The 67,917-nt window shown below is 40.8% G+C and overlaps 2 pseudogenes; both read left to right on the top strand.

The window, feature by feature from the left end:
* The first annotated feature begins 25,479 nt into the window (after window positions 1-25,479).
* LOC123419638 lies at window positions 25,480-28,059 on the top strand (annotated as a pseudogene).
* Window positions 28,060-59,250: 31,191 nt separating this feature from the next.
* Window positions 59,251-61,830, top strand: LOC123419636 (annotated as a pseudogene).
* Window positions 61,831-67,917: the final 6,087 nt, after the last annotated feature.

Here is a 67,917-nt window from a genome sequence, read left to right as displayed (position 1 = left end):
ATGCCTTAAGTTTTTCGCGGATCGCACTAAATACCCGAATCGGGAAAACCCTAGACATCCGGCAGTTCACTCTCCATACACTCCACTTACCCTCCCCACGCCATTGGGATCTGGAAGGTCGCTTCCCCTAGGCCATTAGGTCCGACATGGTGCTCTGAGACAGCCATGCTGCGCACGTCGTTGCTTCCGGAGTCCCACGACACCTCTGTTGCTAGCCGTGGGGATTCTCACCGTGGAGCTCGTCAGGGCTGGAGGAGGATCTCACGCCGTCGTGCTGCCCGCGACGTTGTTGTCGCACTCCCCCGCCCCTCCGATGCTGGCATTGGGGGAGTCGCGCCACCCCTCTCGTCGGGGCTGGAGGAGGAGGGAGTCCAGCGTCGCCTTTGCTGCTGGCCTTGGGGAGTCGCGCCAAAGTGCCCGTGCATCTCGCACCGCCTCTTGCGTGTTCTCGTCGTGGTGAGCAGCGGCCTAGGAGAGAGGGAGCTGACGTATGTTAACCGTGTCTCCTCGTCGGCGCCATCAAGAGGAGGGCGCCGGCGCCATCAAGAGGAGGGTGTTGCGGTGGCGTGCGTCCCTCGCAACGCGACACCTTCCTTATGCCCCACTGTCGAAGAAAGCAGCAGCTACGCCGGCCGCCACGGGCTCGACGACGTCCACGTCATCCATGACTTGCTTCATGTGCTTCCTTTGCGCCCTCCCATAGCCAGGGGTTGCTTCTTGATTTTTCGAAAAAATAGCCTAGGAATTAGTGTTTTTTGTCCACACGGAACTGTAGACTTCTTTTTTTGGAAGAGGAACAAAGCCCCCGGCCTCTACATCAATAGATGCATGCAGCCATATTATTAAAGAATAGCAATAACAAGGTGACTTCCGTGGATGTTCGGCTAATTTTATCGTAGTTACGCATTGCTAATAAGTTCCTACATTTTCAGGATTTTCCTAGTGGATGCTCGGTTGTTAGTCTATCCACTAGCATTCATTGCGATGACTTTCGTGCACTTATACCAAAGACATCTATTGTTAAGTGTCTTGCCAATTATGGTTTGTTTCTTGACTTGATCTTATTTTAATGTTGTTGTATTTGTCCGTCCCTCCCCTCACCCACAATACACGCGTGTGTGTGCACACATAAACACACACACACACACACATCCCCAACTTCTCCCTATTAGATTTATATAGTATATTCGCATGTTAACTGCATATATTAATATTTGATGCACTTTACATAAACAAATGACGCTATCAATTCTTACAAGGACATTGTGAAAACTTCAGCCTGATGTTAACGTACCAACGTTTGGTATTGCATGATTTATTTTAGTGTTAGTTTTGACAGCCTAAAATGTTTATATATTGAACAAGCCAAAAGAGATTTTCATATGTTATATTCACCTGCTGGTGGAAGATATATTCACTCAGCATGCTTGTCAACTCGGATCTTCTAACAAACATACATACTACCTTAAGTTATTTCTTTTGAGAAATCGTCCATAAAAAAGTAACAAATACCATTGGCCTTATTTGATTCGTCCTTCCCATCAGATCGATTCATTACACACAAGACAATTTTTGGATAAGGTATATGCACAGATCCTCTATTTGTAAATATCTGCCTCCCACTAGCAAATTTTCCTGTCATATGGTGAAGGCACGTCACCATTTTTTAATCTATTTATTAGCATGAGAGCTCCATGCTATCACTCAAACTGATGAGTTTTCTTGTTAATGCTATGGTGTTGTGATGCATATGGTCCTACTAGACATGGAGGAAAAGATATGGTCAGGAAGTCATAAAAAAAACGAAAACTTGAACGCTAGACAAGATCATGATGGATGTATATCACTAGCGAGGATAATGAGACAGCGGACACGTATTTATTTCAGCAGATTCAGACAAGCTAATGCAACCAAGGGTTAGCGGAAAATTATATATGCACCATTAATTCTTCAACGCTTCATTTCATTGGTATACCGTGAGGTGATTTTTTGTATAGATGAGCAAATAGGCGATGAAATCTACAATCTTGTCTTATAAGTGAACATATACTTCTTTTGTCTTAATTAATCAAGTTTTTTTGCTTGATAAATGTGACTGCCAATTGTCTAGTTTCGTTAGAACACGAGACTTTTTCCTGATAATGCGATGTTTGACCTGCGTACACGTAGTTTATTTTTAACACAAGGTAGCATATGACGTTCTACTTTGATTCATTAGTAAGTTCAATATTTCCTTAATTTGGCTACATAGATCATGTGAACCCAAAGTTCAAAAGGTTTATTGATTTTTCCACAAGTCCAATATACATTTAACTATAAAACTAAATATGCATTCCTGGATATAAGTCTTCACATTCAAGGACAAGCTTATGGCCACACAAAAAAATCAGTGGGTGAATTTTGCAATTGACTAATCATTCAAATGGATCACTTATGTGATGAATCGACCACCAGAGAGATGCCCTGAATTTTTGTTAAGGGATTCATTGACTCACTTGCTCCGATGTTCTGTAGTGTGGTGTATAAATGAAGGACGACTTGATCCGATGTTCTGTAGTGTGGTGTATAAATGAAGGACGACTTGTTCTGATGTTCTCAAGTTCGGTATATAAATAAGCAGTCTACAGAACAAGTTATCTTACCTACATCCTACTTCATACAATTCAGTTGGTTAGCAGATATCCTGGGTCATGCTTAATATTGGCCTTGCTCCCCACCCCCCAAAAGAAAAGATGAAATAGATTATCAACTTTACAATAATAAATCAGTAGATAGCATGGTATTTAGGTGCGCTTTCCTTCAATTTTACATTTATATACACTACTCTGTAAGTGCATCAAAGGTTATTATATACTACATGAAAAAATTACAAGTTAGCCCATAGTTTTTATATATTTGTGAAATACATATATTTTTATACGTAAAAAAGAACATACACAAAATATAATACATACTAAAAAAGTATATGTACTACCTAAACATTATTATATACTATATACTACGCATACATACTCTTCGATTTGATAAATATACTACATACAATATACAAACGCAAATGATGGTAACTACCAGCGGTGGTAGATAAAATTTGTCATATATATATATATATATGGTCGCGCTATTCGTCACCCTGGGTGAGGAATAGTTATTCTTCAGCCCCTCTATTTTAACATCAATGCACCGTACTTTTACGTTCCGTAAATTTTGTTTTATTTTAAACGTAAAAATAGACCGTAAAAAATATAATCAATGTAAAAATATTTTATGTCACGTAAAATTACGACCATACAAAAATAGTGCAAAAAATACAATAAACTCAATTTGTTTTGGTATTGTGACCTATATTTTTGTTTTTCTTTTGTAAAATTTTACGTAGTGATTCAATATAAATGTAAATATTTCTATTTGAAATGTAATTTATTTATAAATTGTTTGTAAGATTATCTCGGGTGAAGAATAAACTATTCTGCACCTTTGACTCTCTCTCTCTCTCTCTCTCTCTCTCTCTATATATATATATATATATATATATATATATATATATATATATATATATATATGTATATATGTATATGTATATATATATATATATATATATAAACTTTATTCATCATCCAGGGTGCAGAATAATTTATTCTTCACCCGAGATAATCTTATGATCAATTTACAAATAAATTACATTTAAAATACAAATATTTACATTTATATTTAATCACTATGTAAAATTTGACAAAAAAAATATAGGTCACAAGACCAAAAAAAATTGAGTTTATTGTATTTTTTGCACTATTTTTGTATGGTCATAATTTTACGTGACATAAAATATTTTTAAATTGATTATATTTTTTACAATTTTTTTACGTATAAATAAGACAAAATTTATCGAACGTAAAATTTATGACACTGGGTGAGAAATAGATGCGTTTTTTTCTGATCTTGTGACCGATATTTTTATTTTTATGTTAAATTTTACATAATGATTCAATATAAATGTAAATTATCTGCATTTCAAATGTAATTTATTAATAAAACGATCATAAGATTACCTCAGGTGAAGAATAACTTATTCTGCACCCTGGATGATGAATAGAGTTTTCTATATATATAACGATCATAAGGGTCGCGCTATTCGAACCCTGGTGAGGAATAGTTATTCTTCACCCTCCTCTATTTTAACATTAATGCACCGTAATTTTACATTCCGTAAATTTTGTCTTATTTTATATTAAAAAGAGACCGTAAAAAAATATAATCAATGTAAAAATATTTTATGTCACGTAAAATTACGACCATACAAAAATAGTGCAAAAAATACAAAAACTCAATTTTTTCTGGTCTTGTGACCTATATTTTTGTTTTTTTTTGTCAAATTTTACGTAGTGATTCAATATAAATGTAAATATTTGTATGTCAAATGTAATTTATTTGTAAATTGATCATAATATTATCTCGGGTAAAGAATAAACTATTCTGCATCCTGGGTGATGTATAGAGTTGGGAAGCTAGTAAGGAAAAACAGACAAAGGCCTAGTCTGAAAAAGCCAGAAAAACACGGGCTGGGAAGCTAGTAAAAGCTTGCCGAAATTAGCTGGGAAGCTTTTTCCGCTAGGTGCATAAAGATTGGTCAGCCCATTATATGAACGAATTATTTGAGCGTGGGCGCCAGTTTAGAGAATAGTTTGTAACTCACGTCCTATAACCATAGAATAGGAACTGCGACCAAAATCCCACAAGTAAATGTGGAAGCCTCTAGAAGCTTGCCAAAACTAGCTGGAAGCATTTCTGCTTGGTGCATAAAGATAGGCCGGCCCATTATATGATCGACTGATTTGAGTGTGGGCACCAGTTTAGAGAATAGCTTGTAATTGACGTCATATAACCACGGAATAGGAACTGCGACCAAAATCTCACAAGTAAATGTGATGTTGTACGATGCCATCTACCTGGAACAAGACCTAGACAGAAAGAATCAAAGTGAAGCAACAAAGAAGTAGCCTTGCATCTCAATGTACAAGCAGTTGACGGTGTAAGAGGATCTCTAACAAACCCCGTATAATGCCCCGACCTACAAAATAACCATCAAAATATGGGTTCACGCGAAAAAAGCTTCCCGAATAGACCCCATAAACGACTCTGACTTGTAATTTTTTTAAGAGACACGGTAAACATTCCCACCAAATTCTTGAAAATAAGGATTTCGGAGCTAGCCCGAAAGCGCCCCGTATATTCAAAAGACCGTTGGCGGAAGTCCAACTACCGTCGAAACATTCATGACTTGCTCCCGGCCTCCGCCCCATCCGTCCCCGACCATCGGCCGTCCATTCCCGGCCGCCACCCGTCTGTCCTGGCTGCCGCCCACCCGTCCTAGTCGCTGCCGCCCCTCCCGTCCTGTCGGCCCCGTGCCCTGCCCGTCTGGCCAGATTCGGCGACGTCGACAACTCCTGGATGGATTCCACGATGGAAGCTTGCTAGCTAGCTAGCTCCTGTATGAATTCCGCGACCGGGGCTAGCTAGCTACCTAGCTCCTGGATGGATTCCACGACAGGCGCTTTGTGTGACCCATTCTAGACACCGATGGTTCTATATTTGGCTACTCCGTGTGCTCTTTGCCAAGTTTATAGGAATGAATTTAGCCGATTATGGACACGGACGAGAGGAAGAAGAAGACGTGGCAAAAAATAAGCGAATACTTGATTATAGAGTTTAACTTTTAAGGGATTTGTTGGGCCGTAGCTCAAAACGACCCTTAAAACGCGTTTTTCACGAATCGAGAACCGCTTTTCATTTTCGTGTTTTAAAGGATCTGCTATAGATGCTCTAACCTCCGGTTTGTGCTGGTTGTGCAGATTGGAAAAATCATGGGCATAATAGAATGGAGACTGGCCAGTTACGTACGTTGGTAGAGGTCGCATGTTCAGAAGTTAAAGTCCTAGGTAGCTAGAAGCGTAACTACAACTCAAGTACAGATACAAGCTAGCGTAGGTACAATGTTGCTGTTAGCCAAGATTTAAGTTTACTTCCAGGCAAAAAGAAAGGTTTAAGAGTTAATTGCTTCGCGGTACACCGTACACGTACACATTGTGCCAAGATGCTGTTGTAGAGATGAGGACACTTCACTTCATCAGGTCACGCTCATGAGTCATGACTAAGCTTTGTTCCCCATTTTGTTTGCTCGAGTCAACCCATTAGCACCATGTAAGATATATACCCCACTAGCTTATTTGGTAGTGCATGCCACGCGTGACGAACCACATTTGGGTTTCTAGCGGCACGGGTGAAAAGTGCTGCTGCAAAGCCACTTTATTGTGCGTTTGGATCATAGTCAATTCGAGCCATTTTCAGCGAGGCTAGCTAGTTGTTTAGAAATAAAAAATAACTAACTTTAGTAAGCAATCATATCTAACATTGGTTCTAAGAAAAAAGTTGGAATAATATTCTAAGAAAACAAAATTCGCTCTAATATTTATACGCTTCCTCCGTCTTAAAATTCTTGTCTTAGGTTTATCTAGAAATGAATGTATCTAAGTACTATAACATGACTGAATGCATTCATATCTAACAAATCTAAGATAAATTTTTTGAGAGGGAGGAAGTATATATTAGCATCTACTCTTTTTATTTAGAATTACTTGTTGCACAAACAATTATATATGGTATATGGCATTCCTCTTGATCCTACTAATCCAGTAGCCGACTCATGTAGATGCTATTGGTGGGGTACGTTGAACTAGTCGTTTCTGGAGTAATTGCTGCGATGGAGATGCCTTCGTTGATCGCGACACAACCTACTTTCTTTTAGTTGGAAAAAATTAATATAGTTTTTTCAACTACAAATATTTAGATAAAGGGGGAGTAGTTGCTTTGTGTCCCGTCATGTTGCCTTTCTTGACTGTAGACTGGGCAAGGTGATTTTTCTTTGTTTCCGATGGGAAGGAATTTGGTTCTAGTGCCTGTGCCAGCCATGTTTAGTCGCTTCAAAGTTGTGTAGTCATATATATGGATTGATGAATTTTCTTTTGCATGATGTTTACTTCACATGTGTCTTTTTTTGTCAAAAAAAAAAGTTGTGTACTCAATTGATTACACGACCATGCATGTCTTCGCTACTGTTTTGGATGCTGATCCCAGGGATTAATTCGTGTCCTTTCCTGAAAGTTGTGTTCCGAGTACACCCCGGCCTCTTCTAGTCTTCTTCTCCCCTTGGATATATAATCTATGTAGAAGAAAAAAAATGATGTGTTCTTGGTAGAGACGAGACCAGTAGTCACCAGTCACCTTGTCGTTATTACCTGTCTACAGCTAATACGGCCACGCGTTCCCATGCAAACCCCCTGGCGGGAACCCGCAAAAATCCAAAAAGAAGAGAAATCAACTAGCAATAGTAGTTTCATGCTTGCAACGGCAAGAGGTGGAGGCGGACGACGGAGGGATTTGTTCACGTAGTTGGTCGTGGGAGGACCCCCCCCCCCCCCGACAGTGACCGCATGGCCCTCCGGGCGATCGGCCATGCCCGGCGTCTCCCTCCGCATGTTTCCCCTCTCTCCTTCTACTCCCCGTCGTTGTTGCTGGCGTCCGCCACTGGCCTGCCCCGGGCGGCGCTGCCAGCGGCGGCCCCTGGCCTTTCCCCTCTCGTGGCTCCTTTGATGCGGGGTGGAGCGGCTCCGGACGGTGCCCCTAGACGACGACGGTCCTCAACGGCAGCGGGGGTTTCTCGCACGGGCGGGGGCAGACACTGCGCGGCCGCGGTGTTGTTGGCGACGGGTGATGTGGTGGCACGGGCTGGCAGCGTCCGCTGGTTTAGGCCATTTGGGCCTCATCGAGGTTTGGACGGGCCGGCGGCAGGGCATGGCGTTGTTGTGGTTCTCAGGAGGTAGTGGTGGTGTGTCGGTGAGGTGGTGGATGGCATCTTGGTTTCCGGTGTGCGGCGACACGGTGGTGGGGGCTTTGCAGGCCCTATCTAGGCCCGGTCGGGCCTGGGTGGCCTAGTTTACCTCAGTTGTGGCGTTTGGATGGCAATCCACATCGGTGCTAGAGGCAAGGGCCTCAGTCGCAATGGCGGTGAAGTCGACTCCTTCTCGTGCAGCTCCAGTGCTTTCGCCCTTGCCTCTGCTCTCTAGACCTCATGGTGATGTTTGAAGCGAGGCGGCGTGGATGGGTCGAAGACCATGGTGGTGCATGCTTGCAGGTGGCAAGATGGTTGAATGGCTCCCGTTTGAGTGGGTGGCGGTGCTTGGGGGTGCTGGAGAAATCCCTGTCGGATCATCCGGCTCCGACCTGGTGATGCCTGAGGGCGCCGCCATTCCTTCCTGAAGGGCATCAATGCTACCCATCCCCACACCCCATAGTGTGCTAGAGAAAACACTAGGACATGTTCGGGCAGCAGCGTTGTTGGCGTCGCATTCCTTCTTGGAGGTGTTGCTTAGTTACGTGGCGGTCCGGTGCAATGTCGTGTGGTGGGACACAGATGGAGGACGCATCAGTGGCGGATCATCCGACTTGTCGAACTGCCGTTGTTGGCATTTATTTCTTCTTCTTTTTCCCTTTTGGGCTTGATGTGTTGTTCAAACCAGTAGTTACCTTGTGATCGGTGTTCGTTGCTTTATAATATAAAGCGGGGGAAATCCCTATTTCGAGGAAGAGGCAGACGCGGATTGCGGTTCTCTCGTTAGGAGAAGTGCACAGTGGCACTTCGGATGCGTGTATGTGGTATGGTAGCTGATTCGTGGGACGAGTCCATATGAATGTTTGAGAGAACATGCGAAGATGACATGGTGAAGTTTGTAAATGTCATGGTTGAGGCGTTTAGACCTCAGTACTAGAGGGAACCAATTGTGGCAGACATCGAGAAGCTCTTGGCAGTCTCCGGAGCAAGATGATGGTCAGGTTTGCTTGGATGTCTTGATTGCATCCATTGGAAATGAAAAAATTGTCGAAGAGCTTGACAAGGAAAATATCAGTATCATGTTAAGAAGTGCATCATCATTTTTTAAGCAATTGCAATGCCTTCAACAAGGTAACAACACAAAAACATCGTCATTACCAGGTATACTAACTTGTGTCACCTTGGATTTCACCCCTGAGCTCCAGAACGGGTGTTCGGGTAGCACAACATCAAAGTCAATCAAATGTTTTTGCCACCACTTTTCCGATGTCCCAGCAGCTACAAGTGATTTGCGGCCATCGGCCTTGCATTACAATACCATCTGCATCAAGTCGTTGTTCCTAAATTTTATCTCACTGCCAGAGACAACCACCAGATCTGAAAGGAGAAGCCTCATGAAGACCTTATGATGGCCACCGCAATCTATAGTGAATCTGTCGCCACTGACCGGATTGGTCATCACAAGGGCCAACATCGGCGACAGGGCACAACATCACCGACTACAATCTCGCCGAAAAGAGCTCTGACCATGCTCGATGGCCCACAAGCTAACATGGTCGGATCTAGAGCACGAAAGGCATATCAACATCCCCGATGCGCCGACGTGCAAATGCAGCCGCCGCTAGATCAGGAGTGCGCCGGCAGGAAAAATGATGTCACACCTCCTTACCGTAGCACTCTGCTATCGCCCAGAGCACACCCACCATCATGTTTCAACCTTGCCTTCACTCCACCACAACAGAGTCACTCCAAGGCTTGCACTCCTGCTCTCTCTGACGGCGGCAAGGAGGAAAGGGGAGATAGTGGAAGCCGGTGGCGATGTACCTTTATAGTTAGATGGATATCCACTTAACTGGCTTTTGCTAATTCCAAGTTGCCTGGATTTTAAAAAGGTACTCAGCACACTAAGATTGCACAGTAGTTAGTGTATATTTCATCTTTGAAAGATTAGAGTAAATTTAGTCCGTGATTAATATGTGAGAAATGATATTGAGATTGTTGCATGTTAATCCAAAAGACTAGAAAAGTATCCGTGGTACATAAAAAGTCAATTAACTTACACACTGAGACTTTGATGCATTTAGCGAGGAGAGAAGTAGACCAAAGAAACTGAAAGGAAGACTAAGCTCTGAGCTAGCTAGACGCGGCGATAGGGATCTACCGATTGTCACTGTCTAAACAAGCAGCGACCCAGTCGAGCATCCCGAAATCAACCAACCAAAAGAAGCATCGATGCTCACATTAGTAATTTGGACGTCTCTAGCTGCCAGTGAAGTTAGCGTGTATGCCGTGTCAACCATAGATTTTTCTTTCCATGAAAAGACACTAGCAACTACTACTAGTACCGTGTACGAGCTGTGGCAACCTTCTCCTAGACGTGGACAACCACATGAGACGTAGCTACTCTTTCTTTTTGATAGTATAAGACGTACTAGCTAGAGTAAAATAAACAAAAAAAATCTAATCTGTTCATTAATTTTCAAAGAAGTATAAGGACAACAAAAGCAAATGATTTCTCCTTCGACAGGGTGCCCCAGATTTGATCTCCTCGAAGCCGGAGCTTGCCGTAGAAAAAAATGTGAAAGAAAATTCACATTTTACATTAGTAATGTGAAAGAAAATGTGAAAGAAAAAAAATGTGAAAAAATGTGAAAGAAAAAAATGTAGGGTGTCATGAATTTATGGGCAGAAGAATGGACAAAAGGTGGTGCACAGGGCGGGGGGTTGAGGTGATGTGACCTACCGGCGCAGGTCAACTCCTGGCAACACCACTTGGCCAGGTGGGGTCCATGGCTGGCCCTCCGACAGTTCAAGACACTTCGTGGAATCTTCGTGACTAAAACAACGTATTAGATTCTCAAGGTTTTTTTTACCTATGTAGATATGGATTTTCTGAAAAGTCAAAAATAGAAAATAACAACTCCATGTGAACACTGAATTAATATGCTAGTCCAGAAAAAATAATACAAATTGATAGAAACATATATTTGGAAATGACAATATAACTGCATGAAACAATCGAAAAATGTAGATAGACTTGAGACGTATCAGTCAAAGATAAAAGTACGATAAGATGGGCAACAGCTACTCCGACGAAGTCGACGTCCAGAGATAATATTCAATGACGTTCTTCGCTGAGGTACTTCAGAGAAAAAGAAATGCAACATCTATGTAAACCTACCACCTGCTTACATAATCTTCCTAAACTAATCTCTCTAGCGCCTTATTCAATTGAGTGGGGGCACTTTCTCTAATTTGGTCCAACAAAAATAGTGTCACCTTAAGTAATCACTTACAATTCCTTGCGTAGGTGTAGCATTGCACATTTCAGAGTGACGGCAACAGATGAGTAGGGAACCGGAAAGGATCAAACGAAGAGGGCGAGGAAAATGGAAGGCCGCGACCGGATGGAAGCCTGATTGTGATGTTTGCCTTAGCATGAAATCTCGTTGGTGTAATAGATGGTTGCTATATGAATATAACGAGACAAAAGCCTATTTCAATGACGGTATGAGTAGAGGAACCGGAAAGGATCAAACGAAAGAGGACGAGGAAAACGAAAGACCGCGACCGGATGAAAGCAAAGCAACGGAAAGACCGCTGCGTCCAACCACCACGGAGACGGAGGTTGAGGGGTCGAAGCAATCAGATTTGTTGTTCGTCGACGCTGGCTTTCCTAGGATCCATGCATCCCACACTCATCTACCAATCCGGAGATCAACGAACGGAAATCATCCTCACATTTGTTTAGCTGTCTCTAACAACCAGGGAGTTAGCGTGTGGGGCATGGCAGCCTTCTGTTATTTCCAGGAGAAAAAGAAAGGATTAGCATGGGTAGCCATCGCAACGTTTTGCCCAACGTAGACATGCTTATATATATTCTTCAAAAGAAATGTAGTTGTTGATATAGCACGCAACCCCTGCTTGTGATGTTTCAGTCACGTTTTTATTCAATAGTGTATTTGTCCCTCTTTGTATTTCAAAGCATTTCTTTTTTCTAAAGCACTTTTTGGTTTATATTTGTTGTGATGGCACTTCTAATTTTTATTTGTGCAGTTGTACTCTAATGATGGGCACATATATAAAAATATGCAGTCACCTGCACCATGGATAGTCAGTCAAAGAATAGGATATTTGCTAGTAGCTATTCCATATTGAACAAGAATTTGATGCCCCACTTATGCAGTGTTTTCAACATCTCCCACACATTATCTCCTAGTTAGGGCCTCTTTCTTTTGAAGTATATTCAACAGAATTTTGTAAGATTCCGAGCGACATTTCTTTTTAAATTTAGCATTAATTTGTTTGGTTTTGAGGAATGTATCCTCCAAAATATCAATACTTTCCTTTTCTGCACAACATTTCTGTAGGTATCCTGGGAGTAATGATACATCTATAAAAGATTACAGAATCTTTTTATGAACAAACTGGTGTGGAGTATTCTGATTGGTAATGTTGGGTGAAGGGGGGCACCCGTGTTGAATGCGGAGGGGGGGGGGGGGGGGAGGATTATATTTTGGAAAGTGTTGAATGCGGAGGGGAAGAAGATTATATTTTGGAAAGTTACGTAAAACATTTGTACATATTTCTAGGTCTAGCATTATTGGGTTCCTGGCAATAGGTTATATGGCTTGGAAAAATAAATGTACGACAGCTGTCATCCAGCCAATATATATGCCAATTTGCCAAGTTTGGCTATAGATTTAACTAATAAAAGGTAAACTATATGTCACAAGTATTATACCATTGAAAACCACTTTTGCATACAATTCCAACAATATTGTTGTGTATACTTCATAGTTTGTTTGTCGAAATGATGATTGAAGTTGGACCCAAAATACTAGGGTGGCCTAATAAATCCTGACGGAGGCACTATGTTTCTATTGTCAATTTCTTTGTTTTTTTATTATTGTACAATTTTAAATGTGTTGACCTCATATTTATGTGTCTTGTCCTATCTTCTATTCTTAAATAGCTAGAACTCACTACCCAATTTTCCTTTCCATGCAACAATGTCACATCATCAAGTTATGCATGTACTTTATAATCTTCTATTCTTGAACAGCTAGAGCCGAGTATCCATTTTCCTCTTCATGCAATAATGGCACGTCATCAAGTCATACATGTAGTTATAAGTTACTTTCTTTATTAATCTCTTCATGCAAAACATATCTTCATGCATGATTTTTTTCTAGATAATTAAGCAAGCCATTTTTATAATGGTTTTTGCATTATCATTAGTTTTCTAAAACTTATCCATATGTTTTTTAATAAGTTTTCTGCAGCAACGCACGGGGTACAATTTTCTGAAAAACAGCACTACGATGTGAGACCTTTTCACGTTCGTCATATTCTTATGCATCACTAACCAACACCCATACCACCTTAAAGTTAAATCTAGTAACCAAGGGCGGATCCAGTAGGTGCAAAAAACTGAAAGTACTAATCTATGCCGGTCACAACACCAAATTTCTAGGTCCACCACTGCATCATCTACAACCGGACTCCTCAAATCTTTCTTAAAAGTTCGGGAAGACCATTCGGTCATTGTGCGGTCATGAAACATTGACCCAGACGGACTTCCTAAACGGGCTTCAAACATCTGGGCTGACCGACACCCCCATTTCCAGCATAAATATGGCACGGATATGGGCGAGCCCGGGCACGCTCGCTTGACTGTCTGGACCACCACCGACCCCATCGTCACGTCAGCACGGCAGACCATGGACCGCACTAAATACCCGAATCGGGAAAACCCTAGACATCCGACAGTTCATTCTCCGTCCACTCCACTTCCCCTCCACATGCTTCGGTTCTATGGCCGGCGACGGAAGCAGCTTCGACGGCTTGAACGTCGATGTGGAGGAGGTAGCCCTCCTCGTCGCGTTCTGTCGGTAGTGGATCTGGATCCTCTGGGCCTGTCGCATGCCAACGGAGCACCAACGGCGGTGGACCTGCATCCTCCAGGCCCGTCGCACGCTGATGGAGTGTCAGCAACGTGGAGGCCTTTTCTCGAGGCGCGGAACTCCGGTCTCTCCAGCTTCGGGAGGTCTGCTCCAGGTTGGGTACGCCGCCCATCTCCACCATCTTCTGCTCCAGAAGCGGTGACCGGCCACTGTTGGGTCCTTGTGGCCGCATCGGGGACGGGGCGCACGAGGACGCAAAGTCCGAGGAGCGCGTAGCCGTTGCGAGCGACAGCGGGCTCGGGAGAGGGGAGAGGCGTTGGCCACGCCTCGTTCGACCTCGAGCACGTCGGTCCACCCCGAGGACGTGCTCCTCGCGGGCCTCCTTCGTCGCTCACTGACGACGGCAGAGACGGATGCTCGCCGCCTCCGGCGTAAGAATGCCGAGGTGCTCCGACTGACCATCCAGTTATCGAAGCGCGAGGCAGGGAAAGAGACGGCGACGAAGGGGAAAGCAGCCCGGCATGCGAAGGAGCATGAGCGCCTCCGCAGGCTGTCGGGCATGCGGTCTAGCTCCGAGGAGGACGACAACGACGGCCGGCTCTGATGACGACGGCGATGTGCTCCATCGCACGCCGGGGCCTACACGGAGGAGGAGAGCAACGACGTGGGCGACCGGGAGGGGAAGGGGGCAGTGAGAAAATGACGATTCCCTTCTCCCTTCCCCGTTTTGTTCATATTTTAATTATGCTCAAGTAGTTTATAGTATGAAGATATCGATAAACTATGATCCTTTTACATAGCGTCGCATGTGTTTCTATGGATATGAGAGTTCGAATGTGAGGAATGAGGATGTGAAGGGCAAAAAAACAGACGCGTCCGGTCAGTGTCGACGAACGCACCCGAACTCGTGCGCGGGCGTATGAGTGGCGGTATTTAAGGGTCAGCTGTAGCGGTATTTAAGGGTCAGCTGTAGATGCTCTAAGTCAGCCTGGGCGTTCGGGTATTTTGGTTATTTAAGTTCGAGTAGTTCGGTTTTTGGGTAATTCGGGTATTCAAAAATGGGAACCAAAATTGTTTCTGTCAAAAAAATACCCGAACCCAAATTACCCAAAATTCCGGTTAGGGTAATTCGGGTACCCAAAATTCGGAGCATACATCAACTTTTGATATGAATAACTCAGATAGTATGGATATTTTTGGTAATATGGGTATTTTAGTTAGTATGGGTAACAAGCAAATTTTGGATAATATGAATAATTTGGGTAGTATGGGTATTTCGGGTAATCTAGATTGGAACCCAAACCCTAACCCAAAAACCGAATAGTCAGAAAATGAGAACCGAACCCTTACCCGATATTCGAATTACCCGACCATTCGGGTAATTCGGTTAGGTTCGGGTTCGGATAGCGGGTTCGGGTACCCAAACGGCCAGGTGAGCTCTAAGATGATAGCCAACAAAATTGAAGACGTGTAAGATTGCCCTTCACATCCAAAGAGGCGTTTACTTTAGACTCTGCATTTTCATTTTTAATGTACATCATTTGTTGGGCTTCACATGTGAAAAAGAATCTTGCACGTAAGTCGTAAACAACAAAAATACTTTTTCTATACAGTATCATGCATCTTCTCTCCGGAATAAGAAAAGAAGAACAAAGAATGTAGTATGAAGTTACCGATAAACTATGATCATGCATCTTCTCTACGTAAGTTGATTGTAGTATGAAGTTACCGATAAACTATGATCCTTTCCGGTGAAGCAATCCGATCCGATAAAAGATGTTGATCTCTAATTTTACGTATTTCGTTTATATGGATATAATGGTTAGAATTTAAGGAATGAGAATGTGAAGGGCAAAAAATAAAATACGTCCGGTCAGTGTCCATAAACGCGCCAAACGCGTCCTAAGGGTCAGCCGTACATGCTCTAAGATGACCCCCAAAAACATCTTTTTAAAGACGTGTACGATTGCTGGAAGAACGTTCGTTCTCTAGAATTTTCGTTTTTCAAATCTTGCGATCCGAATTGGCGTTTACTTAGACTCTCCATTTTCATTTTTAATGTACATCATCTACTCCCTCCGTTTCTAAATATATAAATCTTTTAAGAGATTTTACTAGGAGTCTACATACGGAGCAAAATGAATGAATTTATAATTTAAAATATGTCTATATACATCCATATGTAGTCTATTAATGAAATCTTCAGAAAGACTTATATTTAAGAATGGAGGGAGTATTGGGCTTAACATGTGAAAAAGAATCTTGCACATGCTAATAACTAGTGTCAATCATCAATAATCTCACTCATCTCGTAAGTCGTAAACAAGAAAAATATTTTTTCTATACAGTATCGTGCATCTTCTCTCCGGGAGAAAAAAAGAACAAAGAAAAAAAACTGTGTATGGAGTATGCATGTCCGGCAGCACCATCGGGCACGGCACGGAGGCGCAGCTCGTCGATGGTGCTCATGATGGTGGACTCCCACTTGCGGGTGTAGGGCCGGATGCGCTCGTCGGCCGGGGAGAGGTGCGGTCGCAGCAGACGGGTGCGCGTGGTGCCCAGCTGAAGCAGGAGGCTCGAGGCTCGACCGGTCAATGTGTGTGCATGGCCGGGTTGTGTGTGCATGCATGCACATGCACGTGAGTGGAAGAAGGGGAAGTATAGCAGCATCATCATCGCCGGAGGTGGCTCAAAAAAAAGTGTGAGCGTGTGATCGGCAGCACCGACGGGAAGCGCACGAAATCGTTAGCGAGGGATCAGTTTCGTTAACAACCAAATTAGACCGTTGATGACATGATTAGACGCTTCAGGTTTCTACTTGGATTTGTCCTCTTCTTTTTTAGTGCTAGTATATGAAAATGACACGTCACCAAATATTATCGTCGGACGTGTCACAAGATCCCCAAAACTACTCCATCAAAGTACAAATCTTTGGTACGAACCAACCTACGGTCGGATGGTTAGAGAGATAGTGATATCTCAGTACATAAAAATTCAAGTCCTGATGTTTACATTATTCTTATATACTAGCAAAAGTGCCCGTGCGTTGCACCGGGAGATAAAGCTCCTATATACAAAACAGCGAAGTCGAAAAACGAGATTCCGGCGAAGTCGGCAAAACAGGGACAACGATGCCGAGCATAGGAAGCAATCGATCAGGGGTTTCGGTCGAGGAAGTCGGGGCATTCTTATAGCCAAGGTGATACGAAGCAGTTTTTGTGCTTTAATTTCCTGCTTGCTTATATTGCTGTCAATCTACCCCCATAGCTCCCCTTGCGCAATCTATCTATCTATCTATTCATCGAATCCAACTGAACAAATTTTGGATTAAAATAATAATATTAGGACACAATCTCTCGACTACATAAATCACCATGTACCGAATTTTAGCCGCTTCTTCATTTATCCAGATCAAGAACTAAAAATAGCAAGAACGGAAGTTGTGGAAAATCACAAGAAACATATACGGTGGTGCATGAAGGAAATTCAGAATGAAAAAATAGAGCGCATGGATATTACTTTAACAATGCGCATGAGCACATCATGTAATTTACATAATTAAGATTAACTAAATTAAAAAGATTAGCCTGTGATCGTGCTGAGATAATTGCAGTCAAAAAACTCCGACCCTACGTGATCATAAATAATCAATATGTACAGAAGATTACCATGTGATTTTTCTTAGATAATTACAGTCAAAGCATGTTGTGGACACAACCACCCACCTTGGCTTAGACGTGCCTAAGGCCGTTGCTTAATGCCACCTGATGATGGCCCGCTGTTGCCTCTCCCCATTCACTTCCTCTCTTGCAGCCTGCACTTATAGTTGACAATTTGTGTCATTTCTTACTAAGCTCAACGCTTTGGAGACAAATTCATAGGATCACCAGTTCTTGAAACTAATGACGCAATGCAACGATGTCCACTGAGGCTTATTATGCAACACGTTTTGGTGGTAAAATCCAATTCAGAAATTTCTATTAGCATGCCTTATCCTCTGTTTGAAGTATCTAACTGATTTTGTAAAAGAAGTGTCTCACTATCAGGAGTGAATTTCAAAATGTTAAATGACAATTATCAAGGTACAACATGAGATGCAAAGTAAAAGAAGTATCTCACTGACAAGAGTGAATTTCAAACTGGCAAATGACAGTAACCTATGTTAAACATCAGATGCTAAGTTTCATGGGGATGACTTGCAACTTTTTGACGTAAATATCCATCACAATGCAATGATTTCGAATCTTTTTTACTTGGACATCCATCTCAATATGGATTTGGCAGCAGTAATAATGGTGTTCTGATAAATTTTTATTTTAAACATCGCCTCTAGCAGATCAGTTGAATAACCAGTATTAGCAGAAACATAACTACCATGGGAGAACTGGTCAGCGCTCTTTTAGATAAGGCAACAACTGCAGGGTAATAGATTGATGATAGTTTTGTCTAACAGAACATTCACAGTTACATACAAAAATCAGTCCAAAATTCACGGCGATTGCTACGAAATAACGCTAGGGCAGAAGTTCTCTAGCACATCACGTGTGCAACAGGAGATGCATCCTGATAACAACAGACATGATTTATTTATGTACAGCCATCTATTTACATAATAGAGATGCTACTGCAGAGTCTGGAGTCTCCCGCGGGGGTTTCACGAGGCCTCCCAGCATGAGACCCTCGTCCGTGCGTCTGCAAGGAGGGGCGACCTACCTCCTCTCCACACGCCGGTGTGAGCGGGTGCCCTTCAAGAGCCCTGCCCCTGCCGCCGTTCCTCGCCTCCCGGAGCTCTGCCGTCGTCGCCCTCCGTCCTCCTCCGTTGTGTCCTAATCGGATCGGGACCGCCTCGCCTCCCGGAGCCTTGCCGTCGTCGTCCTCCGTCGTGTCCCAATCGGACCGGGACCACCGCCGCCGGATCTGCTCGATCTGCGGCCAAACGAACGTGTACGGAGGGTTGCCCAAAAAAGCGAACCGTTTTTCCTTCACTTATTGAAGACAACGGGTTGAATATTGGAAAACACAGGGACTATTTTACAAAACTGACGCGGTGGGTTTTCCGACGAAAGCAATAGCCTCTTTATTATTAGATAGAGATTTTTCTTTTTTTAGGATGATTTCCGACGGCACGTATTCGGTGGAAAGAGACGTTTCCGTCACGGCGACTTTAGAAATCTCGATGGTGATACGCGGGCTGAGTCTTTCAAAGATGCTCATAAGAATAGAATGTGTGTGTGTGCGTTCATAAGGATGAATATATTATATTTATTAAAAGAAAATAGAAAAATGAAATCTCGATGAGCCTAAAATTTCTCTCATGCCAAAGAGGCCTTAAAATACAAAAGCCCAAAATTTTTGAATGAAACGAAATGAAAAGAGAAAAAATAACGGAAATTGGAATCCCAAGAGACCAAGAGACCCATCCCCTCCTCCGATTCTCATTCCCCTCCTCATCTCCCACTCCCACCCCGCCGCCGTCACCGCCACCTCCACCCACCGTCAAAACGGCCGACAAAGAAACACTTATTCATGCGGGATGACACAATTTACGTGCGCTGCGTGGCATGCAGCACCAGCAGTGTCATGTTATATGACGAACCTGGAGCACGCACGCAGTCGTGAACTCAGCTTCGTTCGGTTCGGTTTTGGACGCACAAGTAGCATGCATCGTACGTGTTTGCATGTCCATGATGACTACTCGAAACGGTCACGTGTTTGCCGTCACGGTAGTACACCACGGTCCACGGGGTGCGCCGTGTCTTGGCCGGCTCCTTGGTGGACACCACGGTACACGAGCGAGTGGCCGACGGTGCGGCGCCCGCCGTTCACCGTGAAGCCGCCGGCGATGCAGCCGCTGTCCTCCATCCGTCGACGCCGTAGATGTCGCCCAGCAGGCTCAGCACCTTGAGCACCTGGCCAGTGGCAGGGCGTCTCGAGGCCGCGGTCCCTGTCGGAGACGAAGACGAGGCCGGTGACGCCATCTTAGGGTTCTTCTTTGCCATGAAGGCCATTCTGGTTGTACGAGAGGTCGTCCTGGTGCTTGCTTAATCTAATCGTTCCTAGTGCCACGGCTTCTCCTGCAGGTCCGAAACTGAAGCTTGAACGGATGGCCGTACGTCATGCACCGTATTGAACATACTCCGAATCAAACAAAATGGCTGAATCCATTGACCAGGTACGTAGTATGCTTCAGGTAGTATATATGTATGCATCTGATGTTACAATACTAGTAATTAGGAAATAATATATATTACCCATTAGGAAACGGAACAACATATTCCACGTATGGTGTACTACCCATTAGGAAACGTAACAACAAATTTTATGGCGAGAGAAATCAACTCCCTTTGCAATATCTTAGGAATTCTGGTCGAATACATACCAAATTATTTGAGAAGATATCCCTGCCTTAGGTGGACGGATCTTATTCTCACCTCATCACATCTCTTTCCTCATAATAAATCTGGAACGTATGGAAATCTGGTCAATCTAGATGTAGACGCCCGATGAAGACTCCTTGAAATCAGGCACTCCTTGAATAACCCTCTCCCCAAACGATGCAATCGTTTAATGGCCGCCGCTTCACCTCATGCACGCGCAGCCTCCTCCTCCCTTAATCTCTCTCCCCCTTCCTCTCGTTCGTGTGGAAATCCACCCAGCTCCGATCCACCGGCTGCAGCTTCCTCTCGCGCACCTCACATGGTTCGTGCCCACATCCAACGCCTCCCCGCATTCCTCGTTCGCTCATCGGCGGCCAAGTCCTACGAGATCTCACCTATAAATTTGCCACCCCTCTGATATTTCCTCATGATCGATCGCCGCCCCCCACACGTTGATGTTCCTTGTGTAGACTAAGCCCCTCCACCTCCCCCTTCCTCCTTATGCCAGCACACGACGATTACATCCAACAGCTGTCATGTCCGTGTCTTTGATGTCCCAGCCAAGCCTATTTGTGGTTTGCTTCCCAGCATTCTTCTTGGTTTGGAACTCCCTCTTTGTAAGAGCATGTTCTTTTGTTGATCTAAACCACTGTAATAAAATCTTGGCATGGTGCCACTCAACCTATTGACAAGTTTTTTCTCTTTTTCTGAACATTGTGATGCAGAAATGCAGACATGGGGGCAGATATGTGAACAGGAAGCATCATAAGAGAAAAAAAATCAGATGTGTCAGCACTGGAGATATGCTCGTGTCAAGGGAGATTGGAAAGCCGTGTTGTGCAGGATAGGTGTGTGATTTACAAGATTCACATGTTGGAAAATATTATATATGCATCAACATTTGATTGATGCTTCCTTTTATAAGTAAAGAAAGATGCATTACTCTCGCTACATAGACCTGATTTTAAAGTTTTAATAGGTAGCTGAATGTTTTAGTTGATTTAGACGATTCACACACTTCAATTGAAGCAAAGGTTTGGAAAAACTATATATGCATCCGCATTTCATTGTTTGCTCTTTTTGTTTATAAAGATACTTTACTCTCGCTAGATGCCATGACGATTTCTTCGTCCACTTCCATGCTAGACTTTCAGTTTCTGTCCAGTGGATTGGAGTAGTCATCTCATTTATTCATTTTTACTTCCGGAGTTGCATTTTTATATTTGATATAATTATGTAGATGTTATATGTATGTTAGAATATATATACTAGTCATGCTGGAATTTGGAATGTTTCAATTTATAGTGTGGGCAGTTTTATCCTTTCTAATGTATGCTTTCTATATTTGTTTGTATCGCCTTGATCCAACAAACTTCTACTGTTAGCATCATTTTTTTATAGTCCCATTCTATGAAATTTAGTAATTCGGATCTTTTCTTTCTAATGCCTTCGATAATACTCCCTCCGTCCATTATATAAGAACGTCTTTGACACTACACTAGTTGATTAGTGTAAAAAATGCTCTTATATTACGGGACAAAGGGAGTAGTATTCAATTCTTGAGTTAACATGAAAACTTGAGTTTGCAGTTTTAGATTATTGTCTTCTCAATTTGTGGTTGTGCCAGATTGTAGCAGTATAGTTCTAAAGGCTGTAGCTACAATATAGAATGAGTGTAGTTACCAGTGTGAAGAACCAGCAATTATAGGCATGTAGAATTATTACTTATATTTAAACAAAACCAACAGATATATCTTGATGTTATTTTTGAAGTCCCATTGTTTTACATTATAGGTTTCTTACTATTTCTGTTCAGTAGAATATGAGGTTTCTTACTGTTTCATTATTGGCTTGAATGGTTGAATGTGTTGTTTGCAATTTTTCAGTGGGTGCATTTTGCTATTGACTGAATTTAACTATATTTTCTACGACATATTTTGGCTGTAGTTGATTTTATGGCATGCTGTTGATGTTCTTACCATTAGAGAGATCACTCGGGTCAAAGAGAACTAGTGCGAGAGTTGCATTGTATTTGACGTAGTACAATATAATTTCTTTATAATTTCTGTTTTCCTAAATGGATATCTTTGTGTTTTGTTTTAAATCTCGAGTCAAACAATATGATATATAATTGAAGTACAGTGGTATATAGAATATCAATTAATGCTATATGGAGATATTGAAATATTAGTTCAGTATAAAATATGATCTATACCAGGTGCAATCGCTCTCACAAAAAGATGCAATGCTTATTATTCTTGGGCTCTTTATGCTCAAGTAAAGAAGCATTGGTTATGATTGGACACTGGTGTCACTGCTGATGTCATGACAGTCAAAAAATTTCGGGTGGATATTTAATTTGTGGCCGAGTTGGCAGCAGTTGATGGTTACTTTTATAGTTTTATCTTATGACCTTTCAGTCTCGTCTATCATGTTGTCTCTGTATATCCATTTGCCATTTTATTTTTGTCGTAATTTTGCATATCCCCTAATGTTCATTTGCGATGACTTTCTTGCACTTGAACCAAAGGCGTCTAGTGTTAAGTGGCTTGCCAATGATGCCTTCTTTCTTGACATGTATATGCTTGATTTGATTTTGAGGCTGTTGTATTCGTTCGTCACTCACCCCCCCCCCCCCCCACACACACACACAATAGACGCATGTGTGTGCGTGCATGCGAACGCGCACACAGACACACACAGACACACACACATCCCCAACCTTTTGATCTTTGGATGTTATGGTTTTATCTTCGGACCTTTTGATCTCATTTATCATGTTGTCTCCGTATTGCCATTATCCATTGCTCTTTTGTCGTACTTACGCATTGCTAATAATTTCCTACATTTTTAGGATTTTTTATTGGATGCTTGGCTGTTAGTCTATACATTAGCATTCATCGCGATGACTTCCATGCACTTATACCAAAGACATCTACTGTCAAGTGTCTTGACAATTGTGGTTTGTTTCTTGACTTGATCTGATTTTGATGTTGTTGTATTTGTCCGTCCCTTCCCTCACCCACAATAAACGCGTGTGTGCGCGCATACATGTGCGCGCGCGCGCGCACACACACACACACAAACATCGCCAACCTATCCCTATTAGATTTATATAGTATATTCACATGTTAACTGCATATATTAATATCTGATGCACTTTACATAAGCAAATGACGCTATCAATTCTCACGTGGACATTGTGAAAACTTTAGCCTGATGTTAATGTACCAACATTTGGTATTGCATGATTTATTTTAGTGTTAGTTTTGACAGCCTAAAATGTTTATATTTTGAACAAGCCAAAAGAGATTGTCATATATTATATTCACCTGTTGGTGGAAGATATATTCACTCAGCATGCTTGCCAACTCGCATCTTCTAACAAACATACATACTACCTAAGTTATTTCTTTTGAGGAATCACCCATAAGAAAGTAACAAATACCATTGGCCTTATTTGATTCATCCTTCCCATCAGATTGGTTCGTTACAAACAAGACAATTTTTGGAGAAGGTATATGCACAAATCCTCTACTTGTAAATATCTGCCTCCCACTAGCGAATTTTCCTGTCATATGGTGAAGGCACGTCACCATTTTTTATCTTTTTATTAGCATGAGAGCTCATGCTATCACTCAAAGTGATGAGTTTTCTTGTTAACGCTATGGTGTTGTGATGCATATGGTCCTACTAGATATGGAGGAAAAGATGTGGTGAGGAAGTCATCAGGAAACAACGAAACTTGGACGCTAGACAAGATCATGATGGATGTATATCACTAGCGAGGATAATGGGCCAGTGGACAAGTATTTATTTCAGCTGATTCAGACAAGCTAATGCAACCAAAGGTTAGCGAAAAATTATATATGCGCTATTAATTCTTCAATGCTTCATTTCATTGGTAAAAATGCTTTCGTATTGCCACATGTCTTGGTTTTCAAGTTGTAACCGTGAGGTAAATTTTTGTATAGATGAGCCAATAGGCAATTAAATCTACATTCTTGTCTTATAAGTGAACATATACTTCTTTTGTCTTATTTGATCAAGTTTTTTTTTTGCTTGGTAAATGTGAGTGCCAATTGTCTAGTTTTGTTAGAACACATACTTTTTCCTGATAATGCGATGTTTGACCTGCGTACACCTAGTTGTTTTCTAACACAAGGTAGCATATGACGTTCTGTTTTGATTCATTAATAAGTTCAATATTTCTTAATTTGGCTACACAGATCATGTGAACCGAAACTCCAAAAGGTTTATTGATTTTTCCACAAGTCCTGTATGCATTTAACTATAAAACTAAATATGCATTCCTCGATAAGTCTCCACATTGAAGGACAAACTTAAGGCCACCCACAAAAATCAGTGGGTGAATTTTGCGATTGAATAATCATTCAAATGGGTCACTTATGTGATTGAATAATACAGGCCCGGGCCCACAGTGGTGCCACATGTGCAGCCCGCACAGGGCCCACGATTTTGGGGGCCTCCAAAATATATATATATATATATATATATATATATATATATATATATATATATATATATATATATATATATATATATATATATAGTTGTATATAAAGGAAAATTGGCTGGATGTTGGCGTCGTGGGCGTGCGATCGATCTGGGCGTCGCTCGCTCGCTGGACCTAGGCGCCTGCCGCCTGGGCCAGTGGGCCAGTGGGCGCCCGCAGCCCCGCACAGAGCCTCGAGCGACCTGGGCCTGTGTTAGCTACAGGCTGTAGCCTACAGCCGTATAGCGCTAGGATACTATCATACAAGGATAGTACGATCGATCCAGGCAGGCAGGCACGACGCCGTGATCCAGCAATCGCTCGCCGCCTCGCCCCTGTCGCTCGCCAAAACAGGAGATCGCTCTCGCTCGCCAAAACAGGAGATCGCTCTCGCTCGCTAAAACACGTGATCTCGAAACGTGAGGATTCTGAGGAACTGGTGCTCGCGGCTCGCAGTTCGCCGAGTCGCCGTCGCCAAAACGTTTTTCCATCAGCATCAGGCTTCGGTAAGAAAATCAATAAATAATATCTCGTCGTCAGGTACTCAGGTGCTCGTCGCCTTCGTCGTTCGCATCATCACTGATCAGTTCATCTGTTCATCAGATCGATCCCGCGATCCAATTCAGGCCGCCGCCGAGACTCGTCGTCTCGTCGGATCGATCCCAGTTCATCCGTGCAGGACCCAAAACTAGGTGAGTTAGACAGTTCGTCTAAGTGCCATCATGCTATTGTATAACTTCAATTTCATTTTATTCATCTTTTTAATATTGTATTTCAATAATATAGATTTGAGTCATCATGGGGAAACATCAGTCTGGTGCCTATAAGCGCAAGAAAAAAGCAGAAGAACAAAATTTAATTAATAAATCTTATAAAGGCGGCATGGACAAATTTGTTAGAAAAAAACCACCGCAAGTGTTATCCGGTAATCAGTCTGTTGATCCTTCTACCCTTGCACTTGCAATTGTTCCTTACAATGATGATAGAGATGGTCAGACAGAGACAGATAATATGAAGGTAGAGGAAGATCATATTGATGTTAACTTGAATAGTTCACCTCGTGAGGATGTTGATGATTCTTTTAAGTCAGATATATTTGATCCAAGAAACTGGAATTCTCTTGATTCTAAACAGATTGATATCTTAGTCCAAAAAGAGACAATTCAATTAAGAAAGGTCCTAAAGATAGATATCGTAAAAGGTTTATCACATTATTCTATACTAGATTTCTATCAAATAAAGAGTGTTGTGATAGAGACTGGCTTGTCTATTCTAAACAACTTGATAGAGTCTTTTGCTTTGCTTGTAAGTTATTTAGAAAAAGTCATCAGAAAGGTCAATTGGCAAATGAGGGCTGTAATGATTGGTCACATATGACCAATAGACTAAAAGACCATGAGACAAGTGAGGATCATGTTTTGAGTATGACTAATTGGTATGAGTTGCGTAGTAGATTGAAAAAACATCAAACTATTGATAAAACAGCTCAACGACAACTTGAGAAAGAGAAGGACCATTGGAGAAAGGTATTATTCAGAATTGTTTGCATTGTGAAATTTCTTACCAAGCATAATCTAGCATTCCGTGGTACTAACGGCAAGTTGTATGAAGATAGCAATGGTAATTTCTTGGGTTTGGTAGAGATGTTGGCTGAATTTGACCCCATTATTCAGGAGCATGTTCGTCGTATTACAAATGAAGAAACTCATGCTCATTATCTTGATCATAAGATGCAGAATGAATTGCTACACTTGCTTGCTTCTTGTATTAGGTCTGAAATTATCAAGAAAATAAAGAGCGCAAAGTATTTTTCTGTCATACTTGATTGTACCCCTGATGCAAGTCACCAAGAGCAAATGTGTTTAATTATAAGATATGTGGATTCATCTTCAAGTCAAGTTTGCATAGAAGAGTCTTTTCTAGGATTTCTTGATGTAAATGATACAACTGGCCAAGGACTTTTTGAGGTGCTACAGAATGAGCTAAAACTTCTTGATCTTGATATAAATGATGTGCGAGGACAAGGTTATGATAATGGATCAAATATGAAAGGAACACATCAAGGGGTACAAAGAAAACTTTTGAATGTAAATCCTAGAGCTTTTTATTGTGCTTGTGGTTGTCATAGCCTTAATTTAACACTTTGTGATATGGCCAAGACTTGTGGTAGAGCAAAAGACTTTTTTGGGATCATCCAACGCATCTATACAATTTTTGCAAATTCTACTAAGAAATGGCATATTTTGAAAGAAAACATATCAGGATTGACTCTCAAGTCTGTGTCAGCTACGCGTTAGGAGAGTCGTGTTGAAAGTGTTAAACCAATTAGATTTCAATGTTCAGATATTCGTGAGGCTCTACTTCAGGTAACCAATATGTTCATATTGTTAATGATGTAATTCATTCATACTTTGACTAGTCCAACCATAACATTTATGAACTTTATTTTAATTTCAGGTATCTGAAATTGATAGTGATCCAAAGGCAAGCAGTGAGGCTCTAGGTTTGGCAAACAATGAACTTGGAGAGTATGAATTTATCGTGGCAATAGTCATTTGGTATGAGGTATTGTCTGCTATTAATTTAGTAAGCAAGAACTTGCAAACAAAGGATATGCTTATTGATGTTGCAATTGAGAAAGTGAAAGGGCTTATTTCTTTCTTTGAGGGGTACAGAGAAACTGGTTTTTTAGAAGCATTGCAGATAGCCAAAGAAATTGCACTTGAGATGAATATTGATGCAACATTTCGTAAAAGAAGAGAAATTAAAAGAAAGAAACAGTTTGATGAGAACCCAGATGACACAAATATTGCCCCACAGTCTGCACAGGAATCATTTAGAGTCAACTATTTCATACGTGTTGTTGATCAAGCAATTTCCTCACTCACAAGGAGATTTGAGCAATATGAAGGTTACCAGAAAATATTTGATTTCTTATTTACCTCTGAAACATTGCGTTCATTGGATAAGGATAGTTTGACATCTTCTTGTGTTAATCTTGAGGCTTCCCTTATGAAGGATAAACAATCTGATATTGATGCCAATGAACTATTTGTTGAGTTGAAGTTTCTACAAAATTTCATGCCAAAAGAAAATATCGGACCTGTTGAAATTCTGAATTTTTTAAAGAGGCATGATTGTTTTCCCAATGCAAGTATTGCATATAGAGTTTTGTTGACCATTCCTGTGACAGCAGAAAAAAGTTTTTGTAAATTGAAACTATTGAAGTCCTATATGCGTACTACTATGACACAACAAAGACTCAATGATTTGGCCACAATAGCACTTGAGAGTGAAGTCTTGGAGAAGATTGATTACGAGGATATCATTGAAGATTTTATTTCAAAGAATACCGCAAGAATGAGGATGTTCAAATAAATAGCAATCGGGAGTTGCATAGGTATGACTTTTTTATATGTCCAATTTTTATGTAAGATATTATATTATATACATTATAATTTTTTCTGCGAGACATATATACATTATAATTGCTCGTTAGTTCATATTTTTATGAGATAGGGCCTCATTTTTTCGTTCCGCACAGGGCCCCGGATTTTGCCGGCCCGCCCTGTTCAGGTATAGAGGAAGTATATGCTAATGAAACCTACCGAATCGTCACTCCTCGTCGTACAGAGTCATATCTCTGTGAATCTGAATAGAAACTTACACATTCGATTCGAGCCAGTATGCTGCCCTCACCGGAGACTGCATGCCTCACTATATGGTGCCTTAAGCGTGGTTCAATGCCTCTCGTAAGAAGGTGCACACCCCCCAGTGCGTTCACATTTTTTTTCTTTCTCACTGGTTTCGGGAACCTTTTAGAACGTTTCACCCATTTTTCTATTGAGGGGTTTTCCTGGTTTTCTATAGGAAGTTTTGGAAACCTATTAATCGTGCAATTCAAGAAGGTTTGTTAGATTTCTTATTTTTTTGTTTTATTTTATCCTCTGTTATTTGCTACAATTTTGTGAGCTATTTCAAATTTGAAATCCTGTCCTAATTCGTGATCTTTTTTTCCAAATTCATGAACTCTTTTTCCTGAAATTCTTGATTTTTTTAAATCCATGAACTCTTCATATTCGTAAAAGTCAATGAACCTTTTTTTAATCCGTCAACTATTTTTAAATTTTGTGAAATATTCTGAAACCCACGAACTTTTACATACTATTATTCAATTCAGAAATTATTTTCAAATCTGGGGAACCCACTAATTTGTTTCAGGCATGAAGAATTTTCAACCCTCTTTTTTAAAAATTCATGAAGTTTTCTCAATTCTGTAAATATTTTTCAAATCCACGCTTATTTTTGCAAGTTCTTCATTTTTTTAAAATTACACTTTTTTCATTTGTGATATTTTACTTGTTGAGGTGCACAACTTATTTTGAAATATATATAAAACCTATGGCCATGACAGTACAGTAAGAAATAGCAAACGAGCTAAAAACCAAGTGAACTTCATGAATGAGCAAGCAGGTGCCAGAGGACGAGGTGCATTATTGGACTTCGAACCATGAATGACACTTCAATATTAGCATAGTTGGGCTTGAAATATTAGCATAGTTGGATTTTGATTTGAGCTACCAAGAAAGCTTCATGATGGCGGATGCGGATTTTTAGCTCTGCGAGCATATGCTATCTAATGAACAGTAAAATCAAAATAAACAGTAAATAAATTCTCAAAATTCTGAATATCTTTTAGATGGTCATATTAGTGCGGCAAGTGTGCTTGTCAATTTTCATGTGATATAGGATAGCGGTGCTTTGTTGGTAAAAAAAATAAGCATAACATTCCGATGTGATGTTTGGCGTTTGTTTTTTTGCACAGTCAAAATGCTTAAGTTTTTCGCGGATCGCACTAAATACCCGAATCGGGAAAACCCTAGACATCCGGCAGTTCACTCTCCATACACTCCACTTACCCTCCCCACGCCATTGGGATCTGGAAGGTCGCTTCCCCTAGGCCATTAGGTCCGACATGGTGCTCTGAGACAGCCATGCTGCGCACGTCGTTGCTTCCGGAGTCCCACGACACCTCTGTTGCTAGCCGTGGGGATTCTCACCGTGGAGCTCGTCAGGGCTGGAGGAGGATCTCACGCCGTCGTGCTGCCCGCGACGTTGTTGTCGCACTCCCCCGCCCCTCCGATGCTGGCATTGGGGGAGTCGCGCCACCCCTCTCGTCGGGGCTGGAGGAGGAGGGAGTCCAGCGTCGCCTTTGCTGCTGGCCTTGGGGAGTCGCGCCAAAGTGCCCGTGCATCTCGCACCGCCTCTTGCGTGTTCTCGTCGTGGTGAGCAGCGGCCTAGGAGAGAGGGAGCTGACGTATGTTAACCGTGTCTCCTCGTCGGCGCCATCAAGAGGAGGGCGCCGGCGCCATCAAGAGGAGGGTGTTGCGGTGGCGTGCGTCCCTCGCAACGCGACACCTTCCTTATGCCCCACTGTCGAAGAAAGCAGCAGCTACGCCGGCCGCCACGGGCTCGACGACGTCCACGTCATCCATGACTTGCTTCATGTGCTTCCTTTGCGCCCTCCCATAGCCAGGGGTTGCTTCTTGATTTTTCGAAAAAATAGCCTAGGAATTAGTGTTTTTTGTCCACACGGAACTGTAGACTTCTTTTTTTGGAAGAGGAACAAAGCCCCCGGCCTCTACATCAATAGATGCATGCAGCCATATTATTAAAGAATAGCAATAACAAGGTGACTTCCGTGGATGTTCGGCTAATTTTATCGTAGTTACGCATTGCTAATAAGTTCCTACATTTTCAGGATTTTCCTAGTGGATGCTCGGTTGTTAGTCTATCCACTAGCATTCATTGCGATGACTTTCGTGCACTTATACCAAAGACATCTATTGTTAAGTGTCTTGCCAATTATGGTTTGTTTCTTGACTTGATCTTATTTTAATGTTGTTGTATTTGTCCGTCCCTCCCCTCACCCACAATACACGCGTGTGTGTGCACACATAAACACACACACACACACACATCCCCAACTTCTCCCTATTAGATTTATATAGTATATTCGCATGTTAACTGCATATATTAATATTTGATGCACTTTACATAAACAAATGACGCTATCAATTCTTACAAGGACATTGTGAAAACTTCAGCCTGATGTTAACGTACCAACGTTTGGTATTGCATGATTTATTTTAGTGTTAGTTTTGACAGCCTAAAATGTTTATATATTGAACAAGCCAAAAGAGATTTTCATATGTTATATTCACCTGCTGGTGGAAGATATATTCACTCAGCATGCTTGTCAACTCGGATCTTCTAACAAACATACATACTACCTTAAGTTATTTCTTTTGAGAAATCGTCCATAAAAAAGTAACAAATACCATTGGCCTTATTTGATTCGTCCTTCCCATCAGATCGATTCATTACACACAAGACAATTTTTGGATAAGGTATATGCACAGATCCTCTATTTGTAAATATCTGCCTCCCACTAGCAAATTTTCCTGTCATATGGTGAAGGCACGTCACCATTTTTTAATCTATTTATTAGCATGAGAGCTCCATGCTATCACTCAAACTGATGAGTTTTCTTGTTAATGCTATGGTGTTGTGATGCATATGGTCCTACTAGACATGGAGGAAAAGATATGGTCAGGAAGTCATAAAAAAAACGAAAACTTGAACGCTAGACAAGATCATGATGGATGTATATCACTAGCGAGGATAATGAGACAGCGGACACGTATTTATTTCAGCAGATTCAGACAAGCTAATGCAACCAAGGGTTAGCGGAAAATTATATATGCACCATTAATTCTTCAACGCTTCATTTCATTGGTATACCGTGAGGTGATTTTTTGTATAGATGAGCAAATAGGCGATGAAATCTACAATCTTGTCTTATAAGTGAACATATACTTCTTTTGTCTTAATTAATCAAGTTTTTTTGCTTGATAAATGTGACTGCCAATTGTCTAGTTTCGTTAGAACACGAGACTTTTTCCTGATAATGCGATGTTTGACCTGCGTACACGTAGTTTATTTTTAACACAAGGTAGCATATGACGTTCTACTTTGATTCATTAGTAAGTTCAATATTTCCTTAATTTGGCTACATAGATCATGTGAACCCAAAGTTCAAAAGGTTTATTGATTTTTCCACAAGTCCAATATACATTTAACTATAAAACTAAATATGCATTCCTGGATATAAGTCTTCACATTCAAGGACAAGCTTATGGCCACACAAAAAAATCAGTGGGTGAATTTTGCAATTGACTAATCATTCAAATGGATCACTTATGTGATGAATCGACCACCAGAGAGATGCCCTGAATTTTTGTTAAGGGATTCATTGACTCACTTGCTCCGATGTTCTGTAGTGTGGTGTATAAATGAAGGACGACTTGATCCGATGTTCTGTAGTGTGGTGTATAAATGAAGGACGACTTGTTCTGATGTTCTCAAGTTCGGTATATAAATAAGCAGTCTACAGAACAAGTTATCTTACCTACATCCTACTTCATACAATTCAGTTGGTTAGCAGATATCCTGGGTCATGCTTAATATTGGCCTTGCTCCCCACCCCCCAAAAGAAAAGATGAAATAGATTATCAACTTTACAATAATAAATCAGTAGATAGCATGGTATTTAGGTGCGCTTTCCTTCAATTTTACATTTATATACACTACTCTGTAAGTGCATCAAAGGTTATTATATACTACATGAAAAAATTACAAGTTAGCCCATAGTTTTTATATATTTGTGAAATACATATATTTTTATACGTAAAAAAGAACATACACAAAATATAATACATACTAAAAAAGTATATGTACTACCTAAACATTATTATATACTATATACTACGCATACATACTCTTCGATTTGATAAATATACTACATACAATATACAAACGCAAATGATGGTAACTACCAGCGGTGGTAGATAAAATTTGTCATATATATATATATATATGGTCGCGCTATTCGTCACCCTGGGTGAGGAATAGTTATTCTTCAGCCCCTCTATTTTAACATCAATGCACCGTACTTTTACGTTCCGTAAATTTTGTTTTATTTTAAACGTAAAAATAGACCGTAAAAAATATAATCAATGTAAAAATATTTTATGTCACGTAAAATTACGACCATACAAAAATAGTGCAAAAAATACAATAAACTCAATTTGTTTTGGTATTGTGACCTATATTTTTGTTTTTCTTTTGTAAAATTTTACGTAGTGATTCAATATAAATGTAAATATTTCTATTTGAAATGTAATTTATTTATAAATTGTTTGTAAGATTATCTCGGGTGAAGAATAAACTATTCTGCACCTTTGACTCTCTCTCTCTCTCTCTATATATATATATATATATATATATATATATATATATATATATATATATATATATATATATATATATGTATATATGTATATGTATATATATATATATATATATATATAAACTTTATTCATCATCCAGGGTGCAGAATAATTTATTCTTCACCCGAGATAATCTTATGATCAATTTACAAATAAATTACATTTAAAATACAAATATTTACATTTATATTTAATCACTATGTAAAATTTGACAAAAAAAATATAGGTCACAAGACCAAAAAAAATTGAGTTTATTGTATTTTTTGCACTATTTTAAATTCCGATGTGATGTTTGGCGTTTGTTTTTTTGCACAGTCAAAATGCTTAAGTTTTTCGCGGATCGCACTAAATACCCGAATCGGGAAAACCCTAGACATCCGGCAGTTCACTCTCCATACACTCCACTTACCCTCCCCACGCCATTGGGATCTGGAAGGTCGCTTCCCCTAGGCCATTAGGTCCGACATGGTGCTCTGAGACAGCCATGCTGCGCACGTCGTTGCTTCCGGAGTCCCACGACACCTCTGTTGCTAGCCGTGGGGATTCTCACCGTGGAGCTCGTCAGGGCTGGAGGAGGATCTCACGCCGTCGTGCTGCCCGCGACGTTGTTGTCGCACTCCCCCGCCCCTCCGATGCTGGCATTGGGGGAGTCGCGCCACCCCTCTCGTCGGGGCTGGAGGAGGAGGGAGTCCAGCGTCGCCTTTGCTGCTGGCCTTGGGGAGTCGCGCCAAAGTGCCCGTGCATCTCGCACCGCCTCTTGCGTGTTCTCGTCGTGGTGAGCAGCGGCCTAGGAGAGAGGGAGCTGACGTATGTTAACCGTGTCTCCTCGTCGGCGCCATCAAGAGGAGGGCGCCGGCGCCATCAAGAGGAGGGTGTTGCGGTGGCGTGCGTCCCTCGCAACGCGACACCTTCCTTATGCCCCACTGTCGAAGAAAGCAGCAGCTACGCCGGCCGCCACGGGCTCGACGACGTCCACGTCATCCATGACTTGCTTCATGTGCTTCCTTTGCGCCCTCCCATAGCCAGGGGTTGCTTCTTGATTTTTCGAAAAAATAGCCTAGGAATTAGTGTTTTTTGTCCACACGGAACTGTAGACTTCTTTTTTTGGAAGAGGAACAAAGCCCCCGGCCTCTACATCAATAGATGCATGCAGCCATATTATTAAAGAATAGCAATAACAAGGTGACTTCCGTGGATGTTCGGCTAATTTTATCGTAGTTACGCATTGCTAATAAGTTCCTACATTTTCAGGATTTTCCTAGTGGATGCTCGGTTGTTAGTCTATCCACTAGCATTCATTGCGATGACTTTCGTGCACTTATACCAAAGACATCTATTGTTAAGTGTCTTGCCAATTATGGTTTGTTTCTTGACTTGATCTTATTTTAATGTTGTTGTATTTGTCCGTCCCTCCCCTCACCCACAATACACGCGTGTGTGTGCACACATAAACACACACACACACACACATCCCCAACTTCTCCCTATTAGATTTATATAGTATATTCGCATGTTAACTGCATATATTAATATTTGATGCACTTTACATAAACAAATGACGCTATCAATTCTTACAAGGACATTGTGAAAACTTCAGCCTGATGTTAACGTACCAACGTTTGGTATTGCATGATTTATTTTAGTGTTAGTTTTGACAGCCTAAAATGTTTATATATTGAACAAGCCAAAAGAGATTTTCATATGTTATATTCACCTGCTGGTGGAAGATATATTCACTCAGCATGCTTGTCAACTCGGATCTTCTAACAAACATACATACTACCTTAAGTTATTTCTTTTGAGAAATCGTCCATAAAAAAGTAACAAATACCATTGGCCTTATTTGATTCGTCCTTCCCATCAGATCGATTCATTACACACAAGACAATTTTTGGATAAGGTATATGCACAGATCCTCTATTTGTAAATATCTGCCTCCCACTAGCAAATTTTCCTGTCATATGGTGAAGGCACGTCACCATTTTTTAATCTATTTATTAGCATGAGAGCTCCATGCTATCACTCAAACTGATGAGTTTTCTTGTTAATGCTATGGTGTTGTGATGCATATGGTCCTACTAGACATGGAGGAAAAGATATGGTCAGGAAGTCATAAAAAAAACGAAAACTTGAACGCTAGACAAGATCATGATGGATGTATATCACTAGCGAGGATAATGAGACAGCGGACACGTATTTATTTCAGCAGATTCAGACAAGCTAATGCAACCAAGGGTTAGCGGAAAATTATATATGCACCATTAATTCTTCAACGCTTCATTTCATTGGTATACCGTGAGGTGATTTTTTGTATAGATGAGCAAATAGGCGATGAAATCTACAATCTTGTCTTATAAGTGAACATATACTTCTTTTGTCTTAATTAATCAAGTTTTTTTGCTTGATAAATGTGACTGCCAATTGTCTAGTTTCGTTAGAACACGAGACTTTTTCCTGATAATGCGATGTTTGACCTGCGTACACGTAGTTTATTTTTAACACAAGGTAGCATATGACGTTCTACTTTGATTCATTAGTAAGTTCAATATTTCCTTAATTTGGCTACATAGATCATGTGAACCCAAAGTTCAAAAGGTTTATTGATTTTTCCACAAGTCCAATATACATTTAACTATAAAACTAAATATGCATTCCTGGATATAAGTCTTCACATTCAAGGACAAGCTTATGGCCACACAAAAAAATCAGTGGGTGAATTTTGCAATTGACTAATCATTCAAATGGATCACTTATGTGATGAATCGACCACCAGAGAGATGCCCTGAATTTTTGTTAAGGGATTCATTGACTCACTTGCTCCGATGTTCTGTAGTGTGGTGTATAAATGAAGGACGACTTGATCCGATGTTCTGTAGTGTGGTGTATAAATGAAGGACGACTTGTTCTGATGTTCTCAAGTTCGGTATATAAATAAGCAGTCTACAGAACAAGTTATCTTACCTACATCCTACTTCATACAATTCAGTTGGTTAGCAGATATCCTGGGTCATGCTTAATATTGGCCTTGCTCCCCACCCCCCAAAAGAAAAGATGAAATAGATTATCAACTTTACAATAATAAATCAGTAGATAGCATGGTATTTAGGTGCGCTTTCCTTCAATTTTACATTTATATACACTACTCTGTAAGTGCATCAAAGGTTATTATATACTACATGAAAAAATTACAAGTTAGCCCATAGTTTTTATATATTTGTGAAATACATATATTTTTATACGTAAAAAAGAACATACACAAAATATAATACATACTAAAAAAGTATATGTACTACCTAAACATTATTATATACTATATACTACGCATACATACTCTTCGATTTGATAAATATACTACATACAATATACAAACGCAAATGATGGTAACTACCAGCGGTGGTAGATAAAATTTGTCATATATATATATATATATGGTCGCGCTATTCGTCACCCTGGGTGAGGAATAGTTATTCTTCAGCCCCTCTATTTTAACATCAATGCACCGTACTTTTACGTTCCGTAAATTTTGTTTTATTTTAAACGTAAAAATAGACCGTAAAAAATATAATCAATGTAAAAATATTTTATGTCACGTAAAATTACGACCATACAAAAATAGTGCAAAAAATACAATAAACTCAATTTGTTTTGGTATTGTGACCTATATTTTTGTTTTTCTTTTGTAAAATTTTACGTAGTGATTCAATATAAATGTAAATATTTCTATTTGAAATGTAATTTATTTATAAATTGTTTGTAAGATTATCTCGGGTGAAGAATAAACTATTCTGCACCTTTGACTCTCTCTCTCTCTCTCTCTCTCTCTCTCTATATATATATATATATATATATATATATATATATATATATATATATATATGTATATATGTATATGTATATATATATATATATATATATAAACTTTATTCATCATCCAGGGTGCAGAATAATTTATTCTTCACCCGAGATAATCTTATGATCAATTTACAAATAAATTACATTTAAAATACAAATATTTACATTTATATTTAATCACTATGTAAAATTTGACAAAAAAAATATAGGTCACAAGACCAAAAAAAATTGAGTTTATTGTATTTTTTGCACTATTTTTGTATGGTCATAATTTTACGTGACATAAAATATTTTTAAATTGATTATATTTTTTACAATTTTTTTACGTATAAATAAGACAAAATTTATCGAACGTAAAATTTATGACACTGGGTGAGAAATAGATGCGTTTTTTTCTGATCTTGTGACCGATATTTTTATTTTTATGTTAAATTTTACATAATGATTCAATATAAATGTAAATTATCTGCATTTCAAATGTAATTTATTAATAAAACGATCATAAGATTACCTCAGGTGAAGAATAACTTATTCTGCACCCTGGATGATGAATAGAGTTTTCTATATATATAACGATCATAAGGGTCGCGCTATTCGAACCCTGGTGAGGAATAGTTATTCTTCACCCTCCTCTATTTTAACATTAATGCACCGTAATTTTACATTCCGTAAATTTTGTCTTATTTTATATTAAAAAGAGACCGTAAAAAAATATAATCAATGTAAAAATATTTTATGTCACGTAAAATTACGACCATACAAAAATAGTGCAAAAAATACAAAAACTCAATTTTTTCTGGTCTTGTGACCTATATTTTTGTTTTTTTTTGTCAAATTTTACGTAGTGATTCAATATAAATGTAAATATTTGTATGTCAAATGTAATTTATTTGTAAATTGATCATAATATTATCTCGGGTAAAGAATAAACTATTCTGCATCCTGGGTGATGTATAGAGTTGGGAAGCTAGTAAGGAAAAACAGACAAAGGCCTAGTCTGAAAAAGCCAGAAAAACACGGGCTGGGAAGCTAGTAAAAGCTTGCCGAAATTAGCTGGGAAGCTTTTTCCGCTAGGTGCATAAAGATTGGTCAGCCCATTATATGAACGAATTATTTGAGCGTGGGCGCCAGTTTAGAGAATAGTTTGTAACTCACGTCCTATAACCATAGAATAGGAACTGCGACCAAAATCCCACAAGTAAATGTGGAAGCCTCTAGAAGCTTGCCAAAACTAGCTGGAAGCATTTCTGCTTGGTGCATAAAGATAGGCCGGCCCATTATATGATCGACTGATTTGAGTGTGGGCACCAGTTTAGAGAATAGCTTGTAATTGACGTCATATAACCACGGAATAGGAACTGCGACCAAAATCTCACAAGTAAATGTGATGTTGTACGATGCCATCTACCTGGAACAAGACCTAGACAGAAAGAATCAAAGTGAAGCAACAAAGAAGTAGCCTTGCATCTCAATGTACAAGCAGTTGACGGTGTAAGAGGATCTCTAACAAACCCCGTATAATGCCCCGACCTACAAAATAACCATCAAAATATGGGTTCACGCGAAAAAAGCTTCCCGAATAGACCCCATAAACGACTCTGACTTGTAATTTTTTTAAGAGACACGGTAAACATTCCCACCAAATTCTTGAAAATAAGGATTTCGGAGCTAGCCCGAAAGCGCCCCGTATATTCAAAAGACCGTTGGCGGAAGTCCAACTACCGTCGAAACATTCATGACTTGCTCCCGGCCTCCGCCCCATCCGTCCCCGACCATCGGCCGTCCATTCCCGGCCGCCACCCGTCTGTCCTGGCTGCCGCCCACCCGTCCTAGTCGCTGCCGCCCCTCCCGTCCTGTCGGCCCCGTGCCCTGCCCGTCTGGCCAGATTCGGCGACGTCGACAACTCCTGGATGGATTCCACGATGGAAGCTTGCTAGCTAGCTAGCTCCTGTATGAATTCCGCGACCGGGGCTAGCTAGCTACCTAGCTCCTGGATGGATTCCACGACAGGCGCTTTGTGTGACCCATTCTAGACACCGATGGTTCTATATTTGGCTACTCCGTGTGCTCTTTGCCAAGTTTATAGGAATGAATTTAGCCGATTATGGACACGGACGAGAGGAAGAAGAAGACGTGGCAAAAAATAAGCGAATACTTGATTATAGAGTTTAACTTTTAAGGGATTTGTTGGGCCGTAGCTCAAAACGACCCTTAAAACGCGTTTTTCACGAATCGAGAACCGCTTTTCATTTTCGTGTTTTAAAGGATCTGCTATAGATGCTCTAACCTCCGGTTTGTGCTGGTTGTGCAGATTGGAAAAATCATGGGCATAATAGAATGGAGACTGGCCAGTTACGTACGTTGGTAGAGGTCGCATGTTCAGAAGTTAAAGTCCTAGGTAGCTAGAAGCGTAACTACAACTCAAGTACAGATACAAGCTAGCGTAGGTACAATGTTGCTGTTAGCCAAGATTTAAGTTTACTTCCAGGCAAAAAGAAAGGTTTAAGAGTTAATTGCTTCGCGGTACACCGTACACGTACACATTGTGCCAAGATGCTGTTGTAGAGATGAGGACACTTCACTTCATCAGGTCACGCTCATGAGTCATGACTAAGCTTTGTTCCCCATTTTGTTTGCTCGAGTCAACCCATTAGCACCATGTAAGATATATACCCCACTAGCTTATTTGGTAGTGCATGCCACGCGTGACGAACCACATTTGGGTTTCTAGCGGCACGGGTGAAAAGTGCTGCTGCAAAGCCACTTTATTGTGCGTTTGGATCATAGTCAATTCGAGCCATTTTCAGCGAGGCTAGCTAGTTGTTTAGAAATAAAAAATAACTAACTTTAGTAAGCAATCATATCTAACATTGGTTCTAAGAAAAAAGTTGGAATAATATTCTAAGAAAACAAAATTCGTTCTAATATTTATACACTTCCTCCGTCTCAATATTCTTGTCTTAGGTTTATCTAGAAATGAATGTATCTAAGTACTATAACATGACTGGATGCATTCATATCTAACAAATCTAAGATAAATTTTTTGAGAGGGAGGGAGTATATATTAGCATCTACTCTTTTTATTTAGAATTACTTGTTGCACAAACAATTATATATGGTATATGGCATTCCTCTTGATCCTACTAACCCAGTAGCCGACTCATGTAGATGCTATTTCTGGAGTAATTGCTGCGATGGAGATGCCTTCGTTGATCGCGACACAACCTACTTTCTTTTAGTTGGAAAAAATTAATATAGTTTTTTCAACTACAAATATTTAGATAAAGGGGGGAGTAGTTGCTTTGTGTCCCGTCATGTTGCCTTTCTTGACTGTAGACTGGGCAAGGTGATTTTTCTTTGTTTCCGATGGGAATGAATTTGGTTCTAGTGCCTGTGCCAGCCATGTTTAGTCGCTTCAAAGTTGTGTAGTCATATACTCCCTCCGTTCCTAAATATATGTCTTTCTAGAGTTTCTACTAGAGGATTACATACGGATGTATATAGACATACTTTAGAGTGTAGATTCATTCATTTTGTTTTGTATGTAGTCATCTAGTGAAATCTCTTCAAAGACTTATATTTAGGAACGGAGGGAGTATATGGATTGATGAATTTTCTTTTGCATGATGTTTACTTCACATGTGTCTTTTTTTGTCAAAAAAAAAAAAGTTGTGTACTCAATTGATTACACGACCATGCATGTCTTCGCTACTGTTTTGGATGCTGATCCCAGGGATTAATTCGTGTCCTTTCCTGTAAGTTGTGTTCCGAGTACACCCCGGCCTCTTCTAGTCTTCTTCTCCCCTTGGATATATAATCTATGTAGAAGAAAAAAAATGATGTGTTCTTGGTAGAGACGAGACCAGTTGTCACCAGTCACCTTGTCGTTATTACCTGTCTACAGCTAATACGGCCACGCGTTCCCATGCAAACCCCCTGGCAGGAACCCGCAAAAATCCAAAAAGAAGAGAAATCAACTAGCAATAGTAGTTTCATGTTTCCAACGGCAAGAGGTGGAGGCGGACGACGGAGGGATTTGTTCACGTAGTTGGTCGTGGGAGGACCCCCCCCCCCCCGGACCGTGACCGCATGGCCCTCCGGGCGATCGGCCATGCCCGGCGTCTCCCTCCGCATGTTTCCCCTCTCTCCTTCTACTCCCCGTCGTCGTTGCTCGCGTCCGCCACTGGCCTGGCCCGGGCGGCGCTGCCGGCGGCGGCCCCTGGCCTTTCCCCTCTCGTGGCTCCTTCGATGCAGGGTGGAGCGGCTCCGGACGGTGCTCCTAGACGACGACGGTCCTCAACGGCAGCGGGGGTTTCTCGCACGGGCGGGGGCAGACACTGCGCGGCCGCGGTGTTGTTGGCGACGGGTGATGTGGTGGCACGGGCTGGCAGCGTCCGCTAGGCCCAGATCTAGGCCATTTGGGCCTCATCGAGGTTTGGACGGGCCGGCGGCAGGGCATGGCGTTGTTGTGGTTCTCAGGAGGTAGTGGTGGTGTGTCGGTGAGGTGGTGGATGGCATCTTGGTTTCCGGTGTGCGGCGACACGGTGGTGGGGGCTCTGCAGGCCCTATCTAGGCCCGGTCGGGCCTGGGTGGCCTAGTTTACCTCAGTTGTGGCGTTTGGATGGCAATCCACATCGGTGCTGGAGGCAAGGGCCTCACTCGCAATGGCGGTGAAGTCGACTCCTTCTCGTGCAGCTCCAGTGCTTTCGCCCTTGCCTCTGCTCTCTTGACCTCATGGTGATGTTTGAAGCGAGGCGGCGTGGATGGGTCGAAGACCATGGTGGTGCATGCTTGCAGGTGGCAAGATGGTTGAATGGCTTCCGTTTGAGTGGGTGGCGGTGCTTGGGGGTGCTGGAGAAATCCCTGTCGGATCATCCGGCTCCGACCTGGTGATGCCTGAGGGCGCCGCCATTCCTTCCTGAAGGGCATCAATGCTACCCATCCCCACACCCCATAGTGTGCTAGAGAAAACACTAGGACATGTTCGGGCAGCAGCGTTGTTGGCGTCGCATTCCTTCTTGGAGGTGTTGCTTAGTTACGTGGCGGTCCGGTGTAATGTCGTGTGGTGGGACACAGATGGAGGACGCATCAGTGGCGGATCATCCGACTTGTCGAACTGCCGTTGTTGGCATTTATTTCTTCTTCTTTTTCCCTTTTGGGCTTGATGTGTTGTTCAAACCAGTAGTTACCTTGTGATCGGTGTTCGTTGCTTTATAATATAAAGCGGGGGAAATCCTATTTCGAGGAAGAGGCAGATGCGGATTGCGGTTCTCTCGTTAGGAGAAGTGCACAGTGGCACTTCGGATGCGTGTATGTGGTATGGTAGCTGATTCGTGGGACGAGTCCATATGAATGTTTGAGAGACCATGCGAAGATGACATGGTGAAGTTTGTAAATGTCATGGTTGAGGCGTTTAGACCTCAGTACTAGAGGGAACCAATTGTGGCAGACATCGAGAAGCTCTTGGCAGTCTCAGGAGCAAGATGATGGTCAGGTTTGCTTGGATGTCTTGACTGCATTCATTGAAAATGAAAAAATTGTCGAAGAGCTTGACAAGGAAAATATCAGTATCATGTTAAGAATTCCATCATCATTTTTGAAGCAATTGCAATGCCTTCAACAAGGTAACAACACAAAAACATCGTCATTACCAGGTATACTGACTTGTGTCACCTTGGATTTCACCCCTGAGCTCCAGAACGGGTGTTCGGGTAGCACAACATCAAAGTCAATCAAATGTTTTTGCCACCACTTTTCCGATGTCCCAGCAGCTACAAGTGATTTGCGGCCATCGGCCTTGCATTACAATACCATCTGCATCAAGTCGTTGTTCCTAAATTTTATCTCACTGCCAGAGACAACCACCAGATCTGAAAGGAGAAGCCTCATGAAGACCTTATGATGGCCACCGCAATCTATAGTGAATCTGTCGCCACTGACCGGATTGGTCATCACAAGGGCCAACATCGGCGACAGGGCACAACATCACCGACTACAATCTCGCCGAAAAGAGCTCTGACCATGCTCGATGGCCCACAAGCTAACATGGTCGGATCTAGAGCACGAAAGGCATATCAACATCCCCGATGCGCCGACGTGCAAATGCAGCCGCCGCTAGATCAGGAGTGCGCCGGCAGGAAAAATGATGTCACACCTCCTTACCGTAGCACTCTGCTATCGCCCAGAGCACACCCACCATCATGTTTCAACCTTGCCTTCACTCCACCACAACAGAGTCACTCCAAGGCTTGCACTCCTGCTCTCTCTGACGGCGGCAAGGAGGAAAGGGGAGATAGTGGAAGCCGGTGGCGATGTACCTTTATAGTTAGATGGATATCCACTTAACTGGCTTTTGCTAATTCCAAGTTGCCTGGATTTTAAAAAGGTACTCAGCACACTAAGATTGCACAGTAGTTAGTGTATATTTCATCTTTGAAAGATTAGAGTAAATTTAGTCCGTGATTAATATGTGAGAAATGATATTGAGATTGTTGCATGTTAATCCAAAAGACTAGAAAAGTATCCGTGGTACATAAAAAGTCAATTAACTTACACACTGAGACTTTGATGCATTTAGCGAGGAGAGAAGTAGACCAAAGAAACTGAAAGGAAGACTAAGCTCTGAGCTAGCTAGACGCGGCGATAGGGATCTACCGATTGTCACTGTCTAAACAAGCAGCGACCCAGTCGAGCATCCCGAAATCAACCAACCAAAAGAAGCATCGATGCTCACATTAGTAATTTGGACGTCTCTAGCTGCCAGTGAAGTTAGCGTGTATGCCGTGTCAACCATAGATTTTTCTTTCCATGAAAAGACACTAGCAACTACTACTAGTACCGTGTACGAGCTGTGGCAACCTTCTCCTAGACGTGGACAACCACATGAGACGTAGCTACTCTTTCTTTTTGATAGTATAAGACGTACTAGCTAGAGTAAAATAAACAAAAAAAATCTAATCTGTTCATTAATTTTCAAAGAAGTATAAGGACAACAAAAGCAAATGATTTCTCCTTCGACAGGGTGCCCCAGATTTGATCTCCTCGAAGCCGGAGCTTGCCGTAGAAAAAAATGTGAAAGAAAATTCACATTTTACATTAGTAATGTGAAAGAAAATGTGAAAGAAAAAAAATGTGAAAAAATGTGAAAGAAAAAAATGTAGGGTGTCATGAATTTATGGGCAGAAGAATGGACAAAAGGTGGTGCACAGGGCGGGGGGTTGAGGTGATGTGACCTACCGGCGCAGGTCAACTCCTGGCAACACCACTTGGCCAGGTGGGGTCCATGGCTGGCCCTCCGACAGTTCAAGACACTTCGTGGAATCTTCGTGACTAAAACAACGTATTAGATTCTCAAGGTTTTTTTTACCTATGTAGATATGGATTTTCTGAAAAGTCAAAAATAGAAAATAACAACTCCATGTGAACACTGAATTAATATGCTAGTCCAGAAAAAATAATACAAATTGATAGAAACATATATTTGGAAATGACAATATAACTGCATGAAACAATCGAAAAATGTAGATAGACTTGAGACGTATCAGTCAAAGATAAAAGTACGATAAGATGGGCAACAGCTACTCCGACGAAGTCGACGTCCAGAGATAATATTCAATGACGTTCTTCGCTGAGGTACTTCAGAGAAAAAGAAATGCAACATCTATGTAAACCTACCACCTGCTTACATAATCTTCCTAAACTAATCTCTCTAGCGCCTTATTCAATTGAGTGGGGGCACTTTCTCTAATTTGGTCCAACAAAAATAGTGTCACCTTAAGTAATCACTTACAATTCCTTGCGTAGGTGTAGCATTGCACATTTCAGAGTGACGGCAACAGATGAGTAGGGAACCGGAAAGGATCAAACGAAGAGGGCGAGGAAAATGGAAGGCCGCGACCGGATGGAAGCCTGATTGTGATGTTTGCCTTAGCATGAAATCTCGTTGGTGTAATAGATGGTTGCTATATGAATATAACGAGACAAAAGCCTATTTCAATGACGGTATGAGTAGAGGAACCGGAAAGGATCAAACGAAAGAGGACGAGGAAAACGAAAGACCGCGACCGGATGAAAGCAAAGCAACGGAAAGACCGCTGCGTCCAACCACCACGGAGACGGAGGTTGAGGGGTCGAAGCAATCAGATTTGTTGTTCGTCGACGCTGGCTTTCCTAGGATCCATGCATCCCACACTCATCTACCAATCCGGAGATCAACGAACGGAAATCATCCTCACATTTGTTTAGCTGTCTCTAACAACCAGGGAGTTAGCGTGTGGGGCATGGCAGCCTTCTGTTATTTCCAGGAGAAAAAGAAAGGATTAGCATGGGTAGCCATCGCAACGTTTTGCCCAACGTAGACATGCTTATATATATTCTTCAAAAGAAATGTAGTTGTTGATATAGCACGCAACCCCTGCTTGTGATGTTTCAGTCACGTTTTTATTCAATAGTGTATTTGTCCCTCTTTGTATTTCAAAGCATTTCTTTTTTCTAAAGCACTTTTTGGTTTATATTTGTTGTGATGGCACTTCTAATTTTTATTTGTGCAGTTGTACTCTAATGATGGGCACATATATAAAAATATGCAGTCACCTGCACCATGGATAGTCAGTCAAAGAATAGGATATTTGCTAGTAGCTATTCCATATTGAACAAGAATTTGATGCCCCACTTATGCAGTGTTTTCAACATCTCCCACACATTATCTCCTAGTTAGGGCCTCTTTCTTTTGAAGTATATTCAACAGAATTTTGTAAGATTCCGAGCGACATTTCTTTTTAAATTTAGCATTAATTTGTTTGGTTTTGAGGAATGTATCCTCCAAAATATCAATACTTTCCTTTTCTGCACAACATTTCTGTAGGTATCCTGGGAGTAATGATACATCTATAAAAGATTACAGAATCTTTTTATGAACAAACTGGTGTGGAGTATTCTGATTGGTAATGTTGGGTGAAGGGGGGCACCCGTGTTGAATGCGGAGGGGGGGGGGGGGGGAGGATTATATTTTGGAAAGTGTTGAATGCGGAGGGGAAGAAGATTATATTTTGGAAAGTTACGTAAAACATTTGTACATATTTCTAGGTCTAGCATTATTGGGTTCCTGGCAATAGGTTATATGGCTTGGAAAAATAAATGTACGACAGCTGTCATCCAGCCAATATATATGCCAATTTGCCAAGTTTGGCTATAGATTTAACTAATAAAAGGTAAACTATATGTCACAAGTATTATACCATTGAAAACCACTTTTGCATACAATTCCAACAATATTGTTGTGTATACTTCATAGTTTGTTTGTCGAAATGATGATTGAAGTTGGACCCAAAATACTAGGGTGGCCTAATAAATCCTGACGGAGGCACTATGTTTCTATTGTCAATTTCTTTGTTTTTTTATTATTGTACAATTTTAAATGTGTTGACCTCATATTTATGTGTCTTGTCCTATCTTCTATTCTTAAATAGCTAGAACTCACTACCCAATTTTCCTTTCCATGCAACAATGTCACATCATCAAGTTATGCATGTACTTTATAATCTTCTATTCTTGAACAGCTAGAGCCGAGTATCCATTTTCCTCTTCATGCAATAATGGCACGTCATCAAGTCATACATGTAGTTATAAGTTACTTTCTTTATTAATCTCTTCATGCAAAACATATCTTCATGCATGATTTTTTTCTAGATAATTAAGCAAGCCATTTTTATAATGGTTTTTGCATTATCATTAGTTTTCTAAAACTTATCCATATGTTTTTTAATAAGTTTTCTGCAGCAACGCACGGGGTACAATTTTCTGAAAAACAGCACTACGATGTGAGACCTTTTCACGTTCGTCATATTCTTATGCATCACTAACCAACACCCATACCACCTTAAAGTTAAATCTAGTAACCAAGGGCGGATCCAGTAGGTGCAAAAAACTGAAAGTACTAATCTATGCCGGTCACAACACCAAATTTCTAGGTCCACCACTGCATCATCTACAACCGGACTCCTCAAATCTTTCTTAAAAGTTCGGGAAGACCATTCGGTCATTGTGCGGTCATGAAACATTGACCCAGACGGACTTCCTAAACGGGCTTCAAACATCTGGGCTGACCGACACCCCCATTTCCAGCATAAATATGGCACGGATATGGGCGAGCCCGGGCACGCTCGCTTGACTGTCTGGACCACCACCGACCCCATCGTCACGTCAGCACGGCAGACCATGGACCGCACTAAATACCCGAATCGGGAAAACCCTAGACATCCGACAGTTCATTCTCCGTCCACTCCACTTCCCCTCCACATGCTTCGGTTCTATGGCCGGCGACGGAAGCAGCTTCGACGGCTTGAACGTCGATGTGGAGGAGGTAGCCCTCCTCGTCGCGTTCTGTCGGTAGTGGATCTGGATCCTCTGGGCCTGTCGCATGCCAACGGAGCACCAACGGCGGTGGACCTGCATCCTCCAGGCCCGTCGCACGCTGATGGAGTGTCAGCAACGTGGAGGCCTTTTCTCGAGGCGCGGAACTCCGGTCTCTCCAGCTTCGGGAGGTCTGCTCCAGGTTGGGTACGCCGCCCATCTCCACCATCTTCTGCTCCAGAAGCGGTGACCGGCCACTGTTGGGTCCTTGTGGCCGCATCGGGGACGGGGCGCACGAGGACGCAAAGTCCGAGGAGCGCGTAGCCGTTGCGAGCGACAGCGGGCTCGGGAGAGGGGAGAGGCGTTGGCCACGCCTCGTTCGACCTCGAGCACGTCGGTCCACCCCGAGGACGTGCTCCTCGCGGGCCTCCTTCGTCGCTCACTGACGACGGCAGAGACGGATGCTCGCCGCCTCCGGCGTAAGAATGCCGAGGTGCTCCGACTGACCATCCAGTTATCGAAGCGCGAGGCAGGGAAAGAGACGGCGACGAAGGGGAAAGCAGCCCGGCATGCGAAGGAGCATGAGCGCCTCCGCAGGCTGTCGGGCATGCGGTCTAGCTCCGAGGAGGACGACAACGACGGCCGGCTCTGATGACGACGGCGATGTGCTCCATCGCACGCCGGGGCCTACACGGAGGAGGAGAGCAACGACGTGGGCGACCGGGAGGGGAAGGGGGCAGTGAGAAAATGACGATTCCCTTCTCCCTTCCCCGTTTTGTTCATATTTTAATTATGCTCAAGTAGTTTATAGTATGAAGATATCGATAAACTATGATCCTTTTACATAGCGTCGCATGTGTTTCTATGGATATGAGAGTTCGAATGTGAGGAATGAGGATGTGAAGGGCAAAAAAACAGACGCGTCCGGTCAGTGTCGACGAACGCACCCGAACTCGTGCGCGGGCGTATGAGTGGCGGTATTTAAGGGTCAGCTGTAGCGGTATTTAAGGGTCAGCTGTAGATGCTCTAAGTCAGCCTGGGCGTTCGGGTATTTTGGTTATTTAAGTTCGAGTAGTTCGGTTTTTGGGTAATTCGGGTATTCAAAAATGGGAACCAAAATTGTTTCTGTCAAAAAAATACCCGAACCCAAATTACCCAAAATTCCGGTTAGGGTAATTCGGGTACCCAAAATTCGGAGCATACATCAACTTTTGATATGAATAACTCAGATAGTATGGATATTTTTGGTAATATGGGTATTTTAGTTAGTATGGGTAACAAGCAAATTTTGGATAATATGAATAATTTGGGTAGTATGGGTATTTCGGGTAATCTAGATTGGAACCCAAACCCTAACCCAAAAACCGAATAGTCAGAAAATGAGAACCGAACCCTTACCCGATATTCGAATTACCCGACCATTCGGGTAATTCGGTTAGGTTCGGGTTCGGATAGCGGGTTCGGGTACCCAAACGGCCAGGTGAGCTCTAAGATGATAGCCAACAAAATTGAAGACGTGTAAGATTGCCCTTCACATCCAAAGAGGCGTTTACTTTAGACTCTGCATTTTCATTTTTAATGTACATCATTTGTTGGGCTTCACATGTGAAAAAGAATCTTGCACGTAAGTCGTAAACAACAAAAATACTTTTTCTATACAGTATCATGCATCTTCTCTCCGGAATAAGAAAAGAAGAACAAAGAATGTAGTATGAAGTTACCGATAAACTATGATCATGCATCTTCTCTACGTAAGTTGATTGTAGTATGAAGTTACCGATAAACTATGATCCTTTCCGGTGAAGCAATCCGATCCGATAAAAGATGTTGATCTCTAATTTTACGTATTTCGTTTATATGGATATAATGGTTAGAATTTAAGGAATGAGAATGTGAAGGGCAAAAAATAAAATACGTCCGGTCAGTGTCCATAAACGCGCCAAACGCGTCCTAAGGGTCAGCCGTACATGCTCTAAGATGACCCCCAAAAACATCTTTTTAAAGACGTGTACGATTGCTGGAAGAACGTTCGTTCTCTAGAATTTTCGTTTTTCAAATCTTGCGATCCGAATTGGCGTTTACTTAGACTCTCCATTTTCATTTTTAATGTACATCATCTACTCCCTCCGTTTCTAAATATATAAATCTTTTAAGAGATTTTACTAGGAGTCTACATACGGAGCAAAATGAATGAATTTATAATTTAAAATATGTCTATATACATCCATATGTAGTCTATTAATGAAATCTTCAGAAAGACTTATATTTAAGAATGGAGGGAGTATTGGGCTTAACATGTGAAAAAGAATCTTGCACATGCTAATAACTAGTGTCAATCATCAATAATCTCACTCATCTCGTAAGTCGTAAACAAGAAAAATATTTTTTCTATACAGTATCGTGCATCTTCTCTCCGGGAGAAAAAAAGAACAAAGAAAAAAAACTGTGTATGGAGTATGCATGTCCGGCAGCACCATCGGGCACGGCACGGAGGCGCAGCTCGTCGATGGTGCTCATGATGGTGGACTCCCACTTGCGGGTGTAGGGCCGGATGCGCTCGTCGGCCGGGGAGAGGTGCGGTCGCAGCAGACGGGTGCGCGTGGTGCCCAGCTGAAGCAGGAGGCTCGAGGCTCGACCGGTCAATGTGTGTGCATGGCCGGGTTGTGTGTGCATGCATGCACATGCACGTGAGTGGAAGAAGGGGAAGTATAGCAGCATCATCATCGCCGGAGGTGGCTCAAAAAAAAGTGTGAGCGTGTGATCGGCAGCACCGACGGGAAGCGCACGAAATCGTTAGCGAGGGATCAGTTTCGTTAACAACCAAATTAGACCGTTGATGACATGATTAGACGCTTCAGGTTTCTACTTGGATTTGTCCTCTTCTTTTTTAGTGCTAGTATATGAAAATGACACGTCACCAAATATTATCGTCGGACGTGTCACAAGATCCCCAAAACTACTCCATCAAAGTACAAATCTTTGGTACGAACCAACCTACGGTCGGATGGTTAGAGAGATAGTGATATCTCAGTACATAAAAATTCAAGTCCTGATGTTTACATTATTCTTATATACTAGCAAAAGTGCCCGTGCGTTGCACCGGGAGATAAAGCTCCTATATACAAAACAGCGAAGTCGAAAAACGAGATTCCGGCGAAGTCGGCAAAACAGGGACAACGATGCCGAGCATAGGAAGCAATCGATCAGGGGTTTCGGTCGAGGAAGTCGGGGCATTCTTATAGCCAAGGTGATACGAAGCAGTTTTTGTGCTTTAATTTCCTGCTTGCTTATATTGCTGTCAATCTACCCCCATAGCTCCCCTTGCGCAATCTATCTATCTATCTATTCATCGAATCCAACTGAACAAATTTTGGATTAAAATAATAATATTAGGACACAATCTCTCGACTACATAAATCACCATGTACCGAATTTTAGCCGCTTCTTCATTTATCCAGATCAAGAACTAAAAATAGCAAGAACGGAAGTTGTGGAAAATCACAAGAAACATATACGGTGGTGCATGAAGGAAATTCAGAATGAAAAAATAGAGCGCATGGATATTACTTTAACAATGCGCATGAGCACATCATGTAATTTACATAATTAAGATTAACTAAATTAAAAAGATTAGCCTGTGATCGTGCTGAGATAATTGCAGTCAAAAAACTCCGACCCTACGTGATCATAAATAATCAATATGTACAGAAGATTACCATGTGATTTTTCTTAGATAATTACAGTCAAAGCATGTTGTGGACACAACCACCCACCTTGGCTTAGACGTGCCTAAGGCCGTTGCTTAATGCCACCTGATGATGGCCCGCTGTTGCCTCTCCCCATTCACTTCCTCTCTTGCAGCCTGCACTTATAGTTGACAATTTGTGTCATTTCTTACTAAGCTCAACGCTTTGGAGACAAATTCATAGGATCACCAGTTCTTGAAACTAATGACGCAATGCAACGATGTCCACTGAGGCTTATTATGCAACACGTTTTGGTGGTAAAATCCAATTCAGAAATTTCTATTAGCATGCCTTATCCTCTGTTTGAAGTATCTAACTGATTTTGTAAAAGAAGTGTCTCACTATCAGGAGTGAATTTCAAAATGTTAAATGACAATTATCAAGGTACAACATGAGATGCAAAGTAAAAGAAGTATCTCACTGACAAGAGTGAATTTCAAACTGGCAAATGACAGTAACCTATGTTAAACATCAGATGCTAAGTTTCATGGGGATGACTTGCAACTTTTTGACGTAAATATCCATCACAATGCAATGATTTCGAATCTTCGTTACTTGGACATCCATCTCAATATGGATTTGGCAGCAGTAATAATGGTGTTCTGATAAATTTTTATTTTAAACATCGCCTCTAGCAGATCAGTTGAATAACCAGTATTAGCAGAAACATAACTACCATGGGAGAACTGGTCAGCGCTCTTTTAGATAAGGCAACAACTGCAGGGTAATAGATTGATGATAGTTTTGTCTAACAGAACATTCACAGTTACATACAAAAATCAGTCCAAAATTCACGGCGATTGCTACGAAATAACGCTACGGCAGAAGTTCTCTAGCACATCACGTGTGCAACAGGAGATGCATCCTGATAACAACAGACATGATTTATTTATGTACAGCCATCTATTTACATAATAGAGATGCTACTGCAGAGTCTGGAGTCTCCCGCGGGGGTTTCACGAGGCCTCCCAGCATGAGACCCTCCTCCGTGCGTCTGCAAGGAGGGGCGACCTACCTCCTCTCCACACGCCGGTGTGAGCGGGTGCCCTTCAAGAGACCTGCCCCTGCTGCCGTTCCTCGCCTCCCGGAGCTCTGCCGCCGTCGCCTTCCGTCCTCCTCCGTCGTGTCCTAATCGGATCGGCACAGCCTTGCCTCCCGGAGCCTTGCCGCCGTCGTCCTCCGTCGTGTCCCAATCGGACCGGGACCGCCGCCGTTGGGTCTGCTCGATCTGCAGCCGAACGAACGTGTACGGAGGGTTGCCCAAAAAAGCGAACCGTTTTTCCTTCACTTATTGAAGACAACGGGTTGAATATTGGAAAACACAGGGACTATTTTGCAAAACTGACGCGGCGGGTTTTCCGATGGAAGCAATAGCCTCTTTATTATTAGGTAGAGATTTTTCTTTTTTTAGGATTTCCGACGGCACTTATTTGGTGGAAAGAGACGTTTCCGTCACGGCGACTTTAGAAATTTCGATGGTGATACGCGGGCTGAGTCTTTCAAAGATGCTCATAAGGATAGAATGCGTGTGTGTGCGTTCATAAGGATGAATATATTATATTTATTAAAAGAAAATAGAAAAAATAAATCTCGATCAGCCTAAAATTTCTCTCATGCCAAAGAGGCCTTAAAATTTGGTCGCGTCGCCGCAGAAGCCCAAAATTTTTGAATGAAACGAAATGAAAAGAGAAAAAATAACGGAAATTGAAATCCCAAGAGACCAAGAGACCCATCCCCTCCTCCGATTCTCATTCCCCTCCTCATCTCCCATTCCCACCCTGCCGTCGCCGTCACCGTCGCCGCCACCTCCACCCACCGTCGAAACGGCCGACAAAGAAACACTTATTCATGCGGGATGACACAATTTACGTGCGCTGCATGGCATGCAACACCAGCAGTGTCGTGTTATATACTCCATCCGTTCCTAAATATAAGTCTTTCTAGAGATTCCACTAGTGGACTACATACGGATGTATATAGACATACTTTAGTGTGTATGTTCATTCATTTTGTTTCGTATGTAGACGCCTAATGAAATCTCTTAAAAGACTTATATTTAGGAACGGAGGGAGTACTTATATGACGAACCTGGAGCACACACGCAGTCGTGAACTCAGCTCCGTTCGGTTCGGTATTGCACGCACAAGTAGCATGCATCGTACGTGTACGTACGTGTTTGCATGTCCTACTCGAAACGGTCACGTGTTTGCACGTACTACTGCTAGCCTACCACGGTCCACGGGGTGCGCCGTGTCTTGGCCGGCTCCTTGGTGGACACCACGGTACACGAGCGAGTGGCGCCCGCCGTTCACCGTGAAGCCGCCGGCGATGCAGCCGCTGTCCTCCATCCGTCGACGCCGTAGATGTCGCCCAGCAGGCTCAGCACCTTGAGCACCTGGCCCCTCTCGGAGACGAAGACGAAGACGAGGCCCTTGTCGACGTCGTCCAGGGTGACGCCGCAGTCGGAGGCCATCTTAATTAGCTAGGGTTCTTCTTTGCCATGAAGGCCAGGATCTTAGCTAGGGTAGCGCGCTGGTTGTACGAGAGGAGGAGCTCGTCCTGGTGAGAGGATGCCGTCACGTGCTTGCTTATGCTTAATCTAATCGTTCCTAGTGCCACGGCTTCTCCTGCAGGTTCGAAACTGAAGCTCCAACGGATGGCCGTACGTCATGCACCGTATTGAACATACTCCGAATCAAACAAAATTGCTGAATCCATTGACCAGGTACGTATGTATGCATCTGATGTTACAATACTACTACAGTAGTAATTAGGAAATAATATATACTAACCATTAGGAAACGTAACAACATATCCCACGTATGTACCCTAAAAAAAACATATTCCACGTATGGTGTACTACCCATTAGGAAACGTAACAACAAATCTTATAGAAAGAGAAACCAACTCCCTTTGCAATATCTTAGGAATTATGGTCGAATACATACCAATTTATTTGAGTCAATCCGGGCCAGCCTGCCGGAAGATATCCCTGACTTAGGTGGACGGATCTTATTCTCACCTCATCACATCTCTCTCCTTATAATAAATCTGGAACGTATGGAAATCTGGTCAATCTAGATGTAGACGCCCGATGAAGACTCCTTGAAATCAGGCACTCCTGGAATAACCCTCTCCCCAAACGATGCAATCGTTTAATGGCCGCCGCTTCACCTCATGCACGCGCAGCCTCCTCCTCCCTTAATCTTTCTCCCCCTTCCTCTCGTTCGTGTGGAAATCCACCCAGCTCCGATCCACCGGCTGCAGCTTCCTCTCGCGCACCTCACATGGTTCGTGCCCACATCCAACGCCTCCCCGCATTCCTCGTTCGCTCATCGGCGGCCAAGTCCTACGAGATCTCACCTATAAATTACCACCCCTCTGATATTTCCTCATGATCGATCTGCCGCCCCCCACACGTTGATGTTCCTTGTGTAGACTAAGCCCCTCCACCTCCCCCTTCCTCCTTATGCCAGCACACGACGATTACATCCAACAGCTGTCATGTCCGTGTCTTTGATGTCCCAGCCAAGCCTATTTGTGGTTTGCTTCCCAGCATTCTTCTTGGTTTGGAACTCCCTCTTTGTAAGAGCATGTTCTTTTGTTGATCTAAACCACTGTAATAAAATCTTGGCATGGTGCCACTCAACCTATTGACAAGTTTTTTCTCTTTTTCTGAACATTGTGATGCAGAAATGCAGACATGGGGGCAGATATGTGAACAGGAAGCATCATAAGAGAAAAAAAATCAGATGTGTCAGCACTGGAGATATGCTCGTGTCAAGGGAGATTGGAAAGCCGTGTTGTGCAGGATAGGTGTGTGATTTACAAGATTCACATGTTGGAAAATATTATATATGCATCAACATTTGATTGATGCTTCCTTTTATAAGTAAAGAAAGATGCATTACTCTCGCTACATAGACCTGATTTTAAAGTTTTAATAGGTAGCTGAATGTTTTAGTTGATTTAGACGATTCACACACTTCAATTGAAGCAAAGGTTTGGAAAAACTATATATGCATCCGCATTTCATTGTTTGCTCTTTTTGTTTATAAAGATACTTTACTCTCGCTAGATGCCATGACGATTTCTTCGTCCACTTCCATGCTAGACTTTCAGTTTCTGTCCAGTGGATTGGAGTAGTCATCTCATTTATTCATTTTTACTTCCGGAGTTGCATTTTTATATTTGATATAATTATGTAGATGTTATATGTATGTTAGAATATATATACTAGTCATGCTGGAATTTGGAATGTTTCAATTTATAGTGTGGGCAGTTTTATCCTTTCTAATGTATGCTTTCTATTTTTGTTTGTATCGCCTTGATCCAACAAACTTCTACTGTTAGCATCATTTTTTTATAGTCCCATTCTATGAAATTTAGTAATTCGGATCTTTTCTTTCTAATGCCTTCGATAATACTCCCTCCGTCCATTATATAAGAACGTCTTTGACACTACACTAGTTGATTAGTGTAAAAAATGCTCTTATATTACGGGACAAAGGGAGTAGTATTCAATTCTTGAGTTAACATGAAAACTTGAGTTTGCAGTTTTAGATTATTGTCTTCTCAATTTGTGGTTGTGCCAGATTGTAGCAGTATAGTTCTAAAGGCTGTAGCTACAATATAGAATGAGTGTAGTTACCAGTGTGAAGAACCAGCAATTATAGGCATGTAGAATTATTACTTATATTTAAACAAAACCAACAGATATATCTTGATGTTATTTTTGAAGTCCCATTGTTTTACATTATAGGTTTCTTACTATTTCTGTTCAGTAGAATATGAGGTTTCTTACTGTTTCATTATTGGCTTGAATGGTTGAATGTGTTGTTTGCAATTTTTCAGTGGGTGCATTTTGCTATTGACTGAATTTAACTATATTTTCTACGACATATTTTGGCTGTAGTTGATTTTATGGCATGCTGTTGATGTTCTTACCATTAGAGAGATCACTCGGGTCAAAGAGAACTAGTGCGAGAGTTGCATTGTATTTGACGTAGTACAATATAATTTCTTTATAATTTCTGTTTTCCTAAATGGATATCTTTGTGTTTTGTTTTAAATCTCGAGTCAAACAATATGATATATAATTGAAGTACAGTGGTATATAGAATATCAATTAATGCTATATGGAGATATTGAAATATTAGTTCAGTATAAAATATGATCTATACCAGGTGCAATCGCTCTCACAAAAAGATGCAATGCTTATTATTCTTGGGCTCTTTATGCTCAAGTAAAGAAGCATTGGTTATGATTGGACACTGGTGTCACTGCTGATGTCATGACAGTCAAAAAATTTCGGGTGGATATTTAATTTGTGGCCGAGTTGGCAGCAGTTGATGGTTACTTTTATAGTTTTATCTTATGACCTTTCAGTCTCGTCTATCATGTTGTCTCTGTATATCCATTTGCCATTTTATTTTTGTCGTAATTTTGCATATCCCCTAATGTTCATTTGCGATGACTTTCTTGCACTTGAACCAAAGGCGTCTAGTGTTAAGTGGCTTGCCAATGATGCCTTCTTTCTTGACATGTATATGCTTGATTTGATTTTGAGGCTGTTGTATTCGTTCGTCACTCACCCCCCCCCCCCCCCCCCACACACACACAATAGACGCATGTGTGTGCGTGCATGCGAACGCGCACACAGACACACACAGACACACACACATCCCCAACCTTTTGATCTTTGGATGTTATGGTTTTATCTTCGGACCTTTTGATCTCATTTATCATGTTGTCTCCGTATTGCCATTATCCATTGCTCTTTTGTCGTACTTACGCATTGCTAATAATTTCCTACATTTTTAGGATTTTTTATTGGATGCTTGGCTGTTAGTCTATACATTAGCATTCATCGCGATGACTTCCATGCACTTATACCAAAGACATCTACTGTCAAGTGTCTTGACAATTGTGGTTTGTTTCTTGACTTGATCTGATTTTGATGTTGTTGTATTTGTCCGTCCCTTCCCTCACCCACAATAAACGCGTGTGTGCGCGCATACATGTGCGCGCTGCGCGCGCACACACACACACACAAACATCGCCAACCTATCCCTATTAGATTTATATAGTATATTCACATGTTAACTGCATATATTAATATCTGATGCACTTTACATAAGCAAATGACGCTATCAATTCTCACGTGGACATTGTGAAAACTTTAGCCTGATGTTAATGTACCAACATTTGGTATTGCATGATTTATTTTAGTGTTAGTTTTGACAGCCTAAAATGTTTATATTTTGAACAAGCCAAAAGAGATTGTCATATATTATATTCACCTGTTGGTGGAAGATATATTCACTCAGCATGCTTGCCAACTCGCATCTTCTAACAAACATACATACTACCTAAGTTATTTCTTTTGAGGAATCACCCATAAGAAAGTAACAAATACCATTGGCCTTATTTGATTCATCCTTCCCATCAGATTGGTTCGTTACAAACAAGACAATTTTTGGAGAAGGTATATGCACAAATCCTCTACTTGTAAATATCTGCCTCCCACTAGCGAATTTTCCTGTCATATGGTGAAGGCACGTCACCATTTTTTATCTTTTTATTAGCATGAGAGCTCATGCTATCACTCAAAGTGATGAGTTTTCTTGTTAACGCTATGGTGTTGTGATGCATATGGTCCTACTAGATATGGAGGAAAAGATGTGGTGAGGAAGTCATCAGGAAACAACGAAACTTGGACGCTAGACAAGATCATGATGGATGTATATCACTAGCGAGGATAATGGGCCAGTGGACAAGTATTTATTTCAGCTGATTCAGACAAGCTAATGCAACCAAAGGTTAGCGAAAAATTATATATGCGCTATTAATTCTTCAATGCTTCATTTCATTGGTAAAAATGCTTTCGTATTGCCACATGTCTTGGTTTTCAAGTTGTAACCGTGAGGTAAATTTTTGTATAGATGAGCCAATAGGCAATTAAATCTACATTCTTGTCTTATAAGTGAACATATACTTCTTTTGTCTTATTTGATCAAGTTTTTTTTTTGCTTGGTAAATGTGAGTGCCAATTGTCTAGTTTTGTTAGAACACATACTTTTTCCTGATAATGCGATGTTTGACCTGCGTACACCTAGTTGTTTTCTAACACAAGGTAGCATATGACGTTCTGTTTTGATTCATTAATAAGTTCAATATTTCTTAATTTGGCTACACAGATCATGTGAACCGAAACTCCAAAAGGTTTATTGATTTTTCCACAAGTCCTGTATGCATTTAACTATAAAACTAAATATGCATTCCTCGATAAGTCTCCACATTGAAGGACAAACTTAAGGCCACCCACAAAAATCAGTGGGTGAATTTTGCGATTGAATAATCATTCAAATGGGTCACTTATGTGATTGAATAATACAGGCCCGGGCCCACAGTGGTGCCACATGTGCAGCCCGCACAGGGCCCACGATTTTGGGGGCCTCCAAAATATATATATATATATATATATATATATATATATATATATATATATATATATATATATATATATAGTTGTATATAAAGGAAAATTGGCTGGATGTTGGCGTCGTGGGCGTGCGATCGATCTGGGCGTCGCTCGCTCGCTGGACCTAGGCGCCTGCCGCCTGGGCCAGTGGGCCAGTGGGCGCCCGCAGCCCCGCACAGAGCCTCGAGCGACCTGGGCCTGTGTTAGCTACAGGCTGTAGCCTACAGCCGTATAGCGCTAGGATACTATCATACAAGGATAGTACGATCGATCCAGGCAGGCAGGCACGACGCCGTGATCCAGCAATCGCTCGCCGCCTCGCCCCTGTCGCTCGCCAAAACAGGAGATCGCTCTCGCTCGCCAAAACAGGAGATCGCTCTCGCTCGCTAAAACACGTGATCTCGAAACGTGAGGATTCTGAGGAACTGGTGCTCGCGGCTCGCAGTTCGCCGAGTCGCCGTCGCCAAAACGTTTTTCCATCAGCATCAGGCTTCGGTAAGAAAATCAATAAATAATATCTCGTCGTCAGGTACTCAGGTGCTCGTCGCCTTCGTCGTTCGCATCATCACTGATCAGTTCATCTGTTCATCAGATCGATCCCGCGATCCAATTCAGGCCGCCGCCGAGACTCGTCGTCTCGTCGGATCGATCCCAGTTCATCCGTGCAGGACCCAAAACTAGGTGAGTTAGACAGTTCGTCTAAGTGCCATCATGCTATTGTATAACTTCAATTTCATTTTATTCATCTTTTTAATATTGTATTTCAATAATATAGATTTGAGTCATCATGGGGAAACATCAGTCTGGTGCCTATAAGCGCAAGAAAAAAGCAGAAGAACAAAATTTAATTAATAAATCTTATAAAGGCGGCATGGACAAATTTGTTAGAAAAAAACCACCGCAAGTGTTATCCGGTAATCAGTCTGTTGATCCTTCTACCCTTGCACTTGCAATTGTTCCTTACAATGATGATAGAGATGGTCAGACAGAGACAGATAATATGAAGGTAGAGGAAGATCATATTGATGTTAACTTGAATAGTTCACCTCGTGAGGATGTTGATGATTCTTTTAAGTCAGATATATTTGATCCAAGAAACTGGAATTCTCTTGATTCTAAACAGATTGATATCTTAGTCCAAAAAGAGACAATTCAATTAAGAAAGGTCCTAAAGATAGATATCGTAAAAGGTTTATCACATTATTCTATACTAGATTTCTATCAAATAAAGAGTGTTGTGATAGAGACTGGCTTGTCTATTCTAAACAACTTGATAGAGTCTTTTGCTTTGCTTGTAAGTTATTTAGAAAAAGTCATCAGAAAGGTCAATTGGCAAATGAGGGCTGTAATGATTGGTCACATATGACCAATAGACTAAAAGACCATGAGACAAGTGAGGATCATGTTTTGAGTATGACTAATTGGTATGAGTTGCGTAGTAGATTGAAAAAACATCAAACTATTGATAAAACAGCTCAACGACAACTTGAGAAAGAGAAGGACCATTGGAGAAAGGTATTATTCAGAATTGTTTGCATTGTGAAATTTCTTACCAAGCATAATCTAGCATTCCGTGGTACTAACGGCAAGTTGTATGAAGATAGCAATGGTAATTTCTTGGGTTTGGTAGAGATGTTGGCTGAATTTGACCCCATTATTCAGGAGCATGTTCGTCGTATTACAAATGAAGAAACTCATGCTCATTATCTTGATCATAAGATGCAGAATGAATTGCTACACTTGCTTGCTTCTTGTATTAGGTCTGAAATTATCAAGAAAATAAAGAGCGCAAAGTATTTTTCTGTCATACTTGATTGTACCCCTGATGCAAGTCACCAAGAGCAAATGTCTTTAATTATAAGATATGTGGATTCATCTTCAAGTCAAGTTTGCATAGAAGAGTCTTTTCTAGGATTTCTTGATGTAAATGATACAACTGGCCAAGGACTTTTTGAGGTGCTACAGAATGAGCTAAAACTTCTTGATCTTGATATAAATGATGTGCGAGGACAAGGTTATGATAATGGATCAAATATGAAAGGAACACATCAAGGGGTACAAAGAAAACTTTTGAATGTAAATCCTAGAGCTTTTTATTGTGCTTGTGGTTGTCATAGCCTTAATTTAACACTTTGTGATATGGCCAAGACTTGTGGTAGAGCAAAAGACTTTTTTGGGATCATCCAACGCATCTATACAATTTTTGCAAATTCTACTAAGAAATGGCATATTTTGAAAGAAAACATATCAGGATTGACTCTCAAGTCTGTGTCAGCTACGCGTTAGGAGAGTCGTGTTGAAAGTGTTAAACCAATTAGATTTCAATGTTCAGATATTCGTGAGGCTCTACTTCAGGTAACCAATATGTTCATATTGTTAATGATGTAATTCATTCATACTTTGACTAGTCCAACCATAACATTTATGAACTTTATTTTAATTTCAGGTATCTGAAATTGATAGTGATCCAAAGGCAAGCAGTGAGGCTCTAGGTTTGGCAAACAATGAACTTGGAGAGTATGAATTTATCGTGGCAATAGTCATTTGGTATGAGGTATTGTCTGCTATTAATTTAGTAAGCAAGAACTTGCAAACAAAGGATATGCTTATTGATGTTGCAATTGAGAAAGTGAAAGGGCTTATTTCTTTCTTTGAGGGGTACAGAGAAACTGGTTTTTTAGAAGCATTGCAGATAGCCAAAGAAATTGCACTTGAGATGAATATTGATGCAACATTTCGTAAAAGAAGAGAAATTAAAAGAAAGAAACAGTTTGATGAGAACCCAGATGACACAAATATTGCCCCACAGTCTGCACAGGAATCATTTAGAGTCAACTATTTCATACGTGTTGTTGATCAAGCAATTTCCTCACTCACAAGGAGATTTGAGCAATATGAAGGTTACCAGAAAATATTTGATTTCTTATTTACCTCTGAAACATTGCGTTCATTGGATAAGGATAGTTTGACATCTTCTTGTGTTAATCTTGAGGCTTCCCTTATGAAGGATAAACAATCTGATATTGATGCCAATGAACTATTTGTTGAGTTGAAGTTTCTACAAAATTTCATGCCAAAAGAAAATATCGGACCTGTTGAAATTCTGAATTTTTTAAAGAGGCATGATTGTTTTCCCAATGCAAGTATTGCATATAGAGTTTTGTTGACCATTCCTGTGACAGCAGAAAAAAGTTTTTGTAAATTGAAACTATTGAAGTCCTATATGCGTACTACTATGACACAACAAAGACTCAATGATTTGGCCACAATAGCACTTGAGAGTGAAGTCTTGGAGAAGATTGATTACGAGGATATCATTGAAGATTTTATTTCAAAGAATACCGCAAGAATGAGGATGTTCAAATAAATAGCAATCGGGAGTTGCATAGGTATGACTTTTTTATATGTCCAATTTTTATGTAAGATATTATATTATATACATTATAATTTTTTCTGCGAGACATATATACATTATAATTGCTCGTTAGTTCATATTTTTATGAGATAGGGCCTCATTTTTTCGTTCCGCACAGGGCCCCGGATTTTGCCGGCCCGCCCTGTTCAGGTATAGAGGAAGTATATGCTAATGAAACCTACCGAATCGTCACTCCTCGTCGTACAGAGTCATATCTCTGTGAATCTGAATAGAAACTTACACATTCGATTCGAGCCAGTATGCTGCCCTCACCGGAGACTGCATGCCTCACTATATGGTGCCTTAAGCGTGGTTCAATGCCTCTCGTAAGAAGGTGCACACCCCCCAGTGCGTTCACATTTTTTTTCTTTCTCACTGGTTTCGGGAACCTTTTAGAACGTTTCACCCATTTTTCTATTGAGGGGTTTTCCTGGTTTTCTATAGGAAGTTTTGGAAACCTATTAATCGTGCAATTCAAGAAGGTTTGTTAGATTTCTTATTTTTTTGTTTTATTTTATCCTCTGTTATTTGCTACAATTTTGTGAGCTATTTCAAATTTGAAATCCTGTCCTAATTCGTGATCTTTTTTTCCAAATTCATGAACTCTTTTTCCTGAAATTCTTGATTTTTTTAAATCCATGAACTCTTCATATTCGTAAAAGTCAATGAACCTTTTTTTAATCCGTCAACTATTTTTAAATTTTGTGAAATATTCTGAAACCCACGAACTTTTACATACTATTATTCAATTCAGAAATTATTTTCAAATCTGGGGAACCCACTAATTTGTTTCAGGCATGAAGAATTTTCAACCCTCTTTTTTAAAAATTCATGAAGTTTTCTCAATTCTGTAAATATTTTTCAAATCCACGCTTATTTTTGCAAGTTCTTCATTTTTTTAAAATTACACTTTTTTCATTTGTGATATTTTACTTGTTGAGGTGCACAACTTATTTTGAAATATATATAAAACCTATGGCCATGACAGTACAGTAAGAAATAGCAAACGAGCTAAAAACCAAGTGAACTTCATGAATGAGCAAGCAGGTGCCAGAGGACGAGGTGCATTATTGGACTTCGAACCATGAATGACACTTCAATATTAGCATAGTTGGGCTTGAAATATTAGCATAGTTGGATTTTGATTTGAGCTACCAAGAAAGCTTCATGATGGCGGATGCGGATTTTTAGCTCTGCGAGCATATGCTATCTAATGAACAGTAAAATCAAAATAAACAGTAAATAAATTCTCAAAATTCTGAATATCTTTTAGATGGTCATATTAGTGCGGCAAGTGTGCTTGTCAATTTTCATGTGATATAGGATAGCGGTGCTTTGTTGGTAAAAAAAATAAGCATAACATTCCGATGTGATGTTTGGCGTTTGTTTTTTTGCACAGTCAAAATGCTTAAGTTTTTCGCGGATCGCACTAAATACCCGAATCGGGAAAACCCTAGACATCCGGCAGTTCACTCTCCATACACTCCACTTACCCTCCCCACGCCATTGGGATCTGGAAGGTCGCTTCCCCTAGGCCATTAGGTCCGACATGGTGCTCTGAGACAGCCATGCTGCGCACGTCGTTGCTTCCGGAGTCCCACGACACCTCTGTTGCTAGCCGTGGGGATTCTCACCGTGGAGCTCGTCAGGGCTGGAGGAGGATCTCACGCCGTCGTGCTGCCCGCGACGTTGTTGTCGCACTCCCCCGCCCCTCCGATGCTGGCATTGGGGGAGTCGCGCCACCCCTCTCGTCGGGGCTGGAGGAGGAGGGAGTCCAGCGTCGCCTTTGCTGCTGGCCTTGGGGAGTCGCGCCAAAGTGCCCGTGCATCTCGCACCGCCTCTTGCGTGTTCTCGTCGTGGTGAGCAGCGGCCTAGGAGAGAGGGAGCTGACGTATGTTAACCGTGTCTCCTCGTCGGCGCCATCAAGAGGAGGGCGCCGGCGCCATCAAGAGGAGGGTGTTGCGGTGGCGTGCGTCCCTCGCAACGCGACACCTTCCTTATGCCCCACTGTCGAAGAAAGCAGCAGCTACGCCGGCCGCCACGGGCTCGACGACGTCCACGTCATCCATGACTTGCTTCATGTGCTTCCTTTGCGCCCTCCCATAGCCAGGGGTTGCTTCTTGATTTTTCGAAAAAATAGCCTAGGAATTAGTGTTTTTTGTCCACACGGAACTGTAGACTTCTTTTTTTGGAAGAGGAACAAAGCCCCCGGCCTCTACATCAATAGATGCATGCAGCCATATTATTAAAGAATAGCAATAACAAGGTGACTTCCGTGGATGTTCGGCTAATTTTATCGTAGTTACGCATTGCTAATAAGTTCCTACATTTTCAGGATTTTCCTAGTGGATGCTCGGTTGTTAGTCTATCCACTAGCATTCATTGCGATGACTTTCGTGCACTTATACCAAAGACATCTATTGTTAAGTGTCTTGCCAATTATGGTTTGTTTCTTGACTTGATCTTATTTTAATGTTGTTGTATTTGTCCGTCCCTCCCCTCACCCACAATACACGCGTGTGTGTGCACACATAAACACACACACACACACACATCCCCAACTTCTCCCTATTAGATTTATATAGTATATTCGCATGTTAACTGCATATATTAATATTTGATGCACTTTACATAAACAAATGACGCTATCAATTCTTACAAGGACATTGTGAAAACTTCAGCCTGATGTTAACGTACCAACGTTTGGTATTGCATGATTTATTTTAGTGTTAGTTTTGACAGCCTAAAATGTTTATATATTGAACAAGCCAAAAGAGATTTTCATATGTTATATTCACCTGCTGGTGGAAGATATATTCACTCAGCATGCTTGTCAACTCGGATCTTCTAACAAACATACATACTACCTTAAGTTATTTCTTTTGAGAAATCGTCCATAAAAAAGTAACAAATACCATTGGCCTTATTTGATTCGTCCTTCCCATCAGATCGATTCATTACACACAAGACAATTTTTGGATAAGGTATATGCACAGATCCTCTATTTGTAAATATCTGCCTCCCACTAGCAAATTTTCCTGTCATATGGTGAAGGCACGTCACCATTTTTTAATCTATTTATTAGCATGAGAGCTCCATGCTATCACTCAAACTGATGAGTTTTCTTGTTAATGCTATGGTGTTGTGATGCATATGGTCCTACTAGACATGGAGGAAAAGATATGGTCAGGAAGTCATAAAAAAAACGAAAACTTGAACGCTAGACAAGATCATGATGGATGTATATCACTAGCGAGGATAATGAGACAGCGGACACGTATTTATTTCAGCAGATTCAGACAAGCTAATGCAACCAAGGGTTAGCGGAAAATTATATATGCACCATTAATTCTTCAACGCTTCATTTCATTGGTATACCGTGAGGTGATTTTTTGTATAGATGAGCAAATAGGCGATGAAATCTACAATCTTGTCTTATAAGTGAACATATACTTCTTTTGTCTTAATTAATCAAGTTTTTTTGCTTGATAAATGTGACTGCCAATTGTCTAGTTTCGTTAGAACACGAGACTTTTTCCTGATAATGCGATGTTTGACCTGCGTACACGTAGTTTATTTTTAACACAAGGTAGCATATGACGTTCTACTTTGATTCATTAGTAAGTTCAATATTTCCTTAATTTGGCTACATAGATCATGTGAACCCAAAGTTCAAAAGGTTTATTGATTTTTCCACAAGTCCAATATACATTTAACTATAAAACTAAATATGCATTCCTGGATATAAGTCTTCACATTCAAGGACAAGCTTATGGCCACACAAAAAAATCAGTGGGTGAATTTTGCAATTGACTAATCATTCAAATGGATCACTTATGTGATGAATCGACCACCAGAGAGATGCCCTGAATTTTTGTTAAGGGATTCATTGACTCACTTGCTCCGATGTTCTGTAGTGTGGTGTATAAATGAAGGACGACTTGATCCGATGTTCTGTAGTGTGGTGTATAAATGAAGGACGACTTGTTCTGATGTTCTCAAGTTCGGTATATAAATAAGCAGTCTACAGAACAAGTTATCTTACCTACATCCTACTTCATACAATTCAGTTGGTTAGCAGATATCCTGGGTCATGCTTAATATTGGCCTTGCTCCCCACCCCCCAAAAGAAAAGATGAAATAGATTATCAACTTTACAATAATAAATCAGTAGATAGCATGGTATTTAGGTGCGCTTTCCTTCAATTTTACATTTATATACACTACTCTGTAAGTGCATCAAAGGTTATTATATACTACATGAAAAAATTACAAGTTAGCCCATAGTTTTTATATATTTGTGAAATACATATATTTTTATACGTAAAAAAGAACATACACAAAATATAATACATACTAAAAAAGTATATGTACTACCTAAACATTATTATATACTATATACTACGCATACATACTCTTCGATTTGATAAATATACTACATACAATATACAAACGCAAATGATGGTAACTACCAGCGGTGGTAGATAAAATTTGTCATATATATATATATATATGGTCGCGCTATTCGTCACCCTGGGTGAGGAATAGTTATTCTTCAGCCCCTCTATTTTAACATCAATGCACCGTACTTTTACGTTCCGTAAATTTTGTTTTATTTTAAACGTAAAAATAGACCGTAAAAAATATAATCAATGTAAAAATATTTTATGTCACGTAAAATTACGACCATACAAAAATAGTGCAAAAAATACAATAAACTCAATTTGTTTTGGTATTGTGACCTATATTTTTGTTTTTCTTTTGTAAAATTTTACGTAGTGATTCAATATAAATGTAAATATTTCTATTTGAAATGTAATTTATTTATAAATTGTTTGTAAGATTATCTCGGGTGAAGAATAAACTATTCTGCACCTTTGACTCTCTCTCTCTCTCTCTCTCTATATATATATATATATATATATATATATATATATATATATATATATATATATATATATGTATATATGTATATGTATATATATATATATATATATATATAAACTTTATTCATCATCCAGGGTGCAGAATAATTTATTCTTCACCCGAGATAATCTTATGATCAATTTACAAATAAATTACATTTAAAATACAAATATTTACATTTATATTTAATCACTATGTAAAATTTGACAAAAAAAATATAGGTCACAAGACCAAAAAAAATTGAGTTTATTGTATTTTTTGCACTATTTTTGTATGGTCATAATTTTACGTGACATAAAATATTTTTAAATTGATTATATTTTTTACAATTTTTTTACGTATAAATAAGACAAAATTTATCGAACGTAAAATTTATGACACTGGGTGAGAAATAGATGCGTTTTTTTCTGATCTTGTGACCGATATTTTTATTTTTATGTTAAATTTTACATAATGATTCAATATAAATGTAAATTATCTGCATTTCAAATGTAATTTATTAATAAAACGATCATAAGATTACCTCAGGTGAAGAATAACTTATTCTGCACCCTGGATGATGAATAGAGTTTTCTATATATATAACGATCATAAGGGTCGCGCTATTCGAACCCTGGTGAGGAATAGTTATTCTTCACCCTCCTCTATTTTAACATTAATGCACCGTAATTTTACATTCCGTAAATTTTGTCTTATTTTATATTAAAAAGAGACCGTAAAAAAATATAATCAATGTAAAAATATTTTATGTCACGTAAAATTACGACCATACAAAAATAGTGCAAAAAATACAAAAACTCAATTTTTTCTGGTCTTGTGACCTATATTTTTGTTTTTTTTTGTCAAATTTTACGTAGTGATTCAATATAAATGTAAATATTTGTATGTCAAATGTAATTTATTTGTAAATTGATCATAATATTATCTCGGGTAAAGAATAAACTATTCTGCATCCTGGGTGATGTATAGAGTTGGGAAGCTAGTAAGGAAAAACAGACAAAGGCCTAGTCTGAAAAAGCCAGAAAAACACGGGCTGGGAAGCTAGTAAAAGCTTGCCGAAATTAGCTGGGAAGCTTTTTCCGCTAGGTGCATAAAGATTGGTCAGCCCATTAT

This window comes from Hordeum vulgare, unplaced genomic scaffold (genome assembly GCF_904849725.1).
Source record: "Hordeum vulgare subsp. vulgare unplaced genomic scaffold, MorexV3_pseudomolecules_assembly, whole genome shotgun sequence".
In the NCBI taxonomy this organism is placed as follows: Eukaryota; Viridiplantae; Streptophyta; class Magnoliopsida; order Poales; family Poaceae; genus Hordeum; species Hordeum vulgare.
This window is presented reverse-complemented; position numbering and strand designations above follow the sequence as displayed.